The 72,089-nt window shown below is 36.3% G+C and overlaps 2 protein-coding genes and 3 long non-coding RNA genes across 8 annotated transcripts; 4 read left to right on the forward strand and 1 right to left on the reverse strand.

The window, feature by feature from the left end:
* The first annotated feature begins 22,001 nt into the window (after nucleotides 1-22,001).
* On the forward strand, nucleotides 22,002-22,322 carry LOC145114324 (uncharacterized). The gene has a single exon (XM_079050320.1). It carries the CDS (start codon nucleotides 22,002-22,004, stop codon nucleotides 22,320-22,322), a length of 321 nt encoding a protein of 106 aa, XP_078906446.1.
* Nucleotides 22,323-23,370: 1,048 nt separating this feature from the next.
* LOC145114498 (Protein kinase superfamily protein) lies at nucleotides 23,371-26,575 on the forward strand. 3 transcript variants are annotated; one of them, XM_079050522.1, is made up of 8 exons: nucleotides 23,371-23,449; nucleotides 23,682-23,724; nucleotides 24,809-24,901; nucleotides 25,005-25,118; nucleotides 25,206-25,484; nucleotides 25,578-25,691; nucleotides 26,068-26,140; nucleotides 26,368-26,575. In XM_079050522.1, exons 3-8 carry the CDS (start codon nucleotides 24,842-24,844, stop codon nucleotides 26,403-26,405), a joined length of 678 nt encoding a protein of 225 aa, XP_078906648.1. In that variant the 5' UTR covers nucleotides 23,371-23,449; nucleotides 23,682-23,724; nucleotides 24,809-24,841; the 3' UTR covers nucleotides 26,406-26,575. The 3 variants fall into 3 exon arrangements, with proteins under 3 accessions (XP_078906648.1, XP_078906647.1, XP_078906646.1); XM_079050521.1 differs by having other exon boundaries at nucleotides 23,373-23,449; nucleotides 24,801-24,901; XM_079050520.1 differs by lacking the exon at nucleotides 23,371-23,449 and having other exon boundaries at nucleotides 23,586-23,724; nucleotides 24,801-24,901.
* Nucleotides 26,576-27,026: 451 nt separating this feature from the next.
* LOC145116038 (uncharacterized) lies at nucleotides 27,027-34,420 on the reverse strand. Of its 2 annotated transcripts, XR_013711846.1 has the most exons (3): nucleotides 34,208-34,420; nucleotides 29,677-29,844; nucleotides 27,027-29,440 (listed from the first exon to the last, which is right to left on the reverse strand). It is a non-coding gene; the product is annotated as an uncharacterized LOC145116038 (long non-coding RNA). The 2 variants fall into 2 exon arrangements; XR_013711845.1 differs by having other exon boundaries at nucleotides 27,027-29,844.
* Nucleotides 31,814-33,613, forward strand: LOC145117358 (uncharacterized). Its single transcript, XR_013712616.1, has 3 exons — nucleotides 31,814-32,166; nucleotides 32,825-32,942; nucleotides 33,090-33,613. It is a non-coding gene; the product is annotated as an uncharacterized LOC145117358 (long non-coding RNA).
* A 3,376-nt stretch (nucleotides 34,421-37,796) lies between the features above and the next one.
* On the forward strand, nucleotides 37,797-48,710 carry LOC145117649 (uncharacterized). Its single transcript, XR_013712735.1, has 5 exons — nucleotides 37,797-37,945; nucleotides 45,654-45,704; nucleotides 47,602-47,651; nucleotides 48,000-48,107; nucleotides 48,194-48,710. It is a non-coding gene; the product is annotated as an uncharacterized LOC145117649 (long non-coding RNA).
* Nucleotides 48,711-72,089: the final 23,379 nt, after the last annotated feature.

Below are 72,089 nucleotides of genomic sequence, written 5' to 3' on the forward strand. Positions count from 1 at the left end.
CCGGGTGGACGGAATAACGAGTGTTGTTTGCCTCTGTCATGACCAAGTCTCTGAAACCACCGCGTTTCGGTGTCCAAATCTGATGCATGAAATATAAGGCTCCGCCACCTTTGACTTCCAAGTTCTTATCCATCCCCCTCAGGGATTCACTCGCCACATTTTCAGGTTTCAAAGCGTCAAGCTGAGCCTCCTTAATTTGTGTGGACAAGTGTGAATGGATAGTCATAGTCACTGATTTGACTCTACGACCAGAGTATTATTTTCGACTTAGGGCGTCAGCTACTACGTTGGCTTTACCCGGATGATAACGAATTTCGCATTCGTAATCATTGAGTAGCTCGACTCACCGTCGTTGTCTCATGTTGAGCTCCTTCTGGTCGAATATAGTTGTAGTCTTTTGTGGTCTGTAAAGATAGTGCCTTTTGTACCATATAGGTAGTGTCTCCAGATCTTCAGAGCAAACACAACTGCTCCTAGCTCAAGATCGTGAGTGGTGTAGTTGACCTCGTGTGTCTTCAGCTGTCTCGAGGCATAGGCGATGACCTTACCTCGATGCATCAGAACACATCCGAGCCCTTGATTTGACGCATCGCAATAGACAACAAAGTCTTCTCTCCCTTCGGGGAGGGATAGTATTGGCGCGGTGCACAAGGCTCGCTTTAGCGTTTGGAACGCTCTCTCCTGCTTCTCTTCCCAGTCAAAGGCCACACCCTTCTGGGTCAGTGTTGTAAGAAGTTTTGCAATTCGGGAGAAGTTCTGAATGAACCTGCGATAGTAGCCAGCGAGGCCTAGAAATTGACGAATTTCTGTAGGCGTCTTCGGTACTGACCAGCTCTCAATGGCTTTGATTTTGGAAGGGTCCACGTGTATTCCCTCTTCGCTAACCACGTGCCCTAAGAATTCGACTCTTCGGATCCAAAATTCGCATTTCGTGAACTTCGCATAGAGATTCTCTGAACGCAGTGTTTCTAAGACCTGTCGAAGATGTTGACTATGCTCCTCCTTACTACGAGAGTAGATAAGTATGTCATCGATGAAGACGATGACAAACTGATCCAAGTAAGGACGACACACCCTATTCATTAAATCCATGAATACTGCGGGCGCGTTTGTTAATCCGAACGGCATCACTACGAATTCGTAGTGCCCATAACGAGTTCGGAAGGTTGTCTTCGGAACATCCTCCCCTAGCACTCGTAGTTGGTGATATCCGGACCTTAAGTCGATTTTTGAAAAGAAGTTCGCCCCTTGAAGTTGGTCAAATAAATCGTCAATACGAGGCAGAGGGTAACGATTTTTGACGGTCAGTTTGTTGAGCTCCCTGTAGTCGATGCACATTCGAAACGATCCGTCTTTCTTCTTGACGAACTAGACTGGAGCTCCCCAGGGTGAGAAGCTTGGTCTTATATAGTCCTTGCTGAGCAGTTCGTTAAGTTGACAGGACAGTTCTTGCATCTCTGCAGGTGCTAGACGATAGGACGATTTGGCTACGGGGGTTGCCCCTGGAACTAAGTCGATTCTGAACTCGACTTGACGTTGCGGAGGTAATCCTGGGAGTTCTTCTGGAAAGATGTCAGGAAAGTCGCGTACTACTGGAATGTTCTGAATGTCTTTCGTTTCTTAGCTCACATCGACCACATGAGCAAGGAATGCATGACATTCCTTTCGCAAGAATTTATGGGCTTGAATGCTCGAAATGATACGAAGGTTCGTGCCGAGTTTGTCGCCATAAACGACCAGAGTTCCCCCAGACGGCAGATTAAGGCGTACAGCCTTTTCGTAACACATGATGTCGGCACGATGAAGACTCAACCAATCCATGCGGATAATGACGTATAAACTTTTAATTGATACCGGCATGAGGTCGATCGAAAATGAATGGCTATCTAGAGTTAGGGTACACCCTATGAATATACTGCTAGTGCTCTCCGTCTTTCTATTAGCCATTTCTACAGTGAACGGTTCTTTAAGTGTTCGTGATTTTTGCTTAAGTAAATGAGCAAATTTTTGGGTCACGAAACTCCTCTCCGCTCCACTATCAAACAGAATGCATGCATAAGAGTTATCGAGGAGAAACGTACCCGTGACCACTGTGGGGTCGACAACCGCTTCCTCGTGGCCTATGGCCAGAACCCTTCCCACTCTACCGGCATTCCCTGCCTTTGGGCAGTCCCTCTTGTAGTGGCCCACCTCGCCACAACCGTAGCAAGCTTGGTCCACACCAGCGTCGGGGACTTGGTTGAGTGGCCTCGCCGGAGCTTTGCAGAAACGGGCGGTGTGCCCCTTCCTGTTGCAGTTCGAACACTGCATTTCGCGGCAAGCTCCTGTGTGGTGGAAGTTGCATTTGTTGCACTTAGGCAAACTTCCAGCGTACTGCTTTACCGGAGCAGTAGCGGCAGGTGCTATCGCAGCATGAACTGCTACGACCTGCTGCTTTTTGGCAGCCTTCTTCTTCTTTTTGTCATCCCAGAACTTCCGCTTGGAATCAGCGGTTTTGGAAGGTTCTGAGATGGCCAGGGTTGTTGTTGCGGCCGGGGTACGAACCTCATGGTTTATAAGCCGTTGTGCCAATCGCTTGGCACTATCGAATGTAGTGGGGTTTGAAGCCAAAACATTTCCCTGGTCTCTCAGAGCTTCCCAGCCCATGGCATTAGCTACCACAAGAGATAGTGACTTGACATGGCTATTCCACCATGTCAGGGCTTTCTCCTCAAAGGTGCAAGCAGCGAACTTGACCTTGCTCCCCTCTGGACAGGAGCAGATTTCGAAAACCGATTCGGTCTTCTCGAACCATTGCGAGAGGGCAATGACTCCGCCAGTCCCTCTAAAGGACTTGGGCTTGCAGTTAGTGAAGTCCTTATAGGAGCACTCTCTCAAGCGCACAGGAGCTTCACCAAGCGTAGGTTGAACAGGGGTTCCTCCTCCAGTGGAACCAGAAGAGTGATATTGAGTCATGGATGTAGCCACAGCCGCAGCTACAACAACATTCAGAGCTGCCGTATCGATTTGAGGAGCAGGTAGTGTTGCAGTTATCGGAGGATCGCGTCTTGTTGATCGACGTGGAGGCATCTTTTAACTATAAGTTTAGAAAGATGAAGATATTGATAAGAATTTAATATGAACATTGATGAGAATGACTCATGAACTAACTCTCCATAGCCCAACAACACAATTGAATAGCACGATTGAATGTAGATCTAGTACCAACAGATGATAGCATTTGGATAATAATTTCCATGAGATTAGATATCTGTCAATAATACTGGAATTACAGATGTATTAAGTTCGGGAAAAATGGCCTAGAAGTAGGCCTTACATCAACCAAGATGGGAAAATTTTGACAGAACTACGACCTAATCAAGACCTAACAGGTCTAAGTTTTACAAAGTTAGGAAATTAGACTAGATTTTTTTTTTTACATAAACTAAGTTATATCCAAAAGAGAAGTCGAGGAGACTCTATCGGCGACGAGAACTATTAGAGTGAGTTCTTGATTCCGACAGAAGACGTTCTATGTCCCTTATGCGCCTTTCAGATCTTGCTTGCTGAGCTCGAAGTTCCCTAACTTCAGCTTGGGTTTCAGCAAGTTCCCTCTGCAGAGCTGCATTGCGGACCTAAGTCCTTTCATGAGCAGACTCTAGCTGGCGAATGCGGACTGTGTTAACGCCAAAGTTGGCGTCAATCTCCACGACTCGGTCGATAGCTGCTCGACCTTGCTCGGTGTTCCGGGAAATCCTACGAACCATGATGGGTAGGACCCTGTCAGCTGAACCTCCATCGGTGAGGTTGTAGAAGCTTCTGTCTCCATTGTAGGGCATGGGTTGGCCCTGTTCCTGACTCCACTTGTTCAAGTTTGTGGCCCACAAAGGTGTGAGTCCTTGAAATGTTGGACGAGGGTTCGGGTTTGGGTCTTGAGCAGCTGGGGGTAGGTTGTTGACTTCAGGTTCTGAGTCAGAACCATCAGAAAAACCTTCAGCTTGGTGATCATCCAAAGGGATTGGGTAATCATCTTCTAGCTCTTCTCCTTTCCATCCAGCATTGTCGTGGTTAGGATAGTACGGGTCTCCGGGGATATGGAATCCAGCCATGAAATCTACGCTAGAAAAGGGGGTAAAGAAATAATTAATAGACGAACTAACTAGATAATTATAAGATGATCTTTATCAGTTACTTCAATACTTGTTTAGTGCATATCAGTTATATGTACTCAAAATAGGATAGACCTTCGAATAAGTGACCCTAACTCTAAGTCCACAACCAAACAAGGAACAGGAAGTAAAGCAAAGATCACAGATTCTAAGTCTATAACATCCTAGTACATATAACCTTAGCGTATCCACTCAGCAACCATTGACATACTAATAAGGACCTTTAGTTCTTAGATAAGTGATTAATAATAACACAAAATACTCTTATAGTATTTTAAGTTTATGTTATGCTCTAGTGTTTTCGTTGTAGTAATGTTGGTAAGTTTTTGGACTTGTTGCAACCTCACAACCACACTTAGGCACATGCTAGTCACTCCTCGGATAATATAGTTGATCAGGCTATATCTTCCCAGGGTTGACCATATGTCTCTAAGTCTAATTGTGTTGTCCAACAATCGTAATACTTCTGTTCTGTCCTAGTGACACTGTTTTTAGTATGAATGCAGGTATGTATACTTGGTTAAATATTTTATTATTTAAAAGTATAAACTCTTTATCAGGGTATTTTAATCCCGCTGTGTTTATAGTTCGTATATCTTTTATGGGTTGATACACTCGATTCACTATAAACAATGCTCTGATACCAATCTGTCACACCCCAAAACCGGAACGGCGGAAACGTTCGGGGGTGGAGGACGTCATGTACAGTATCACACCAATGCAAAGTAGTAAACAAGCAACAACATCATCCATTGCATTAATAATATAATTTAATACAAGTGTATTCTGTCAAGTTATATAGACACCAAAAATATGAATCAAAATAAAAGACGAGTCTTGAACGAGCTTCATCTTCTCAAAACCTGGCACCGGTACCTGTCTACTGGTGACCTGAGAATACAAGTTATTTTGAATGAGTTTATCAGCTTTAAAGCTGGTGAGATCATAAGTATATTAGTGTCTGTGTTTGTATGAAAGTGTTTGTAAGTATGTAATGTATAAGTTTGAAAATATTTGTAAGTGTTTGAATTCTCCTAGAAAATCCTATGTTTCCTACTAAAAGTAGCCTTCTACCAAGGCATCTAGTGGTCGTGTGTGTGTCTCTTGTAAGAGTATGTATTTTCCCAAATCTGACTATCATTAACCAAAAATATAGTTTTTGCATTAGTGTTTATTGTGTGAAGATCACAAAGTGAATGCAATGGGAAAATGAAATAGTACTGTAGTGTTGTATTAAGTAACTACTGCTGTACTAACTACCTTAAACCAATTGTTATTTAAAGTACCATGTGATCGGCCTGTACCATACTACCGACTATAAACACAACGATGTAAGACGTCGGAAGAAATGACGTTTGGCACCCGTAGACTTGCAAGTCCCACTGTAGCGAGCAGCAAGGTGTAGGATAGTCAATCCAGTATAGATCTATACACAAACTCAACGCTCTCCATTTAAGGAGATTCTGGATACAAAACGGGCCATGACAGGTGATGTCATGCCCCGTTACGTGGCTCACATAACTGTAGTAATGTTCTAGTATATGTATGTGCTAGCTGTATTGTGTGTTCTCTCTCTGTCTAACATGTATGTATGCTCTCTCTGTATGTTATTGTTTGTTTCTCATCATAGTATTCTCTATCTGTATGTTATGTTCTCTCTATATGGTATTGACTCATGTACGAACTGACTCTTTATATGTTTCACTGTTCTAGTAATAGTATTAGTATCTCCCTAAACTATACCTATTATAGCTTACTAGTAATGTTGTTTGAATGTATGAACATGTGTGTATACCCTTGCTACCCAAAGGTATTGAATAGAAAGAAGTAACCTTTTATATCTATACACATATACATGTTATATGACTAGGATTCAAACGACCTTCGGACAAACAACCGATACCCTAAGTCCACAACCAAACAAGGAACAGGAGGTAAGGTGAGCTATCAGTCCTAAGTCCTTTAAATCCTACTTATATAACTATATCTATATAGATACACATTTAACAGAATATAAGTTTAAAAGAGTTTAATAAAAGTATTTGACATGTAAAAGAGTTTGCAAAACAGTTTGAAGTAAAACAGTTTGATAACACAGTTTGAAAAGTAAGAAATCCACTTGTTTGGTAGTTATTAATCACATGTGATTGATATAATAACTATAATAGTTCAACTTGTATTCCCCCCCCCCCCCATAAAAGCATTTAAAATCAATTAAAAGGTTGATTAAGGGGTATGAACTCACTTGTAGTGAGTGGTTTGGATGAACGGATGGTATAGGATGCTAATTGTTAAGTGAAGACTTGAACACACACAAGGATCCTAGTTAACATATAATAACACATATATGTATCCAATTAGTCATTTAACAACTAATTAATCAAGTTAAGATGTTGGGTTATGAGCATTCTAACACTCCTAAGTGTACATGCAACCCTAAATACCTTGGATCTATGTTTTCTCTATTATACATACAATTATGAACATCCAAGGTATTATCCTAATCTAGCATACAAAATAATAAATATAACAAGATAGAATACATACCTCTTTGATGTAGAATGTCTTCATGAAGCTTGAGTGCCTAGTGCCCCAAGTGTGACACCTCAAATGGTTCACACAACACCAAATACACTTGGAATAACTTGAGAGAAACTTGAACACTCCTTGAAATCGTCTAGCCCTCACACTCACACATTAGTGCACGATTTCTTGAGCCATGGGATTCTTTTATATGGTGTCTATTAGGGTTACACCATGTAACTCATAACTTTACCCATTCCTTATGCTCCATGGATTTTAACCTCCATGGAGTATCCATGGGTCACCCCATGGACTTAGTCCAACATAAGGAATCTTGGATCACAAGCCCACATATATAAGAATGAATGATTTACACAATCAACCCATATATTTAATTAGTCTCCTTTTGATCACTTAATTAATTCCAAATTAATTCTTGATCAATACTAATTAAATAACCTTATTAATATATTAGAACTTATAATATATTAACCAACCTTAAGTGTTATTTCTCTCATTATAGTCTATCCAAATGCATGATGCCATGCAACCCAAATGGACCATGTCGGGTCGGGTCAAGTCTTACCAATTATAGTTATGGACTTAGACATTAATCCAACAGTCTCCCACTTGGATAAGTCTAAAACTATTATTGTGTATGACTTCAGGAACCGATCAGCAATCGTAGCTCTCAAAAGCTTCTGTCAAACTCTGACCTTGTCGATGAACTCTGACCTTTGTCAATGACTTGTCCATTAGATAAGGGATCATATATTCCTCCATTCTAGATATCTATGGACTGAGACATGGATTATCAATCATTCTCTCTGTCCATTTGTTGTTTCCCGATTTCCGATTCATGATGACTGACTGATTGAACAAATCAAATCAGTCCTGGCTTGGCCAAGCACTCACATGTATCATCTTTAAATCATCGAGGGGCCCACAGATAGCGCTTTTATCCCGAAGGTAAAAGGAATGGATAAACTACGACTCATATGGCTTGTTCTACTACTTGTTGAATCATACACAAAGGCACGTTTTATAACATCGAGTTACCAATGCGTTTTCGTGCAATCAATGTATAACCAACTCATAGTAACAACTCATATCTCTAGGTTTGAAGAATATAAGATATTATCGTCTCATGATCACTCGTGATAAAATCCATGAAGTGATTCAAATGAGCGCGGGTTGAATCCAATACTCAGAACTTATGAGCACTCATGAGTGTTGTAGCACCACTTTGTCCACCAACTTGGACCTCTACAAACCAACCCATGACAGTCTTGATTCATATCTACTTCCAACATATGACCGACTGTGGATGGTTTGAATAACTTAATCATTCAGGAAGAGCGACTTAGTTATTCTGGAAGTCAAAACATGCAAAGTGAAACACAAGAATAAATGAATCAAATATGGTATCAAACCCTATGAATATAAATAAACACTTTTATTTATCACCATACTGATTACTCATTATTCATTGTTTCGGTTTTATCAACTTTATACTTGAATTTAAAACAATAGTTGTCCCATGCTCCAAGCATGTACACTATGTTTTCTAAACACTAGTCATGCCATACACCAAGTATGCATACTATGTTTGTCTATGATCTTTACTTTGTAAAATAGATCAATTGAACATCACTCCAATGATCCTCTTTTCACAGTCCCAAATCCTTACTGCAAATGCAAGAATTCCAAATTCATGCCATTTACTGAAATCTGTTAGATTCTAAACTTATATGCATTGATCCTCTTAATGATTATGCACAAAGTCAGAAAGACTTGACAACAATCATTACAGAGCATTCCAAAGGAGATCAGCTCCTTGGAAACATCCTTCTTTCATTAAGTTTCCTAATCTTACACAGATTGAATAATTTCTAACTTTGAAACATTTCCATATTCCATTTTGACTATCACTTCTGAACAAGAGTTGCCTCCTTACAGATTATGTCAATATGGTCCTTCCAGAATTAACATTATACTTCCAACTGTCCTTAAGCAACCAATCTTTGGTAAACCTTAGATTGTCCTCGACAATTGCTTAATCATTTTAGTCATATCCAATTCTAGACCTTTTCCCTTCATAATGCCCCAGGCATTTGGAAAATTTTAGAAAGGATGAATATAGCACATGTAATCGATCCTATATCCGAAGCATATGGGACACGATTCATGATGTCTCACATAAAGACTAAACCAGTCTTTTGCTATAATATTTCCATTTCAATTTGCCAAGTTCTCAAAATTCAGATTATGAAAAGGGATGCCGTAATCATAATCGAATTTTAGAACGCAAATAATGGACCCATATATAGAATTTCCTTATGTTGAGCCATTCCAACATGAAATTCATATATATATATATATATATATATATATATATATATATATATATATATCCTTGATTAAATACGATTAAAATCTCAATCTAAGCTTTTAGAATTGAAATGAAGTATAATTTCCTCTCCCTTAATTATAGCAAAACAACTTTTTCAACCCCTGCAACCTCACGAATTGAAACTTTTGTTTTCTATAATTAACATTGCTAACTTGCAACATTTGTCATAATTATCATGCTCCCACTAACATGATGATTATTAGCATAACACTTATGCTCCCACTAGCTTTGACATGTACTCAGAAATCAGCTGACTTTCTTACCAAAGTTCAGATTTCTGATACTAGATTGTTTTAATAAAACTTTATCAAAATCATACACCTCTCTTAGATAGCTCACATGTGTGTCTAAACAATTTTAGAACTATGAAAAGGGATGCCGTAATCATAGTCTCAATTGTTTAGACCTTTGCCACTTCTCACAAGTCCATGTTAGTGTGCCGGTAAACCACACACGCTCCACTAACGACTTTGAGAATGCAAATATCACAATTGCTATCTAGCTAAAATCTACTTAGTGAAAGTGTTTCCTCACCATCATTTTCATGAATCGGAGAGAAACCTTATGACACTTAGATTTAATAGTGTATGTGTTCTTATCCATGTGAATTTGTCAAAACCATAATCACAAGACAAGGTTAGTGACAAATCCAAACTCATATTGATTAAACTTGTGCAATCTTAAATTCTTGCCATTTGGCAGCTCAGGTGCCTGCCATTGCTTCCAAGTAGTTGTGCAACCAATTGAGAACTCTCAGAACTCCTATGCAAAGCCAACTTGAATAGGCACAAAAATTTCAACACGATAGGTTATAAACCTCAAGTCGTGTGCTAGTGAAGGACTTTAGGTTTTATTCTAGATTAAGTCTTGAAACTTTCAAGAGCTTTAAGACTCCCACTGTCCTCTTGACATATAAGACTCCCTTGTCAAATATTCAAGAGATAGTGCAGATTCTTTATCAAGACTAACACTTTACACAATTGGCCTAAGTTGGTCTCTGTTTTATCCAAAACATCACAACTTACCAATTTCAAATGTACAAGAGTAGATAACCTTTTACTCTTACATTTGACTAGTGTTAACAAACCCTCTTTAAGATATGTCACTCAAGTTACAATCTTGGAGTATGACTCTAAGAATTGTTTTGGAACGAAGTATGACTCATCTTTTTGATTTAACCATTTCAACAATTCATGACTCCTCTTCTTAGTCATAAGAATGCACTAAGATGACTTTAGAGGATCAATTGTGATATGGTATCTTAATCATTAAGATGATCATAAACATGATACTAAAGTACTCTCCCATCTTTTCAGATTTGAGAAACTTTTATCTTTCTGCCATACTCTGATTCTTCTTATTCGTTCTGTCTCACATTGAAACTTCTCCAATGCTACAGACTTATACTTAAACTTATAAGTATAACCATATTTACTGAACTTAAGTAAATCATGACGAATAGTCTTCTTGATCTTTTGTGGTGGACTTGACCAGTGCACAAGAATGTGTACTCGATCCCTTAGTCCTTTCCTTATTCACATAAGGAATTAGTCTTAATTTTCCAAGCTGAAAGTTCTCATTCATCATACTATATAACTTGCATGATTCTAAGTTTCGGTCCAATTGAACCTTGGGTGATGAGAATCTTTCCTTATTTGGTAATATTTGACACTACCACAACCGAAAGAATCAAATCCATTTTTCCAATATTGCTATCAATGGAATCTTATAAGCAACAACTTTTCACAAATGCCATTGTAAGGATAAATAAAATCAAAACCTTTTTTCTTTTATTTTAAAACTTTGCGGAAAAACTTATCCTTACAATCCATATGAAAACCTTGTTGTTATCTATTCCTAAGCAATATAAATATCATAACTCTTAAGTAATAGCCCAAAATTCTGATCACCGAACCATGCGATTGAAATCCATCTTCGCGATCAGAATCAGCATGTACTTAATAGAGTTAGACAATGGACTTTACCTGAAGTAGAGCCAAACTTATTGACTTTAACATCCTTAGGTAAATTTGGCAGCTTCGTAACCAATGCCCCTTCCTTTGGCAATAGTTACCTATGGACCCTTGATAATGGGACTATCTCATACTTCGCCTCTCTCTTTACCATTGGGTCAACAGAGTTGACTATGGCCGATCCCTTTCCATTGGGAAGAGAGAGCTTTACTGGATATCCAATGTCATCATTGTCAATGTCCATAGCGTTTTAGGAAGTTGATCTTAGCAAATAGATAAGATCATTAAGGGTCTTGTCTTAGTCTGTTTCATAGGATTCCCAAAAGAACTCACTATGTGACTTAGAAAGTAGTTGAGCCACCAACTTTCTCAAGACTTTGACACCCAACTCTCCCGGCTTGTCAATATGTGACTACATCTCCAAGATGTGATCATACCTAGACCTTGCCTTGCCAATAGGGCTTGAGTGACCTTAAACTTTTTAGGAACTTGTGGGTTAGGGAGAATAATTGGAGGAGGTGAAAGAAATATGATATCCATGGGACATCATCTTCATTTAGGAAAGCTTGTTTCAAGAGATTTGGGAAGATCATAAATGTCTAGACCAGACATCTTTTTGGGAGATATTCAAGATAGTTGATTTAAAGTCCTTAATATGACACCCAATATGAAATATTAAGGCTAGGACCCAACAAACTATTTTATAACTTAGAAGAGGGATGCCGTAATCCAAGCTATAAAATATTTGAAAGTAGGTGAATGACGATTCACCAATTTCCACCATGAAAAACGAAATAATTTATTAGGTTTTAATTGGATTTGAAAGTCCTAGATCTTTGAGATTCATTGAACTGTTCAAAGGCATGTTTCAATCTCGAGTGTGCCCTTCAGGTTTTGTGACTGGGATGACGAGGATCACAAAACAAGGTGTGAATAACCATGCAAATATACTTGGTACCCTTAATATTTACCCCTTAATCAGTGTGCCGGTTAACCAGACACGCTCCACCGATACTATGATAAATATTAAGTTACCCTTTGCCTACCTTGTTAAGTCCAGGTTAGTGTGCCGGTTAACCACACACGCTCCACTAACGACTTAAGCAAAGTGCAAAGTGTAATTTCATGGGTTAGCACCAAATTCACATTTTCCTAAGTAACTAAGATTAGGTATTAATAAGAGTTTAGTTACTTAGTATTTATCATTAATACTTTTAATGAAAGGAGAATTATAGTCCTTGTCCTACCCGTTCGGCTAACGACCCTCCACCAGTCAAGGAAGCGGTGGGTGAGAGTGGACACCCATTAAACTGCCATTTTATAGGCAGTAACCTTATACCCCCCTTATAGACCGACTTCGTGAATGAGGCCTACTAACGGTAAGACTGACTTTACTCTTATACATATATATAAATATTATTAACTTATAATATTATAAAGTATAAGGGTTGAATTTTAACTTTTAAAATTCTAAGGGCTAACTTGGAATTAAAGTATTCATAAGTGAAAACTTTTCAAATTCCAAAACTTGAGGGCAAGTTTTGAAACTATTCAAAACTAATTAATTCCATAACTTATGAGTTTAAAGTAGTTTTAATTAAAAAAAAAAAAAAAAAAAAAAAAAAAAAAACTCTTCAAGTTCCATAACTTGAGGACAAGTTATGGAAGACTTTAAACTAATTAATAAAAAAAAATAACTTTTTTTATTGTAACTTATGGAACTAATTAAGGTTACACTTTTTTTTTTAATTTAATGAAGAGACTCTTGAACCTCCATAACTTGAGGACAAGTTATGGAGTCATAAAACCATTTAATTAGAACTAGACTCTTCATTTTGTAACCTTTGCCAACTTTTATGAGTTTTATGATTCTTAAATGTGACTTTTCATATAACTTGAGGACAAGTTACAAAAACACACTTTGGAATCAACTCTTAGATTAAAATGGATTGAAAACAACTATTTCACACAACTTTTCTATTAATCTAAGAACCTCATAAGAACAAGATAATTCAAATCATCAATCTTCAAGAAATTAGCATGAACATACAAACTAATACAAATCTTGAAATTATGACAATTATCTTAGAAATTGGATTAGCATGAACATTACCACATCAAAAACAAATTTACAAAAACATCTTAGGGTAATGTTCCTAGTCCAATTCCAGCCAAAACAATCGAATATATGCATCCAACTCGATTTTTCAGCTACTTTTGCAAGTATAACAAGAAAACAAACCTGGCTCTGATACCACTGTTGGGTTATGAGCATTCTAACACTCCTATGTGTACATGCAACCCTAAATACCTTGGATCTATGTTTTCTCTATTATACATACAATTATGAACATCCAAGGTATTATCCTAATCTAGCATACAAAATAATAAATATAACAAGATAGAATACATACCTCTTTGATGTAGAATGTCTTCATGAAGCTTGAGTGCCTAGTGCCCCAAGTGTGACACCTCAAATGGTTCACACAACACCAAATACACTTGGAATAACTTGAGAAAAACTTGAACACTCCTTGAAATCGTCTAGCCCTCACACTCACACATTAGTGCATGATTTCTTGAGCCATGGGATTCTTTTATATGGTGGCTATTAGGGTTACACCATGTAACTCATAACTTTACCCATTCCTTATGCTCCATGGATTTTAACCTCCATGGAGTATCCATGGGTCACCCCATGGACTTAGTCCAACATAAGGAATCTTGGATCACAAGCCCACATATATAAGAATGAATGATTTACACAATCAACCCATATATTTAATTAGTCTCCTTTTGATCACTTAATTAATTCCAAATTAATTCTTGATCAATACTAATTAAATAACCTTATTAATATATTAGAACTTATAATATATTAACCAACCTTAAGTGTTATTTCTCTCATTATAGTCTATCCAAATGCATGATGCCATGCAACCCAAATGGACCATGTCGGGTCGGGTCAAGTCTTACCAATTATAGTTATGGAATTAGACATTAATCCAACATAAGACACCCTAGGACATGAAAAACACCTTGATTTAAGTGTTACAAGTGCTAAGGATTGCATCTAAGGGTTGTAGGACCTTGCATTTGAGTTTAAGGTCCAAGGGTAAACTCTTTTGGAGTTTACGGTTTTGGGACCAACTCCCTTGGAGTTTACGGTCGTAAACCCATGAGTTTACGGCCGTAAACTCATGGTAACTCCACCATTTTGTGTTTTGAAGCCTATAAGTCATAAAGAAGCATTCCTACTTCAAGTCTAAGCCTTAGGAAGTGATTGTGGCATCATTTCACCCCTTTGTAGAGTTTACGACCCATGGACCATTTCTCCATGAGTTTACGGCCGTAAACTCTAATGGTTCATGGTCTTTTTGATGTTTAAAGTCCTATGCACATCAAGGATGGGATCTAGACTAGTATCCAAGGCTTGGTAAGGGACTAGGGCATACAATGGCCCCTTCATTAGGGTTTACGGTCCAAGAACATGTTTGGACCGTAAACACCTTTGATCTTGTGATTCTTTGTGTTTTCTAGATGATTAAGAAGTGTAACAAGCCTTATAACAAGCCAAGGTAAGAGTACTTACTATGTAGAAGCCTGAAAGGGTGTTAAAAGTCCAAGAACACTAGTGTGTGTTCTTGGTGAAACTAAGAACACTTGAAGATCTACACAAATGGAATGATTTCATGGATGGAATCATGTAAGATCACTAGATTAAGTAAGATATCAGCTAATTAGGGCAAGAAACACTTACAAAGTTGAAGATCAAGAAGGAAATTCGGATGATACTTGAGAGGATTTGAGTTCTAGTTCTTGAAAGTGTGAAAAAGTGATAAAAATGGCTAAGTGCCATATTTATACCCCTTGGGGTTTACGGCCGTAAACACCATGTTTAGGCCGTAAACTCCAAACTCTTGGAGTTTTGAGACTTTATTGTTGCACAATAAACCCTAGGGTATCCTCTCTCCAGTTATCTCTTGAAGTACTAACTTTAAAATACTCAAACTGACACCAAAAAGCTTGAAAGTTAGCAAAAACAGTTCTGACTTCTATTGAAGTGACTGGTTGCACATAATAGAAATTTCGGGTTGTCACATCTTCTGATGGAAGAAGCTCACAAAACCATGTACTCGATTCATCCCGGCAGTACGAAAATGTATAGGGATCTAAAACCCTATTACTAGTAGCCGACGATGAAGCTCGATGTTGCTAGGTATGTGGCCGAGTGTGTAACATGTGCTAGGGTTAAGACACAACATCAGAAAACGTATGGGAGTTTAGAACCTTTACCTGTACCCATGGGTAAATGGGAAGATATTACCATGGACTTTGTGACTAAACTGCCCAGAACAAGGAACGTTCACGACATGATTTGGGTGATCGTTGATCGCTTCACTAAGAGTGCGCATTTCATAGCCGCTAACGAGAAATGGTCTATGGATAAACTTGCGAATTCTTACGTGAAGGAAATTGTGAGGCTTCACGGTGTTCCGTTAACGATTGTATCCGATCGTGACAGCCGTTTTACCTCATGGTGTTGGAGAAGTCTACAAGAGGAATTGGGTACCAAGTTGTGTTTGAGTACAACTTACCATCCTCAAACCGATGGTCAAAGCGAACGAACGATTCAAACATTGGAGGATATGCTGAGAGCATGTACCCTAGAATTCCAAGGTAACTGGGATGAACACTTACCTCTAGTAGAATTTTCCTATAATAATAGTTTCCACTCAAGCATCAAGATGGCACCTTATCACGCTTTGTATGGAGAAAAGTGTCGAACGCCGTCATGTTGGTTGGAAGCTGAGAAAAGCAGTTTATGGGACCTGAGATAGTCCATCAAACTGCTGAAAAGTTGAAAGTGATAAGGGAAAGGATGTTAGCAGCTCAAGATCGACAGAAGAGTTATGCTGACAAGAAAAGACAACCGATATCCTTCGAAGTTGGAGATTCAGTTTTACTTAAAGTCTCGCCGTGGAATGGACTTATAAGATTTGGTAAAAGGGGAAAGTTGAGTCCAAGGTTTATTGGACCATTTAAAGTTCCTCAGAGGATCGGGAATCAAGATTACAAGCTATAATTACCGGAAGAACTGGAGGGTATTCATAACACCTTTCATGTGTGTTATTTGAGAAAGTTCACGGGAGATGTGCCCGACATAATTCCCATTTCTGAATTAAGGTTGGATGAAAACAAGAGGTTGATTGAAGAACCTGAGGCAATCGTTAACCGTAAGACTAAGAAGCTGAGACGCAAGATGGTCGATTTAGTGTTGGTGCGTTGGAAACATACGAATGGGTCAAATCTCACCTGGGAAACGGAGAGTGACATGATGAGTCGCTACCCACATTTGTTTGCTGATGTGTGATTCCGGGGACGGAATCATCCTAAGGGGGAGAGAATTGTAATGCCCGTGTTTCTAGGCTAGGCATTAATATTGACATTATAGTCTAGGTTAACCTTTGTAACTCATTTTGAAGAAATGAAAAGGACTTATGTGAATATTATGTGAATTATGTGTTTTATGCTTAATTATTAGGGTTTAATTAATTAAGAATAAAAATGAGTGTCAAAAATAAATATTATATAAAGCCGATATCTATTAAGAAACTTGTAGTGGGCGTGACAAGGATTACAGATATATAAAGAATACCGAAATCCGAGTTATAACGAAGAAGTTATGACCTGTCGAAGTTTCGCGACAAAACCGGCACGGTGCCGAATGTCGTAAAAAGTGAATTTTTGAGAAACTACTTTTTGGCCTTAGTGATCTAAACGAAACTCGTAGTGTTCGTTAAACCGAGAGTAGGTATAAAAAGAACGCCCAAATCTGACTTCGTATGAGGAAGTTATGATTTTTCGAAGTTTCAGCTTAGCAGTAGACAACTAAAAACTCGAATTTTAGATCGAGTGATTTTTAGCCGACACGAACTAAACGAGAATCGAAGGTCTCGTCATTTGTAGCGCAACGGTAAAAAGACAGATGAAAACGGACATCGGATGAAGAAGTTATGAATTGTTAACGGATTTCCTGTCCCGGTCTGTTAAAAATAATAATTTAAAAAATAAAGTCAAAATTAGCCGACGAAGTCTAAACGAAAGTTGTAGAGCGTAATTTTACCTACGCGTGCATATAAAGAACGTCAAAAACGGAGCTCGTATGCGAAAGTTATGGATTTTAGAAGTTTTGGCGCGAAAACCGAGAAATTTCGCATAGGTGGCATCGGCCACGTCACCTTCGCTTAGAACATGCCACATGTCTGAAATGTGGCTGAGTCATCCGAGCTGCTAAGTCATCCGAAGTGGTCCACTAGGAGTCCGACGCGTGTCCCGTTCCTCGTGTTTGAGTCTCGCAGGAGGAGCCACGTCCGAAGCCTCGGACTAGACCGCGGTCCAATCAGAGGCCGACACCGAGCCCCTCGCACGCGCAGCCCATGTGCGAGCCACCTGCGCACCCTCGCCCAGCAGCTGCCACGCACCCTCGCTTGCTGACTCCTCCCTTCTAAGCCGACCTTCGGACCCCTATAAATAAGAGGGCATGCGAGCCTTCTCGGCTACATTTGGGAAATTGCCACTTTTAGCCCCTTTCTTCATATTTTCTTCATTTTAACATCCCCCAAAGCCCCGGTATTGATTATAACCCCCAGAATACGCCATGAAGAGCCCGAGAAGCCCGGAAAATTTATCTTTTCGGTTTCGAAGCCCGACCCTCGCAGAGCCCGGTTTCTGAATAAAACTCCCGGTTTTATTAGAAACGAACGTTTTAGGAAACGAATTGCTGCCCGATTATCATCAAATCAAGTGAGTGTATAGTCACCTTCATCTTACACCTAGATATGAAGTATTTTATATGAAATACGTGCTACGTGTAATTATATTAATTGTTTAATTGAGGTGACTGTTGAATTGATGTTTTATACAAGTTTTAAATTGTATATGTATTTTTATCTGCAAATATGTTGGGTAAAACATGGGTAGATAGTTGATGTGTGATGAGATAAAATGATGAGAGGCCTCGATGTGATTAAGCGGAGTTTGGATGACGACCACATAGTTTTCTAGACAGTCCAGTGGAAACGCTAGCAGGCCCGCAACCTGTAGGTGTTAATGAACTTGGGCGTTCATTCGCTGTACTCCATCCCCCTCATGGTTGCCTTTAGGACATGTATGGCTTAGGAAACCCCTTAGCAGTAGTGTCCATCCCGATGATATTCTTTAGGCTAGGTCCCTTGTGATAAGTGTTTAGGGACGTAAAGTGAGGATAACGGGAAATGGGTAATCAGGGTTATTGTTGATTGATGAACTTAATAAGTTTATTATTACTGTGGGTTGAAAACCCTATATACTCACCAGGCTCCCAAGCCTGACCCACTCAGCTTTTTATGTTACAGGTAGTGGACCCCGAGCATAGTCGGAGGACGATGAGAGATTTTTGGATTATAGGCCAGTAGTTGTAAATGACTGTTGAAAGGCTTATAATGTCTTGTTTATGCTTTTGATCTGTATCGGAACATGACATCCCGAGGTTTTGATATGAAATGAAATTATATATTTCTTTAAGAAAGGTTTTGACAAACTTTTATCATATTTTGTATTGGGGACCAATTCCGCAACATCTTTTAAAAAGATTTCTCTGATTTTATTTTAAAAAGCATAAATTAAATCGGTCTTTTCTGGCCGAGAAATTAGGGGATGTCACAACCGCTGTCAACCCCTTCAAGATCGATGAAGAGCTGCTCGGTGGGTGTTTCTGCACATGTGTGTGATGTAGTGTGTGGGTGAGAAACCCTTGGCCGGAATCTGAAAAGAAGTCACCACCACCACCGTGAGGTGGTGGCTGCCACCATGTGTCACCGCCGACCACCACAAGGGTGACTGTGTGTGTGTTTATCTTAGTGTGATTTGTGTGTGTGCGTTTATTTGGATTTCGCGTTGTAACATTGTATTTTATCGTAATAATAAAAAGAAACTCATAACCACCACGGTGAGGTGGTGGCTGCCGCCACCAACGGCCGTGTTGGGTGGCGGTGTGCTTTTGCTTGTGTTTAGTTGCTTTTGGGATGCTTGGAAATTTTCTAGCCAAAAATCATAACCACCACCACGAGGTGGTGGCCACCGCCGTGAGCCGCTGTTGACCACCACTACCCGAGGTGGTAGTGGGTGGTGCCTGACTTGTTTAACCTTCATGGCCCAATGAAGCCCTAATTGGCCTAAAAGCCCAATCATGTGACTAATGGGCTAGTATTTGGGTTGGAAACCCTAATTAGGGTTTGGGAAACCCTAATGTCATGAAACGCTAATTTTGGGAATTTGATCGGGACCCGCACTGGAATTATTTATTAGACTGAAAATGTTAATTAATAATCATTTGCAAATTAACCTAAGGCAATATTGGACTTAATGGATTAAGTCCTTAATGGGTTAAGTAGGAACACTTAACCCTAATCGTCATTTCATGTGAAAACCCTAATTTCACTTGGGATTTGGTGATTGGGCTACTGATGGGCTATCCAAGAACAAGTAAATGGACTAAAATATTTGGACGGGCTTTAAGGTAAGGACCATGTGAGGGTATGGGCCCAATTTGGAAAATTGGGCCATAACTGGTCCTTGAGGATTATGAGAGGATGGACCAATTGAAATGCCAAATGTTTGGACTGGACTAAGTGGTTGGGCCTTAAGGTAAGACCATGTAGAGGTTTAGGCCCAATTTGGAAAATTGGGCCATATGTTGGGCTTTGGTTCATTGGTTGACTATTGGGCCTTTGGAGTGTGAGTTGGACCTTGGGCTTGGAACCCAATTATTAATTGGGTGTTGTTTTGATGTTGACAACTCGGGAATCTGTCAACCAGTAGCTAGAGTTTTATCCGCAGGACTTCAACAGTATTAGGCGAGTTTTCCTCACTATACTCAAGGGTCTAAGGCACCAAGGCTGGCCCTTTTTGGATTGTTATCCTGATATGTTATATGTTCGAGTATCGTATGATCCGTTAGATCAGTATCCTGGTAGATAGGATGATATTATGCTATTATGATCTGTTAGATCGGTATCCTGGTAGATAGGATGTTATTATGCTGTCGTGATCTGTTAGATCGGTTTGTATGTCTATAGAATGTTGTGTAATTATCTGTTATATGTGTAGATGTTTGATTAGTGGTTGAGGCTTATATGCTTTGTGTGAGAGCCAACAGACTTGGGCATTCCAACCTGATGGTTGTGGGCCGTGAGTATTCCATCCCGAGGATGATTGGACTCGTAGTATGTGGGCATTCCAACCCGATGGTTGTGGGCCGAGGGTATTCCATCCCGAGGATGACTGGACCCGTTATATATATATATATATATATATATATATATATATATATATATATATATTGACATTCCAACCTGGGGTATTCCATCCGGATGGATCACTAGACCCAGAGGTTGATTGGGCCTGGGGTATTCCAACCCGATGGTTGATTGGACCCGACATATTTGTCATTGTATACGGTGAGATTGGGCTGCTTCGTGCGTCAGTCAATAGGCCTGGGGTATTCCATCCCGATGGATAATTGGACCCATAGTATGTTGTTTGTGATTATATGTGTATTGTTGTGTGTATGAGTATTTTGGGGGAACTCACTAAGCTTTGTGCTTACGGTTTCAGTTTACTGTTTCAGGTGCTTCATATGTCTCGGCAAGGCGAAGGCGTGACCGTACACATCCTCACGTTTTGGACTTTTGGTTTTTGGGGTACTCTGGTATGAAACTATTTTGAAAACATTTTGTAATAACTAATGGCTTTTGGATGTTTGAAAAAGTTTTAAATTGGCTTGATTTTTATGGGTGTTACATAACTTTACGTCCATACATGGGTTATTTAGCTCAAAAAGCCCTAAAAAGTGGTTCACAATTTGCATGGGACTCCCATGGCCATAAAGTTGGCTCCTTTATGCCATGGAGTCCCCCAAAGGCTCCAGATATGAAGTCATGACTCCAAAACATGCTTGCATCCATGAATGGTTCTGAAATATGCTCGTTGAAGCCCTAAACTACCCCATGAAGAGATCTAGTAAATGAATAGCCAAGGTATAGACTTTATACCTCAATAAGGCTGCTCTGACAACGAAATCTCTGGATCCAAAGCTTCCTCCTTCAACCAAGCACTTTAAGCTTCCACTCCTTCAAGGAAATACCAAAGAATCACTCTCTTTTCACTCACACACACTCAAAAGGCTATAGATCATGAATTAGGGTTTTGCTGGACTGAGGGAGGCGATGAGGGAGGCCACAATAAGGTGTTAAGGTCCTTAAATAGGGTGCAAACCCTGGAAATTAGGGTTTCACTCTGGCAGCTCTACTCATCGAGTTGAGGCTTCTCAAGTCGTCGAGTAGACTTCAAGTTCGCGTCCAAAAATCCCATTGCTGCTCGACGAGTTTGGGGCCTCCAACTCATCGAGTCCCTTTACAAAAACGAATAATTCTTATTAAAATACATACCAGGAACCGGGCATTACAAGTTAGATGAAAATCTCAAATTGTTTTAAATGTTGCTTCGAGTGGGATTGCTTCTTTATTATTAACCGGCGGCAGGACGACGCACTCCCGGTTTATAATTCCATTGGTTCTTACTGAGGATTCTGTTTGTTCCATATCACCAAAAACTGAACTCGCCAGTTTATTACAAAAAAACTCATTGATCATATGGGATGAAGCACCTATGATTCACAAGCATGATTTTGAAGCTTTTGATCGAACTTTGAAAGATCTATTAAAGTGTCATAATCCTAGAAACTCAAAATTGCCATTTGGAGGGAAAGTGATTGTGTTTGGAGGAGATTTCAGACTAATTCTGCATGTTATCCCAGGTGGTAGCAGACAAGACACTGTTAATGCCTAATTAAGTTCTTCATATTTATGACAACAATGCAAAGTCCATAAATTAACCAAAAATATGAGGTTAACTGTTGGAAGCTATACATATGCTATTCAACAAACAATGGATTTTGCAAAATGGCTCTTGGATATAGGAGAAGGCAAAGTTGGTGGCCTTAACGATGGAGAAGTGATTATTGATATTCCGCAAGATCTTCTCATTAATGATCCGTGTGATCCTATAGGTTCATTAATTGACTTTTTGTATCCATCAACTCTTGAAGATCCCAACAATCCGAGATATTTTCAAGAAAGAGCAATACTTGCTCCAAAAAATGAAGTTGTTGGAAAAATAAATGACCGATTGCTATCATTGTTTCCAGAAGATATAAAGTCTTAGGTCTACCTAATCATAAGTTAGTTTTGAAAGTCGGGGTTCCAATTATGTTGTTGAGAAACATTAATCAGAAAAATGGCTTATGTAATGACACTAGACTATAGGTGATATCTTTGGGCAAACGTGTTATTAAGGCAGTTATCATATCTGGAAATAATATTGGAAATCAGACCTTTATTCCAAGAATGTCGTTAACGCCATCTGGAAAAAAATCTCATTCAAATTTCAAAGAAGACAATTTCCATTGTCCGTTTGTTTTGCAATGACAATTAACAAGAGCCAAGGACAATCCTTATCTAAGGTTGGTTTGTTTCTCAAAGATCCGATTTTTACACATGGTCAACTGTATATTGCCTTATCTAGAGTTAAAAGTAGATAATGATTAAAATTGTTAATTTTAGATAATGATGATAGAATCACAAATAAAACTTGTAATGTTGTGTATAAAGAAATTTTTTTAAAATTTATAAGTAGTTTATACAATATTGTTTATTATAACATATTTTGGTTTTTAAAAACACTTTATTGTTAATTTTGATTTGTAATTTGTTATATTTTTCATATATTTTTGTTTCAACCACTTAATTTTCCTATTTCTCATATATATATATATATATATATATATATATATATATATATATATATATATATATATTATAAATTCCATTTTTTGTTGCTGTTGTTTTATTTTTTATAATTATAATATAATTAATCTAATATTTAATCATACAATATTATTTTTGTCATTACTTCACAAATAAAATATAACTTCGAAAACAATGTTACATATTTATTTAAATAAATGATTATAAATTTAAATAAAAAAACACATAACTATTTTAATTAAGTTTTTATTTAAAATGATTGATTAACAATTATAAACTTTTAATATAAAATTTTATTAAAAAAATCACACATCATTTTCCACATGCTATACCCTAATTGCAAGCAAAATATTAGAGTTAGATATAATTCTTTGTCAAACATATATCATCAATATTTCTCCCGTTCACTCTTAATGCGAATTTACTAAATTATCCCCAACAATCCTATACCAAAAACAGCAATAAACCCCTAGAAACCCTCAGCCCGTCCGCCGTCCTGCCTGTTTCCATTCCCGCCATCACAAGGTAATCTGGTTTTCTAGGGTTTTGGTTTTGTTGACTGCAAGTTTTTTTGCTTTCGGATTAGTAAGGGGTCGTTTGTTTATGCTTCTAATTGGGTCCAACAGGGACCCGGTCCAAAAAAGATAGATCAGATTTCGTTTTTACATTTAAGGAGTCGGTCCAAGCATAAGATTGTGTCCAAGAAAAAAACCTGATTCGGAGTTTACCCTACCTAATTCGTTCATAACCTCCACAGAGAAAAGGCGATCGTTGAAGCAACAGGACCGATCAACCAACAGGTAACAGTTTCTTCTTCCTTCTTGCCTTCTCGTTTCTTCTTCGTTCTTCTTTCTTCCTTCGTTCTTGGGATTTCGTTTTTGCTTAGATGTGAAGGCAAAAATTAAGGATGGTACCAGTAAAAAATCAGTGCAATCTCCTTTAGGATTAATGATATATTTTACAGTGAAATTGTTAGGGCAGTCGACAGCAGCCCTTACTCCCCTTATCTTGTTGAACAAATTCATCATTCTTATAATCTTCAATCTTCCATGTGACAAAAGTACCCCTGTTGGTTCCTACGCATCACGTGATCCCAGCAGCCATACCAAAATTAAGAGAGCAAGATAACATATGCTGGAAGGAGACGCTGGAAACAATGGGATCAAACATTACCATTTCTGCAATAAATTTACTTTAGTCTCTTTACAGTTCAGATAGGACGGCTGTGATCCTTACATGGAGATGGACCAAAATATCCCTGAGAACCTTTTCCTTTTGATTTTAACCCACAAGACTACATACCAACAATAGGCCCAAAAAAAATCTGCCACACGTTTGACAAAAATGCCCTTGCTGTAACATTCTTGCTTCTGTCAGGACTTGTAACATTGTTTTGACTTGTCATTTTCTTTGCATTAAATTCATTCCTGATTCAGCTTTTTAGAGTTTTTCTCATTGCCTAATTAGATTGCTAATCAACTATTTTTAAATGGTGAACGGTTAAATATCTATGCAAATTATTATGCTGTTTTTTTATTTTAATTTGGATTTTGTATTACAATTTGTATTTGGATTTTAAATGATGTATGTTTTATTTAGATTTTATGTGACAGTTTGTATTTGTATAATTATTTTATCTAGCAAAACATAAGGGTAATATGTTAGTGAAACAAATGAAGCAAATGACCAACTGCTTCAAATTTTCAGTGCGTACCAACTGCTTGATAAATTTTTCAGGCTGAAATCTGTTGAAATGATTACTCACTGTCTTTAAGTAGAGTTAGTGAAACAAATGAAGCAGTTTTATAAAATTTGAGAGTCTATGAAATTTTCTTAGATATATAATTGTTTGTATTGTTTATCTTCTTGACTTTAGGACTGCAGAAAGCCAAAGGAAAACACCAGTGCTTTATAGATATGGATACTGAAACAAATGGAGGTGGCTCTTTGGTTCTGATAAAGCAAGGAGCTGAAGCTGTGAGATAAATTCTTTTTTACATTGTTTATGTAATTGAAATTCTTAAATGGGACCCATGTATAATAATATGGTTAATTTTTTTTTTTGATTGATACTTCTTAGAGAGTCTTTGAGTCAACATTTGGAGGAAGGAAGTCAATTGTTAAGGAACGATTCTCAAAGAAGTACAGACATCCAACTTTAGATTCAAAGCTCACACTCAAGCGCTTAAATGCGGTTTGTTGACAAATATTTGATTTTAATGCTCAAAGATTTCATTTTTGTTTCCTATAGTATAATATTAATGATTGATTTATTTTATAGGAGGCTAGGTGTATGACAAAAGCTAGAAGGCTTGGAGTTTCTACTCCTGTGCTTTATGCGGTAGACCCTGTATCACATACCCTAACTTTTGAGTATGTGGAAGGTCCATCCATCAAAGACATATTCCTTGAATTTGGATTAAAAGGAGTTGTTGAAGAAAAGATGGATGACATTGCCTTCCAGATTGGGGATATAATTGGGAAATTACATGATGGTGGAGTCATTCATGGGGACTTAACCACATCCAATATGTTATGGCGTAGTGACACAAACCAGCTGGTATTATTTCATACCCTTTTTTTTTTTCTTTTTTTTTTTTTTTTTTAATTTTATAAGATTATTTGTGTATCAACTTTGTTTATCTTTTGTCAGGTATTAATCGATTTTGGTCTGAGCTTTGTGTCCACACTTCCAGAAGACAAAGGTGTTGATTTATATGTTCTGGAACGAGCTTTGCTTTCTATGCATTCATCATGTGGAAATGTGGTAAGATAATTGGAAATTTTGTATCCAAAATTTGAATTAGACATTTTTTTCCCTTCCCATTATATGGGTAAAGTGGATGAATGGGTAATAATGTCTTTATACATAGGGTCTGTTTCTTCTAGACTGAATAAATGACCATTTTGCCCTTGCATTCCAAAAAGCAAATTTCACAACATTCATCAATTTTGGGAGGAAAAATAAAATAGGTAAAGGGTAAGTGTGTAACTACATTAAGCTATGCTTCTTTGGCTTAACCCAGTAAGTCATTATGTCCAGATTGAGTACAAAAGAAACAATCATGTATGGGTTTACAGAGTAAGTGCTTAACTCATTAAGTCAAAAAGAAACATAACCATGGTTTGGCATTCTTGAACAGATGGATAAGATACTTTCAGCATATAGGAAGTCTACAAAGCAATGGTCATCTACATTTAACAAACTTGGTCAAGGTACTATAATCTTACCTAATGTATTCTCCTATACATTCTTTTATGTGAAAACTGATCAACTTGGGTAATTTTTTATTGCTAATGGATCAAAAGTGTGTAATTTATATATAATAAAAAAACTTGGCTAAAAAGGGATCAAAAGTAGAATCATTGTGTTAATAAAAGTAATAATGTCATATATTAATTGTTTACATGATATAATATTGTTGCTTGTTAACTTGTGACAGTGAGACTACGAGGCAGAAAGCGAACCATGGTTGGATGAAGTAACTCACCATCATAGTCTTTCATTTGTTATGTGGTAATTTCTTTGAAGTTGTATTTATTTATGCTGATAAATGCTTTGGGATAAAAAATGAAGTTATCTATTTAGACCTAATTTGAAAGATTTGAAATGATGTTTTTGTTTTCTTTCAAAAACATCATTTTTGGGAATTTGTGTGTTAGTTACTCATATTATCAGAATTGTTGAAAAGCTTACATAGTTTATTTAATTATTGCAATTTCAAACGGTGGAAGTATATGAAATTCAATCAAATACTAATTAGTTGTAAAAAAACTTTTCATGATGCTTTAAGGATAGTTAAGAAATTGCCTATTGACCTTGTGTATTATCGCTTTAATTTTTAAAACACATATCCAAATACTTTTCGATTTTTACTTTCCGAGAGATTGTGAATGAAGAATCACGCTTTGATTTTGGGGAACTTTAATGATTTTAATTTAGGGTCTAATAAACGAAATACCGTATATGTCATTCTGAAACATCAAAATATCGTATTTCGAAGAATCGTTGTTTGATGTTTTAATAGTGAAAATCAGATTTTTGTTAAGTATTGTTTAAATCAAAATTATCTTGTGGTCATACATAAACAGGAGATCGATATGCTTGAAATAATAAATGTTATAACTTTAACCTTTGTGTACAATGGATTTATTAGTATAACATGGCTATCTAGCTATTGAGTAGTGACATTAGAAGCTTGGAAGTGGTTAAAGTCTTTGTTCCAAACTTGTTTCCACATACTAAAAATGTTATTGGCTTTTGGCGGGTAGCCAAGTCCAACATATATTACTTTTGGTATATGAAGTCCAATAACAAAAGCAATGAAATCATATAAAAAATCCAGTTGAAAAATGACATTTTTTTATGTAAGTTCTACATATCTATGAGGTTCTCTTTATAAGTGAAGTTCATTTGTGGAAAATAAGTTTGAGAAACCAATGTTGTTTTGCTTGTAATAGTTTACACTTTTATTTTTTTAATTACTTGGAAGAGTGTTGGATTTGAGATGTCAACAACTACCACCCCATTTACAAAATGCCTTCTCCTATGACAAAAACCAATAAGAATAAGTTTAAATAAAATATTTTGGTGATGAATAGTGAAGATGTTACTTTTGGTGACCGCATGGTTAGGTTTCTTGTCATAAACAATAATTCCTACTTAAATACGTTTGTTAAAGTGTTTGATAAGTTTATGTAAATTTTCCCTTCTACATGTTTTATTTTTCGTTTTACAAAGATTACATGACATACATATGTTCTCTTTAGATGTACTGGCATGAAGTGTCCTTATATACAACCAACCAGGTTTTTATATATCTCAATGATTTATTTTTTTTAATTTATCTCAATTGTTCATGTATTCTTCTATTAGATGGGAGGATGCATTGAGAATGTGGGTGTTTCTAGCATCTCTTTTGTAAACGAATTACAAAGTATCTTCATAACTTTGGAGGAGAAACCATAGTTTCATAGCTTGGAGAATTCACCCTATTTTTTGTGTCAGTTTTATGGGTTACATTTTCATGCAGTTTTTTTTACTGATCTGTTAGCTATCACTCCTATGGTGTTTTAACATTATCACTATGTTTTTTATTGCATGATTTTTATTTGGGCATAGCGCACCCAAATGCTCACGATTACCTTGAAATGACCTCAAGCCGTTGGATTGTTTTTAGAATTGTTGAGCCAAAAATGAGGTTCTTTTTGGCTCCATCTCAACTAACTATTACTACTACTACCATTTGTTGGTTCTGGATTGTAAATATTGTTGTCAATTTTCTTATCTATCTACCAGTATTTATGATAGATTTGAAAAATTATGACTGATCTATTTCTTAAAGAGGACCTATGCCACTTTTATGTGGCCTTTGAGAGGGCAGCTTCACGAGAAGAGTTAGTAATTTCTTTTATGATAAAAAAATTGTTGATATATTTATTATATATCATTGAAGATTGTGTTCAACTTGAAGTAACTATAAACATTGTAGATGGATAAACTAAAGTGAACGGGACGGGAGAATCTCATGACATTTCTTTATGAGAAAACCAGGCCTAAGAACGTTGGAGGGACGGTTCCAACGACCTATTTTAGTTGACATCACAAAAATCCCTTTTAGATGCTTTTAATACCGGCGTGTTATCTTTTTTTTTTAAATTTGAACTAGTGAACAAGTGCTTAGAGAGTAGATTATCGAAACACTTGTCCACGGGTCCAACTAAAAAAGAAAAATATTACATTGGTATCAAAAACATCTAAATTTATTTTTTGTGATGCCAACCAAAATAGGCCCGATTGTAACAGTCTCTCCAACGTTCTTAGGTGTGGTTTTCTCAAAAATAAAGTTCGTGAGATTCTTTCGTCCCGTTTTGAGACATGCTCTTTGTTTATCCATCTACATGGTTTATAGTTACTTGAAGTTGAAAATCTTCAATGATAAATATACCTACAATTTTGTTTTGTTTACATAAAAGTAATTACTTACTCCTATTTCGTGAAGCCGACGAAGGTCATTCTTGGGGGTAACACGCTGCACAAGAGTGGCATACATCATTTTAGGAAGGATATCGGTGATAGCTTTTCGAATCTATCACAGGTAAGTAGATAAAAGAATGACAACGTTATATACAAATCTAAAACCAACAATCGGTAGTAGTAGTAGTTAGTTGAGAATGAGCCAAAGTGAAGAACCTCATTTTTGGCTAAATAATTCTTAGCACAATCCAAAGTCTTCTGTTCATTTTCAAGATAATCGTGAGCATATGGGTGACATATACTTGGATAGAAATCCCACAATAAAAATCATGGTGATAAAGGTTAAAACACCATAAGAGGAGCTGCCAGTAAAAAAAGCATCATGATTGTACCCTTAAATGCCAGATACACAGAAATTAGGAGAATTCTCCAAGCTTTGACATTGTGGTTTCTCCTCCAAAGTTGTTATAAAGATCTTTTGTAATTGTGGTTGCAAAAGAGAGGCTAGCAATACCCATATTCTCAATGCATCCTCCCATCTAATAGAAGAATACGTAAACAGTACAAGATGAAGTAAAAAAAAATAAGTCAAACCTGACTTGGTTATATATTAGCACACCGAATAACAATACAACTAAAGAGAACATATGTATATCGTGTAGTCTCTATAAAATGAAACATAAAAGATGTGAAACAAAAAGTTTAAATAAATTTATCAAACATTTCAACAAAAAGTATTTAAGTAGAAATAATGGTTTATAACAAGAAACCTAACCGTATGGTCACCAAAAGTAACGCCTTCATTGTCCATAAGCAAAATAGTGCATCGAAATCTATTCTCATCGGTTTTTGTCATTGGATTATTCCACACCCAATGGCCATGGCCTTTTGTGCATGGTCCGGTAGTTGTTGACATCTCAAATCCAACACTCTTTCCACGTAACTATAAAAATAAAAATGTAAATTATTATAAATAAAACAATCTCGGTTTCTCAAACTTGCTTTGCACAAATGAACTTTATTTATAAAGGGAACCTCACAGATAAACTTGCATAAAAATGTCATGTTTCAATAGGATTTTTTTTATACCTTAAGTAATATCTGTTACACTTGGCTTATGAAATTCCGGTTACTTTCTAATTAGTTGCCAAAACTCTGTAATTCTACACAATTCATAATTCATAATTTTTGTATGGCCATTCTCGATTTTATTCACAATTTGACATATATGCTTTGTATCCTCCCATCTTGAATGGCGTTGTATATTTCATGCAATTACACGAGTATTAAGCATTTAATGGGTTTGGATTGAAAACCAAACCCATAAACTCCTTTTAATGAACTTTAAGTAAAGAAGAGATAAATGTGATTTTTTTGATTAAGCTCTTTATCCATTAAGATGTTCTTATTACATTACTTTATATAGATGTTAAGAACTAGGGATGAACTTTTTAACCGAAAAACTGAATTGCAACCGCAATCGGTTTAAACCTATCAGTGGTATTTGGTTCGTTTCCCGATTCCCCTAATTCATCATTTTCGGTTTTCGGTTCTTTTGATTCCGGTCCGGGTTCGGGTACCGAAGACCTTCTTAGAGAGCAACTTCATAGTAGAACTGAACCATAACCGGTTAATGGTATTCGATCCGGTTCTCGGTTCCCTAATCGATTTTCGATTCTTTCGGTTCCGGTCCGGTTCGATCCAAAACTAGTATTTAGCTGAAATAAATAAATGCTCTTATTCAGCGAAACTCATCTCCATAAGTTAACTTGGAGAGTGGGCGCCAAGCAACAAACTTTACCGGAGGTCTTTAGGTGAGAATTCGATTAATTCTAAAACTTCAGTTCCATTCGTTATAGGGGGTTAAAAAGGGTGTTGAAAATAAGAATTCTAAGGATGTAAACGAAGGTTATGGTGACTCTCACTCATCATTAGGCGATTCCATTAAAATATTGAGGAAGAGACGATGTATTTCCCTTATTGATGAATTGACTGCTTTTATTGATTTTGGGCAAGCCATGGGTTAAGCAATGGAAGGATGTACTCAAAATATTCAGGATCTTATTAATAATCATGGAGGAGTTGAAGATTTCTCATGAATTTACTCTTTCTGAATGTTCAAGGATTGGGGAAGGAGGGGAAGATTGCTTGGGTGAAAACCTTTTGTAGTAAACATCAAATTTCTTTTCTAACTTTATAGGAATTTAAAATGAGGCGTATATATATATTGATGTTGTAAGGTTGGGGTAATCTTCAATTTGATTATGCTTACTCCTCTTCTAAAGGTCTTTCGGGTGGAATTCTTTGTATTTGGGATAAGATTTTTTTTTTTTTTTCATAAATGCAAGTGTATTCGGATGATCATTTGGTGATAGTGGAGGGTTCTTGGCTCCCATCTAAAACTCGCCTGCTTTTTGTCTCCATTTATGCTCCTCAAGATGTCAATATTAAAAAGTTGATTTGGAATTGGTTGCTTCACATTATGAGTAATCGGGAGGGTGAGATAAAACTGCTACAAAGCTGACAAAGCTGACAAAGCTTGTTGATATTCTCCTTGGAGGATATTCTTTTACTTGGTCTGACAAAGCTCCTACAAAAATGAGTAAACCGGATAGTTTTCTCGTGTCCGAAGGTACTTTGGAGATATTTTCAAATTTGACAGGTTTTGTTTTGGCAAGACATCTCTCTGACCATCGTCCTATTCTTCTTAAAGAGATTTCTATTAAATATAGTCCTCCATTTAGGGTGTTTCACTCTTGGTTTTCCATGGATGGCTTTGTTCAAATGGTGGAAGATTCTTGGAATACTAATGGGATTTTTCATCCAAATGCTTTGATGCTTTTTAAAAAGAAGTTGCAACATTTGAAGAAAATGATAAAGGTGTGGAGTTTTGATTTTAGAAATAACAAGGAAGGAGTTCAAAATCAATGTTTACTCTCTTTGCTTGATCTAGATTGAAAAATTGATAGAGGAGAATGGGACCCTTCATTGTTGGCTGAACGGGTTACGTTGCATAAGAAGATTGAAGACTTTAATCGTATTGAAAGGGTTGATCTTGCTCAGAAGGCTAAGATCAAGTAGGCTATTGAAGGAGACGAGAATTCCAAATTTTTTCATGGTATGTTAAATAAAAAAAAGCAAGTTGTTGGCAATTCGGGGTGTGATGGTTAATGGGGTGTGGCTTGACAATTCTTGGTGATGGAGAGTCTTCATGTTGCTTTCCAAGGCATTCTTGACCGCAATCTCTTTTCTGATATTAAACTTGGTATGAACTCCATTATTACTATCTTTCATTTGTTTTATGCAGATGATGCAGTGCTTATAGGGGAGTGGAAAGATTTTCATATTCAAAATCTTGTTATAGTGTTTCATTGTTTTCATTTGGCTTTTGGTTTGAAAATTAATCTTCATAAAAGCAAACTTTTTGGCATTAGTGTTAATAATTCGAGTATTGAGGCGGTTGCTACTCGGATTGGATGCGATAGGCGGTAATATGAACCGCCTGGATTCCTGGGAAAGAGGTGGTGCAGATGGTTACTTCTAAACTTTCTAATTGGAAAGTTAAGACGTTATCGATAGGCGAAAGGCTCACTTTAATTAAATCGGTCCTCGGTGCTATTCCTACTTTCTATATGTCGATTTACAAAGCTCCAAAAGGAATTTTAGCTAAACTTGAAGCCTTACGAAACAAATTTTTCGTGGGGGCGGAGGTGGATGAGAAAAAGTTATCCCTTGTTAGTTGGAAAAATTCAACACTAGGTGGATGAGAAAAAGTTATCCCTTGTTAGGTGGATGAGAAAAAGTTATCCCTTGTTGGTTATGTTGGCGTGACTACTTTTCGTCTTTTCCTAGTAGAAGTTCAAATTGGGTGGATATAGTCAAAGTTATGAATCTAACCTAGTGTTGATGTGCATATGTTACAGTTGTTCACTAAAAAGATTGGGGATGGTGCTTCTACTTCTTTTTGGGATGATGTGTGGTTAGGCGGTTTGGTGCTTGAATATCAGTTTCCTAGAATTTACAATTTGGAGAATTCTAAAGGTATAACGGTAAAGGAAAAGTTGAGTCATGAATCTATTTTGAATTCCCTTTGTAGACATCCTAGAGGAGCTGAGAGTGTTCAATCGGAGGGGCTTAATTCGCTAATTGATTATGTTTTTCTTTTTTCTTTTTTTTTTCCGACTCCAGATAGGTGGTGGTGATCTCTTTCGGGGATGGGGGATTTTTCTGTAGCTTCAGCTCGCTCTTTTATTGACGAGAAGATGTTATCGGCTGCGAGTCCTCCTATTAGGTGTAGTAAGGAAGTCCCTATTAAAATTAATATTTTTGCTTGGTGGTTAGCTCTTGATAGACTTTCGACTAGGGTCGTTCTCGATAGAAGGGATATTGATTTGCCTAGTTTATTATGCCTAATTTGTGAAGACGTTATGGAGTCTTCCTCTCATTTTTTTTATGATTGTTCTCTTTCGGCTAACATTATACTTCAAGTTTGTCGTTGTTGGGGTTTTCCGACTCCAAGCTTGCCTTCTTATGTAGATTGGTTGGTTTGGTTCAAGGCCTTGCGTTTTCCGGCTTTTGCTAAATGGGTCTTGGAAGGTGTTTTTTATGTGGTTTAGAGGATGATATGGGATTACATGATTTGGAGCTACAAAACCGAAGGCTTCCCTTATCTTTGATAATGTAGTTACAAAGTCTTTTCTTTGGTGCAATGTCAGGTGTAAGAAAGATATTAATTGCAGGGCGGAGCCTTGAACAATTAGTTTGGGGGGCCGAAAGTAGTATAAAATAAAATAAAAATTCCTACACTAAAAAACCATTTTTTTTTCACCAAATAAACACCAAAAATTCCCATGATTGTATCAATAAAAATCAAAATGGGGGAACAATTGATTCAATAAAAATTAACAAAAATCTGTTTATTCTAGACAAACGTTAACAAAAATTTGCAATAACTCATTTAGCAATATGTGAAAAGTAAAAACTGAAAACTAAAATAGATTTTCATTGCCAAGTTAATGTCATCTAAAATTTGTAACAAACTAACAATCAACATTGCATTTAATAGATTGTGAAAAGTGAACCGAAATTGAAATTAGTTGGTTCCCAAGACCTAAATCAGTGAAATCATAATTCACAACAAGAAAAGAACAAGACTACACGACTAACAAGAGCATTCTTAATTCCTAACTCAGCCACTCGAGACCAATTCAATCAATTAATAGAATTAGAAATCAAATGTTTGAGCCTTTGAGATGAATCCGAGAGAACTGAAGAACAGGAGAAGAAAGAACAGGAGCGTTTCATACCTGATTTCTGATGACCGGTGACTGCGGACAGTTCCTGTGGTGGCAAATGAAGGTAGCTACTGAGGTCTGAGCGAGGTACGGAGGTAGCGACTAGCGACGATGGTCGATGGGGGTTGGGTAACGATCGATTTTGACTTTTTATCACTGTTCGAAAATCAAACTATTGGAATCAGGAGGGGCCACAGCCCAATTTGGACACTTGCAGGTCTATAATTAAAAAAAATTTGAAGTGATATAGGTTATTTCTAAGCCAAAAACCAGGGGGGGGGGGCATAACCCCTCCTGGCCCTATACAAGATTCTATACAAGATTCGCTCTTGTGTGTATGCTCACTAAACTTTATGCTTACACAACTAAACTTTATGCTTACACATTGTTTATTGATCTTTTTCATAACTCTCCGCGGTAGACAGCTGCAAGAACCAACATGAATGCAGATGATATTCACATTCTCAAAGATTTTTTTGTTATATTATCATTATGACATTTAAATATGTAATATGGGATTATGACTTGCGTATTTTGGTTATGTTACATTTTTAATAACTCTGATAATGTGTATCGAAAGTTTTAACATGTTTTAAAGTTGTTGAATTAAGAATGCTATCTTTTACAAATGATTTTGTTATAACTAACATTGAAAGCTATGCTTTTAAATGTATTCTTTTCAAAGGTATTTTCTTTTATTAATGTTTTAAAAGAATTTTTTTAATTAAAGACGTTACAACATTAGACAACTTTTTTATCTATAAATTTTTTTAACCTTTGTATGGTAGTATCAATAGTATTTTGGTGGTTCTATGTTTGCAAATATGTCATTGGCACTTAATTATGAGTTTATGGCTTTGAAATGCTTTGATCTTCTATGTGCTTTTTAGAAAAATTATTCTATGTGCTTTTTAGAAAAATTAATCCATTGTTGTGTGTAGATAATAATATAGTGACTTATATATATATATATATATATATATATATATATATATATATATATATATATATATATATATATATATACTAGAAAATAATAAGGCTCGTGCTAAGCACTGACCCATAAAGTTCAACGTAGGATGTCTATGTTGTGATATGAGAGTGATAATCATTTTCTCACCAACTCTTAGTTACTTATTAAAGTTGAATGATTCTTAGCTCAATAATATTTCATTATGTTTGGTTCAAAAAAAGAATCCCAATGTAAATACCAGATATGAGTTCTAAGGCATGTACCAAAATAAGGTAAAATATCAAACGATGAATATAAGCTATATCTTGAGCATCTTCGTTAAGATAACGGATAATATTGCAATTTACTATTTCATTTTCCATTAAGGAATGAAAACAAACAATCCTCAGACTAAGCAATGAAAAAAAAAACCGACTGAATTACATTCTTTCAAGATCTGTCCATTCCATTCCATTAGATAACACAATCATTTTTTTTTCAATTAAGTGGAATAGGTTATTCCATTCCTTCCCCGATTCCATCATTACCAAAACACCTGCTATTAGTAATACCAAAGCTGATAGAATCCAACCTTAAGTCTGATTGTCTATCACATGTTATCTTCAACATAGGTAGGGATTAGTGAGATGGGTAATAACAATACAAACGACACCAACCTTTTTCTTCGATTACTGTGGGACAAAAATCATGTTGCCCCAATTCAGAAAACCAACAAAACAATTAGTTCGAAGGAGGAGGAGAAGAACTAAACACAATAAACAATCATGGCAAGACGGAGAGTAATTCTTTCTGAGGAAGCCATGACTAAACCTACCTATTGCCAAAAAGAAATCCGATAAAACGAACTAATAAGGGCTCAGTTCAATCAATAAAGTGTGCAAAAAATCAATAAATTCTTTTTGGCAAATCAAAAAATCGATTATGATAATGTACGAAAACAAACAAATCATTATAAATTATTGAGGCTTGTGTTTAACACTGTGTACTTAAAACAAACACTACAAGAAAAATCCTAAATAGCTACGGAAAGTTACTATGGAATCAAAATCCGTTGCTATTTTACTACGAAATATGTTACGGAACGACTTGTTGTAGCTATTTTGCTACATAAATTGTTACGGAATTGCATTATGTAGCTAAATCTTAAATAGCTACGTAAAGTTGTTACGGAATCTAAATTCATAGTTATGTTACTACGGAATATGTTACAAAATTGTTGGTTGTAACTAATTTGCTACGGAAATGGCTACGGAATTGCATTCCGTAGCTAGTTTACTACAAATAATGCTACAAGTTTTTTGGTTGTAGCTAGTTCTCTATGAAACTTGTTACAAAATCCATGTATGTAGCTAGTTGGCTACAGAATTGGCTACAAAATAAAAATCCGTATCTAGTTAGCTATGGAATTAGGATCCGTAGCTATTTTGCTAGGAAAATTTGCTACAAAATAAATTTTTGTAGCTAATCTATATGGAACTTGTTACAAAAAGATGAATTTGCAAAATAGCTACGAAATCAAAATTCATAGGTATTTGGCTACGGAAAATTCTGTAGTTAAGTAGTTACGGAATATGTTTCCGTAGCAAAATATAGAAGATTATTGAAAAAAATATATTAAAAATACACAATTATCTTTAAAAACTCAACAACAAAAATAACATATTATTTTTAATTGTTTTGAAATTTTAATTATAATATAATTTCTACATTATAAATACAATTTTCAGATTTTGATGACATACATTTGCTAATTTTTGTATAATAATATTATCCCCATATTTTTGAGGCTTTGGAAATTATTACCCCTAAATCAAAATTTATTTACACTGTACCAGCTGTTTAAAAAAAAATTAATTTGTAAATTCTCTAAAAGGCATGGACAAATTCTAACGCATGGACCGTTGTCTTCCAATTAACCAAGTACCATTTCTGCCACTTCCATAAATTTAAACAAACTGTTTATATAATATGTATTTTCATTTATCACCCTTCTATTTAACTAAGTATTCCAAAATTCACCTTTTACTTGTTTAAAATCTAATCCACACATCCATTATTTAAATATCATCATTAATATAATATTCTAAAAGGGAAATGACTTTTTTTCTATTACGTTAATCGAGTTTGTGAACGTTAATTTTAAACACTACTTGAGTTTTTAAACACCAATGTTAATTTTTTAAAGCACTAATTAATTTTAAACACTAACTGAGTTTTTAAACACTAATTTTTAAATGTTGGTTGAGTTTACAAATGAATTAGACTAACACTATTATAGGTTAAAAATAATGCATATATTTTTTAAAATATTATCATACACGTATTAGCATATTTCTAATAGACTAAGATAATATAGTGAATTTTTAAAAGTCGACAAAGTATAGGGTGAAATATGAACATTATGTATTAATAAAGGGATTAATGAGAATTTATATAATAACATTTTTACATAAAACGATTGTTACATATTCTCATGTTTTCAAACTTTAAGGCACAAATACTAAAACAACTACACGTGCGAATAGGAGGACCCATAATATAAATTATTTTTGACCAGTCTTATTAAGGGCAAATGGGTCAAATAAGTCTTCTTCCCCAAATCAGAGGTATTCGGATCAAATTTGTCAATCGCATGACCTTTCGCCGATCGCATTCCTCATTCCTCAGATTACCTACGCCATTATCGATCGGAGCTCCTCTCACTCTCATTTGCTTTGTCGTTCGCCGCCTGCTCCGTCAACCGGTAGATTTTTCTCGATCGTCTTCATCCCTACCAGGTAACAATCTTCTCTCTTCTTTTTGCTCCATTTTCTCTTTCTATCATCTAACGACTTGAAGGATATTGATCTCTCCATTGAATCGGAGGCGAGTTAATGTTCTGTTAACTCTATCAATCCATACACGCAATTTGATTCAATTTTTTATTGATGAATTTGATGGATCAAGTTTATTGCATTTGATGCGAATTATGGATTTTGATGCAGTGATTGCCAATCTGACATGATCTAATAGATTTCATTTAACAATTACATTCATAAACAAACTTGTGTGTATTGTTTAATATATATAGTGAATCCTCTCTGTGACAACCCGAAACTTCTAACTTATACATCCTTCTGACAAGGGAGTACTGCCCGAGGGGCGAAATTCAGAAACTCGAGGAGGAACTCTGGAACCTCAAAATGCAGGGTTCCGACATAGTGGCTTATACAGCCAGGTTCTGCGACCTGGTTGCTCTATGTCCCAACATGGTTCCCACCGAAAACAAAAAGATCGAAAGATACATCTGGGGTTTGGTGCCCCCGTATCGTGGGAATGTGCTAGCTTCAAACCCTGCGACCTTTGATAGTGCCAAGGAATTGGCCCAAAGGCTGATTGAAGGGGCAAATCAAATCAACCCTCTTCCATCAACAACTAAAACCACTACCCCAGCCCCAACCAACGTGACCGACAACAAAAGGAAGCGTGGGGACCGAAGAAGGGGCAAATCAAATCAACCCTCTTCCAAGAACCAACAGACGGTGGCTGTCCATGCTGCCACCACTCCTGTTGCCCCTGTACCAGCCAAAACATATGCAGAGAACTTACCCAAGTGCACCAAGTGCTCCTTCCATCATAACGGCCCCTGCCGTGAAATGCACTGCACTAACTACAACCGGAAGGGCCATACCGCCCGGTTTTGCAGAGCACAACCCAAACCCATCACTCAGGTTCCCGGTACCGGAGTGAGTCAAGCCTGCTACAGATGCGGCGAGACAGGGCACTTCAAAAGAAACTGTCTGAAAGCTGGGAGCGCGGGAGGAGCAGGAAGACTACTTGCTATTGGCCACAATGAGGCCGTGGCAGACCCCACGGTAGTCACGGGTACGTTCCTTCTCGATAACTCTTATGCTTGTATCCTATTCGATAGCGGGGCAGAAAGAAGCTTCGTAAACCAAAAATTTAAACACCTACTTAAACAATCACCGCAAACACTAAAAGAAACCTTCGTCGTAGAAAAGGCTAACGGCAAGACAGAGAGCTCTCACGAGATTTACATAGGTTGTTCCCTCACGCTAGATAATCATTCGTTCCCAATCGACCTCATACCAGTAGCTATCCAGAGTTTCGACGTCATCATAGGCATGGACTGGCTGAGTCTTTATCGTGCCGACATTTTGTGCTTTGAAAAAGCAGTCCGCCTGAATCTACCGAATAACGAAACCTTGTTGATCTACGGAGACAAACCCAGTACGAGCCTTCGTATCATCTCAAGTATTCAAGCCCAAAAGTACTTGCGTAAGGAATATCGTGCATTCCTGGCGCACGTTGTCGATACGAGTCAGAAAACAAAAGACCTAAAAGACCTCCCCGTAGTACGCGACTTCCCCGACGTCTTTCCGGAAGAACTCCCAGGACTACCCCCGCAACGTCAAGTCGAGTTCCGAATCGACTTAATTCCAGGAGCGACCCCCGTAGCCAAATCGCCCTATCGGCTAGCACCTGCCGAGATGCAAGAACTGTCTGGTCAACTTAACGAACTGCTCAGCAAGGGCTTCATAAGACCAAGCTTCTCACCCTGGGGAGCACCGGTCCTGTTCGTGAAGAAGAAGGACGGATCGTTCCGTATGTGCATTGATTACAGGGAACTCAACAAACGCACAATCAAAAATCGTTACCCTCTTCCTCGCATCGACGATTTATTTGACCAGCTGCAAGGGGCGAGTTACTTCTCCAAGATCGACCTGAGATCCGGGTATCACTAGTTACGAGTGCTTGAGGAGGATGTTCCTAAGACAGCCTTCCGAACTCGTTACGGACACTACGAGTTCGTAGTGATGCCATTCGGATTGACCAATGCGCCCGAAGTATTCATGGACTTGATGAATAGGGTATGTCGTCCTTACTTGGATCAGTTCGTCATCGTCTTCATCGATGACATACTTATCTACTCTCGAAGTGAGGAAGAGCATAGCGATCATTTACGACAAGTCCTAGGAACCTTACGATCAGAGAGGCTTTATGCGAAGTTCTCTAAATGCGAATTTTGGATCCGAAGAGTCGAATTCTTAGGACACGTGGTTAGCGAAGAGGGAATCCACGTGGACCCTTCCAAAATTAAAGCCATCGAGAACTGGTCAGCACCGAAGACGCCTACGGAAATTCGTCAATTTCTAGGCCTCGCTGGCTACTACCGCAGATTCATTCAAAACTTCTCTCGAATTGCGAAACCTCTTACGACATTGACCCAGAAGGGCGTAGCCTTTGACTGGGAAGAGAAGCAAGAGAAAGCGTTCCAAATGCTGAAGCGAGCTTTGTGCACCGCACCGATACTGTCCCTCCCCGAAGGAACAGAAGACTTCGTGGTCTACTGCAATGCGTCAAACCAAGGGCTCGACTGTGTTCTTTTTGCAGAGGTAAGGTCATCACCTACGCCTCAAGACAGCTGAAGACACACGAGGTCAACTACACCACCCACGATCTCGAATTAGGAGCGTTGTGTTTGCCCTAAAGATCTGGAGACATTACATGTATGGTACGAAGAGCACTATCTTCACAGACCACAAAAGCCTACAACACATATTCAACCAGAAGGAGCTCAATATGAGACAACGACGGTGGGTAGAGCTACTCAATGACTACAAATGCGAAATTCGTTATCATCCGGGCAAAGCCAACGTAGTAGCAGACGCCCTAAGTCGAAAAGAGTATTCTGGTCGAAGAGTCAAGTCATTAACAATGACTATCCATTCGCATCTATCCGCACAAATTAAGGAGGCTCAGCTCGAAGCCTTGAAACCTGAAAATGTAGCGGGAGAATCCCTGCGAGGAATGGATAAGAACCTGGAAGTCAAGGGTGACGGAGCCTTATATCTCATGGACCGGATCTGGACCCCGAAACACAGTGGCTTCAGAGACCTAGTAATGAAGGAAGCACACAACACTCGATATTCCGTCCACCCGGGTTCAGATAAGATGTATCTGGATCTCAAAAAGTCATACTGGTGGCCTAACATGAAAGCAGAAATTGCTACCTTCGTGAGTAAATGCCTTACTTGCGCAAAGGTTAAGGTCGAATACCAGAAACCATCAGGTTTACTTCAACAACCAGAGATACCTGAATGGAAGTGGGAGCGGATCACTATGGACTTCATAACCAAGCTACCCAAGACAACGGGTGGACTTGATACCATATGGGTCATCGTCGACAGATTGACCAAGTCCGCACACTTCCTGCCTATCAAGGAAACAGACAAAATGGAGAAGCTCACGAGAACCTACATTAGGGAGATCGTACGACTGCATGGTGTTCCTATGTCTATTATCTCCGATAGAGATAGTAGATACACTTCGAGATTCTGGCAGTCACTACAAAGCTCCCTAGGAACGAGGTTGGACATGAGTACAGCCTACCATCCACAGACCGACGGACAAAGTGAGAGAACTATCCAAACCTTGGAGGATATGTTGCGAGCCTGTGTGATCGACTTCGGAAAGGCATGGGATACTCACTTACCTCTCGTCGAATTCTCTTACAACAACAGTTATCACACGAGCATCAAGGCTGCTCCATTTGAAGCCCTCTATGGCCGAAAGTGCAGATCCCCTCTGTGCTGGGCTGAGGTGGGTGACACTCAGTTAGCTAAAGGACGAGTTCCTGACAGCGCTCTCACGGGTCCGGAGATCATTCGGGAAACGACAGAGAAGATCGTTCAGATTCGTGAACGATTGAAAGCCTCTAGAGACCGACAGAAAAGCTACGCAGACAAACGGAGGAAACCTTTGGAATTCCAGGTGGGAGACCGAGTCCTTTTGAAAGTCTCACCCTGGAAGGGCTTGATACGCTTCGGAAAGCGTGGAAAGCTAAATCCAAGATACATAGGGCCTTTCGAGATTCTCGCTAGAATCGGCCCCGTAGCTTACAAACTCAATCTACCCCACGAGCTTAGTAACGTACATCCTACCTTCCACGTCTCGAACTTGAAAAAGTAACTATCCGACGAGACTCTTGTAATCCCATTTGACGAAATCGAGATCAACGAGAGCCTCAACTTCGTGGAAGAACCTGTAGAGATCATGGACCGAGAGGTCAAGCGAACGAAACAAAGCCGCATCCCAATCGTGAAGGTTCGCTGGAACGCCAAGCGAGGACCGGAATTCACATGGGAGCGCGAGGATCAAATGAAACTTAAATACCCTCATCTTTTTACTTAGTTATTTGTAATAACTTAGTTGCTTGAACTCTAATTTCGGGACGAAATTCCCTCTAGCGGGGGGAAGATGTGACAACCCGAAATTTCTAACTTATACATTCTTCGTTTTCATCAAAGTTAGCCTCGTTTTGCTATTTTGTAATAAAGTTTTGGGTCTATTTAAGTGCTTTAGGCTTAATATAATCAAGATATGAGTCTTAGGGAGGGTTAGAATGTATGTAGCATCACAAAATCGGGCCAAACACACCATGCAAGGTGTGTGCGGCCGCACACCCGAGTGTGCGGCCAGCCAGCCGCACACAGCCAACCGCACACCCTCCTAGCCTCACACTCCAGCCTATATAAAGGACCCTAAGTCAACCATACACCCTTTTTCACACTCCTTCAAAGCTGGAACATTTTCTCTCAAGAGTTCTTCACGTTTTCCTCTCCAATCATCAAAACAAGTAAGTAAACATCCTTAGATCATTACTACAACACATTTGAAAGCCTTTTCCTCGAGTTTGATCCATGAAATCATCATTCTATATGATCTTCATGTGTGTACGGCCGCACACACATCATGTGTGACCGCACACACATCTTTTGGTCCTAAAATGGGCTTAAACACCCATCCAAGCTTATCGATCAAAACACCTTCTTAGGATCATCCCCAGGCCTTAGAAAATTGATTTGGACACATTTATATGGGGGTGTACGGCCGCACACACCTGGCCGCACACGCCATGTGCAACCGCACACACCCTTTTAAGGGTCCAAAATGACAACAACCCCCCAATCCGGTTAAGCAATGGTCAAAACACCTTCACTAGAACATCCCAAAGGCTTGGAACCACGTTTTTGACACACTCCATAGTGAGTGTGCGGTCGCACACAGGCTTGGCCGCACACACGCACACACACAAAATCCATGCTTTTGTGGCCTTACACCCCAATATAGGGCCATACACTCCTTATGTGCAACCATATGAGTTGGTAACACTTAATTCTAAGTGTTTATATGTCCTTAAGACATGTCCCTATCACCATTAGTGGTTATATCTACTAATGTATTCACATATATGTAATTATATGTTAAATAGGATTCGTTTGTGCTCGAGACTCCGTTTGACACCCAACAATCCTATATCGATCTTCCATTCGAGTTACTCACTACAGGTGAGTTTATACCCCTTAATTAACCTTTTAAATGGTTTTAAATGCTTTTATGGGCGGGAATACAAGTTAAATAGTTCTAGTTATTGCTTTAATCACATGTGATTAATAACTAGAACAAACAGAAAGATTTACTACTGCTTTCAAATTACTATCAAACTTATGGATTTTCAAGTGTTACAAACCTTTTATTTAACTCTTTAAATGTTAAAACCGCTTTTAAACTCTTTTAAACTTTCATTATTTTCAAACTCATATCTACACTCTTATATTTATATAAGTAAGACTTGAAGGACTTAGGATTGATAGCTCACCTTACTTCCTGTTCCTTGTTTGGTTGTGGACTTAGGGTATCCTGTTATTTGTCCGAATGTCGTTGAATTCTTAGTTATATATCATATATATGTGTGTTGGATATAAAAGCTTTCACTTCAGTTCAGTACCTTTGTGTAACAAAGGCATCCAAACAACCTTACTATTTAACTATAATAGGTATAGTTAAGGGATTACTACTCACTACTACTATTACAACGGCCCATACAAGAGTCAGTACAGTTATGAGTCACTACATAAGTACTACATTGAGTAACAATACATGTTATACACTATACAAGAGAACATACTATACACTATACAATAGAACATACTATACACTATACAAACATTAAATACTAAAACAGAATGTGACATACTACTTCTCGATACGACACTTCATTGTGCTATCACCGTGTAACCAGAGTCTCCTGGAGGGAGAGCGGGCATTATGTGTATAGATCTATACGGGACAGACACTCCCACATCCCGACTGCTAGCTACAGTCCGAGCCGACCAGGCCAAGAGGTGACAAAATGTCACCATACTACGTGTGACCTGGAGGGTCACCGGTTATTCAGCCGTCGATCAGCATGGTTACATACGAGTTCACATTCAAACCTTAAATTAACTAAATAAGAATTTAAGGCAAAATTAGACTTTTCGAGGCGTATTGTTCATTTAATACCGCCTGAAGTCTACATATTACTACTTTGGACTCTCCGAGGCGTACTGTACATTCAGTACTACCTGGAGTCTGTATCTCATTGCTTTGTGATTTGGTCACATACCCGTTTGAGTAAACTATATTTTTTTATATATACTAATAGTTTTCACTGGGGAAAAACCCTTACATTTACGAAAGAACAAACATACAAACAATCGGGTCTTGGTAGAAGACTACTTTTTACTAGGAAACATAGGGTTTTCTAGGGAGTATACTATTTCCAAAACATTTGAAATCAATTATTACACTACATTGTTACTAACATTTTTATACAAGCAATGACACTAAATGCTTATGAACTCACCAACTTTATGCTGATAAACTCTTTCAAAATAACTTGTATTCTTAGGTCATCAGTAGACAGGTACAGATGAAGCTTTTGAGAAGATGGAGCACATACATGACCCATATTTTATTTTGATTATACTTTTGGTGTCTTACAAACTATACAGAACACGCTTGTATTACAATTATTATACTAATGCAATGGATGTTGTTGCTTGTCTTTACTATTATGCATTGTTGTGATACTTTACATGACGTCCTCCACCCCAGAACGTTTCCGCCGTTCTTGGTTTTGGGGTGTGACACTCTCTAAGTCCACCTGTGCCGGATGTCCTCTCAACTGAAAATGGTGTCTCCTATGTTACTTACTATCTGATAATTCACCTTGAGCTTCAAGAGTGTCTGAATTTGCTTTAGCTGAAGATACTTAAAGTCATAAACTATTAGATTATTGAACACAAATAAGTCATAAGTTTCTTATATGGTCAAATGGGAAGAACAAAAAAGAAAACCTCACATGTATCCTCTAATTAAGGCACATGTTGCTGCTGCTTTCGAACCACAATCATTTGGTGCTCTCTTATGGTTTCATTCATTGAGTCATTAAGTCGTATACAAGTTGTTCTTGGATTTGGGCATGGTGTTTTGCAAAAAAAGAGATCCAAGATGTATGTGCCAACGAGAATTTGCATTGAATGATTGCTCCTATATTTAAACTTGTCAGCATCTAGTAAACTCATATATTTTAATCAGTTTTTTTATGTCTTATCAACTAGACCATGATCTATCTGACTTTTTTTATTATTTTTACAGGTTTCCAAACTTTATGATGTAGGGCCACCAATTTTTGCGGAACTTGGTAAGGTGAGTTATTTTTTGAGTTATTTTTTGTGTTTATATCTTTGAAAGAAAAAAAGATGATTTTTTCCTCTATTTGGTCTTTAATTAACACGCATAAAAGGAAATGTTTTATCATTAGGAGAAAATACATTCTGGAATTTCCTTGTAATTGTTTGTATCCTTTTATGCTCCTTATAATTACTTGTTTCCTCCTTGCTTCTTTGCCAAGTTTTCGCTATACTTCTGACTTTAATTAAGTATATGTATTATAAAATGGGCATAAAGAGGAATCCTACGAACTAGAAATGAATCATTGGTAGTGGAAGGGAATTTTGGGTATTTTACAAGGTAATTATGTTAGATTGTTCAGGTTATAGGCTGCTGGAAATAATGAGGAAAGCATCTCTTATGATTCTATAATCACTGTGGAGATGCTAGGTTATCAAATCTGTAGCAAACCTCTTAAACCATTTTCATCACTTTGATGTTATTTTGGAGAGAATTGATCATACATATAGTAAAGCTTTTGGTTACCTTTTCTTGTTAGATTTTATTCTCAAATGTCCAGATGATTGTTGAACACAGCATCCTACTCTCACTATTATAATTAAGTTTCCTGAATTTGGACAACTTTTTTCTTCGATTCCTTCTTAGGAATTCTCTGCTGCTATCAATCAATAATCATTCATTTCATGCTTTTAATCTAATTGTCAAATACATTATATATATATATATATATATATATATATATATATATATATATATATATATATATATATATATATATATATATATATATATATATATATAGCTTGTTTTTAATGAAGTGTCTAAAATATAATATTTGACCACCCATTCAATATACATTTAATAGAATATGTATAACAAACATATATACCAACTTGCATCATAAACCATGGTCTAAATATAGAAGCTTTACCTTTTTTTCCCATTAAAACCACATAATGCAATACAAAACCTGAAACAAGACACATGTATGTATGAATGTAGGATTATATCATTATATGTATGTATGTATGTATGTATGTAATGCACAACATACATGTACATAAGACATAGGCCGTATAATCCATGATACATAGGCCTATATTTTTCTTCAACCACTGATATTTTTTTTTAAAGATTCAAAGCTTCTTGCTGACAATTGAAAGTTCTTGCCTTCCTCTCCATTCCTCACCCGGTTTTAATGTAACCAGTTTTTCAACTGCTGCAGCCTCCACACACAGCATATATTTATACTCCTCATCTCCAAAGTAAACTATAGCCTTTGACTTTTTATCCCATGGATTCCACACCACTACACATTTTTTTATTAAAAAAAGTTTATAATTAATAATTAACTATACATCATTTGATTAAAAATTAATCTGACCAACATCTGGAAGTCAGTCTTTTCGGATGACAAATGTTCGCTTTTTCATGATCCATGACTGCAATTTTGGTTGGTGTGCTGAGATAGATCTTGTCAACTTGGTTAAAAAGACGTTAATACCCATGGTTAGGTTAAGTAATGAAAATTGAGGTTTAAGGAATAAGAAAAAGTTACTTCTGATTCAAATGTTATTGAGTCTCCTTGTTCTGTGAAGCGTTCTCTTTTTTGACAGTTGTCAAGGTAATCCAGAGTTTCCAATCCTTCCACACGGACTTCACTGGAAAAACAAAAATACCAATCTATTGCTAGGTTCAAAATACTTCAATATATACTTTCTTGTTTATCTTTTAAAAAGAAACAACAAACACCATGATTGGATTTCATGTTCCAAGACGAATTATTTAGGTGGTGTTTGTTGAATTTTTATTTACTTTGATGTAGGGTTATATATAAAGGCATATTAATTTCACTTATTTGCATCTCTTCAATGATATGCACAATCACAATGATAGAATTACTTTGATGTAGGGTTATATACCAACTGAGAAACAACAAAATACCTTCACTTCTTAATCCAGGTATGCTTTGTTCTACTAAATTCTTGTTTTGTGAATAAATACATAAAATAGAAATGTACTTTCATTTAGTTGTATGTTATAGTTTTTCTAGTTCCATTTTGATTTTTAAGAGGACTAATCCTAAAAAGTACGTTATTTTATTTTTCATTTTTAAAGAGTGGAGCCTAAATGCAAAAAATAGCAATCTACTTTCATTTACTTTTGTATCATAACAATCTAGTTCCATTTTGATTTTTAAAAGGGTTTAGCCTAAAAGTAAGTTGCTATTTTTTCATTTTTAAATATCTAAGCCTAACTGTAAAAATAGTAATCTACTTTAATATTGATTTTTTTTTTGTATATATGTAGAAGAAGCTTTGGGGACATGATCCGGCACACCATGAACTATTCTTGTATACACACGCTAAGAATCACGATGGAGTGACTTTTTTAGTTGACAAAGCTAAAAAAATTCATGTAAGTTTTATTTTCAATAATTTCATGTAAGTTTTATTTTGATTTTTTTGTATAAGTTTTATCTCAACACAATTATAAAATTATAGGATGATTGTATGGAGCGATGTGATCGGTTGGAAGCGATAGGAGAGGAAATTGATGAGGACAAACTATTTTATGATGTTGTTGGGGGTCATGATCGAAAAAAGAGATTATATGGATTTGGCTCATATGGAACACACATTCGTTCTAGTAAAGGATCTTCTGAAACGCATCGCGAACAATATGAAGATAATAATGTCGAGACAAAAGTCGAGATTGAGAATTTGAAGAAGTAAGTTGAGACGCAACGCGAACAATATGAGGATATTCAACAAAAATATGAGGATGTTCAGCAAAAATATGAGGATGTTCAGCAAAAATATGAGGATGCTCAGAAAAAGAATGTGGAGTTTCAGCAGAAAAATGTGGATGTTCAAGCAAAGTTTGAACAACAACTTGCACAAGCAATGGATGTCATTAACACATTGAGTGAACAGGTCAAAACTTTTATTAATCAATGATAGAATATTATGTATCGAATAATGTTTTACGTTAAATTTGTAGCGACTTTTGATTTTGAAATATGTATCTTTTGATGTGTATTGGATATTTCTTTTAGTTTCTATAGAAATACTTTGTTATTTTTGGTTTTATATTAATTGTATTTTTGTAAATTGATATAATAAGTCAAATTAAATAACTGAATTTTATAGAAAAATGGTATGGAACGATTGTTATGGAATTGACTACAAAAAAGTTGTTACGAAATTAGCTACGGAACGAATGGCTACGGAATTTGCTACGGAACAATTAGCTACGGAATTTGCTATGGACCAAATGGCTACGAAATTTGTTACGGAACGAATGGCTACGAAATTTGCTACAGAACAATTAGCTACGAAATTTGCTATGGACCAAATGGCTACGGAATTTGCTACGGAACAAAATAGATACAGAATTTGCTACAAAAGTCATTGTTACGGAATTGTGATGGAAGTGTGTTGTAGTTGAAATGCTACGGATAGACGTCATAGCAACCGCCATAGCAAAATTGCTACGAAACTATAATTTCGTAGTTAAACATTTTGCTACAAGAAATCTTACTATGGAATCTCATTGGCAAATTCCGTAGCAACTTCCGTAGTTATTTAGGTTTAGCTACGGAATTACATCATTTTGCTACGGAATTTTTCCGTAGTTAAATCGAAATTTTCTTGTAGTGAAATCCAATAAAACGATTAGGTGTCTTACAAATAATTGTGCAAAACATCAATAAATTCAAGTGGTACAAAAGAAACAAACCAAATTCAAGAGGTCAGTTCAAACAAAAACAAGATTACTAAGATAGAAATACAAACCAACATCAATACATAGGTCTCAACCAAAAAAACCGACATACCTTAACCAAGTATTGAAATCTAGAGTTTTTAGCCACACATGGCAAGGAACAATTCAAACAAAATAATGGAAATCAAAGTGTTTAACAAACTACAAAACGATTATTCCAAAAAAAAAAAATCAAGTATTTTAAACCTTCAAAATCACATTTTTCTGTATGTGGAACCAAATTCTCCTCGGATGAATCCAATTTCCCCTTTTTACTAAAATAAAAAAGCTTGCCAAAATAATTTGTTGGGGGAGGGGGACATGGTTTGTGTAAATAAACACGATCATGTTTTCTAAGTTCTCACATTATCAACATGGATTCAAAGTAGGATGGCCAAATATGACAATTTTTGAAGAAACACAGTTTGGGTAAAAACACAACTTTGTTTTTATGTGATTTTATTATTTTTATTTATTTATTTATTTATTTTTTTTATTTTTGTATTCGATCTCAAAGTACATTTCCCATATTTGTCATTTTGATGAGTTACACGGTCTATGTAAATAACACATGTCGTGTTTTCTTGAAATTCTCTCCTTCAAAATTCCGTTTCGTTGTCTATAGCCCCCCCCCCCCCCCCCCTTCCCTTTCTTTGAAATCATTAAAAGTAGTGAAGTACCAAACATTCCACCCATGAACATAGATTTGTTCAAAAAACAAGTAAAAAACTAAAAATACAGTGCAAATGTAGGAAATAGACGTGTAAATGGAAGCGCGCATGCATACTACATGAACAAATACACCACCGGTCGGTAAAAAAAGTTTAGGGATCTTTTTTTTAAATAATTATTTTTCACAACCTAAAGTTTATTAGGCTCGTTTAAGCTCGACAGCATAATCGAGCTTAGTGACAAAAGCTCGAGCTCGAGCTCGTTTAATAAACTCGAGTTGATCTCGAGCAACTCACGAGTAGTTAGGCTCGTTTGCACCCTAGTTAACAGACAACATCTAAAGAATTAAACAAACACTTAGACCAAATTTGTAATTTGCTCATAAAACTTTAATATAAACGATGCATAATCATAAAATTAAGGTTCTTTTATTATAAATAGAAGACAAACTACAAAAATGGTCCTTGTGGTATGCATTTTTTCCGAGTTTTGGTCCAAACTACAAACTTTTTGGATTGGTAGTCATTTTCAGCTAGTTTCATTGTTGAATTGGTCTATGTTAAACTTTCATTGTTGAATTGGTCTCTGTTAAACTTGAAAAAGACTAATACGCCCTTTTAATTTGTTTTTTCCATTTATTTAACCATTTTTTCTTTTATTTAAATATAAATGTTAAATCAAATAGAGAAGGGGACTCTCTCTCTCTCTCTCTCTCTCTCAACTTCTCCTCTTTTCACCTCTCTTCAAAACATACACAGACACACACACTCTTTTACGAACAACCTCACACACTCTCAAGAATATACACCCATATGCATATGCAGGAACATACACCTCCATCTTCGCCTGCCACCTCCTTCAACCACCTCCATCTCCACCCATATCTATTCTTCCACTTTCATCTCCACCAGAAATAGTTCCAAATATCCTCTACAACCACCGTGATTTCACAACTCAAACACACAAAGGCTGCTAAAGTGAGATGAGAGAGAGAGAGAGAGACGGTGTTATGAAACCATGAAATTGTACCATAATTTCAAACAGATTCTGTTTTTAATGATTTAGGGTTTAATTATGCTTCTTCAACATACATGACAAAAGTTTTTAAGAAAAGAGATAAGCTCCATAGAAATTTCATCATGCTCCTTGAAAATGGAAATGAAACAGATGAAGATGACAGGAACAAAAAGGTTACTTTCATAAATTTAACATCTAGGTTATTAGAGTTGATGACCCAGGTACGAAAAGCAATATGCCACCATGAAATAAGGACCAAAATTGCAAAAAGGTCATTCATAAAAGTTATAACACAAGAACTCTTGGTCATTCTATACCCCTCCATTACTGAGCCACCGAAGCACCTGAAATTATAGGGCTTAAATGAAAGAAATAGCAATGTAGTTTCAGTGTCTTATTACAACATTCTACTTTTAAAAATCTACCCAAGTTTAGCAATGCTTAAATGAAAAGCGATTTCACTGCTTGATTTTTTAGAGTATAACGTCCTAATAAGCAAAACAATTGAAAGTGCGATGCTAGAAATGGATAATTTGTTCAAAGTACAATGTCACAACAAGAAAAAAAAAACTGAAAGTACAATGCTATAATTGGGTAGACTTTTCAAAGAATAATGAATGGCCTTATAAGAAAAAGATGAAAGTAATATGCTATATTTTGGTAGACATCTAAAAGTATAATGTCCTGATAACAAAATAGCTAAAAGTATGATGCTATAATCGGGTAAGGTTTTCAAAGTACATTGCCTAAAAAAAAGTTGAAAGTACAATACTGTAATAGAAAGAAAGGAAAGCTGAATGCATAAAACACAAATGGATGAAAGAAATAAGTGGAAAGAAAAGATTCAACTTTAGTAGACTTGAAAAGAGAAAAAAAAAAAAAAAAAAAAAAAAGCACAAGTGAATAGGAAATAGAATCCACTTTTATAACATATTATAGCAACATCATCTGGTTTTGATGGACAAAAAGGGTGATGGTTGGGTTGTTACTTCCCTAAAAAGCAACAATTCATATGCAAATAAATCAGTAATCAAATTCCAGAAATCATGAAAGATTAACCAACTCAAATCAGAAACTCATGTTATTGGACATGTTCAAGTCTGTTTTCATGATAACAAGACACAAAAGTCGATCACTAAATTGTGATTCAACAAAAGGATTTGAAGTTACACTCAATTGTAATAAGTTTTGAAAAGGATGTTGCTGAAGGAAGAGATGGCATTAGCTCAGCAGTCAATATTCAGTATCAGTGCAATTGATAAGAAAGGATAAACCATCACATCATGCATACCACTATCAGAAGAAATCTCCAACAAAAAGGAGAAATTAAATTAAATTAGTATACAACAGTGACATGCCTTGCTTGGGTATTCATTCTATGGGCCACTAACCTAGAACCAATAGCTGACCAAAGCTGTGGCTACTTCCCAATATTTTTATCTTTAAAAACAAATGCAGATAAATTTCCTTAAAAACATAACAATACACTAACTAGTTAAAATACTCTCCAATAGCTCCATCAAATACTTGTAATCTCGGAAGGTTTCAGATGCACACATATAATGAGATGAAATCCATACTTTCTTACCATAACTGGTTTGGCTAAAATAAAGGGTAGCAATAAGATGCTTATTATTCAAGAATCACAGCTGAATGAAGAGATTCCTGCAAAAAATTGGAAGTTTTTAATAAAATAAATAATATTTTTTTTTATCAAAAAAGAGAATTGATTATTACCTCTTTATATTGACCACTTGTTTTTAAGTTATAACATTTCAACCCACAAAAGACCACATCATGTGGCATTTCCTTTCCCTGATGTCCCAATTCGTTAAATAAAAAGTAGACTTTTTAAATAAATAAAAGAATTGACTAAATAACAAATATCTTTTGTAAAGAATTACCAGGCATACTAAATAAGTGCTCAAGGCGTTTGTTTTCCATGCAGTATTCAACATCTTTAAAAAAAAGCACGTCATTTCCTGAAGAAAATAAACAAGCACAAGTTCTAAAACAGAGGGGTATTTATGGAAATACACAAACAGGAATGATTCAAGATTGCTCATTGTAAGTTTTGGTTGACTTTCAGCTGCAACTTCACACCATATCTTTATCTCTAACATTCAGACACACCACACTTAAATGCATTAAGAGGTAAAATTCAGCTTTTGTAATAACAATCTTTATGAGAAATAACATTGACTTAAGAGTGCTATAAGTTGTTAAAACTTCAAACAGCAAAAGCCTTCATAGACCATCAAATCCTTATAAATTTATATGTTCCTTGTAACAGATGCCAACAAAAATCAAAGTGAACATTTGGACCAGTTATCAGAATTTTCACGTTTTAACAATGTTTCACATTTTAAGACGACAATGTTATTATAATCCTAAAATGTTGTGCATATATTGGTTCCAGGTTGCATATTTTCTACAAAAATCCGGGTTGTTTTGTATATAATAAAAAGTAAACTCTTCAACTTGTATTTAAATCTTGCAGCTTCACATCAAAAATACACTATAAACTAGTAATTAGACTACCTGTGTATTATCAGCATTAAATCAGTTTCATCAACTTGCTCCATCTTAAGCTGCATTCACAAAAAAAAGTACACATCTCATGAAGGAATTATAATTACAAAAGTCTGTGCATACCATAAGCTTTTTTTTTATTTTAAAAGAGTTTGCTCCTTTTATCATTGTATGCCTTCATAAAATTCTTCAATTGGGTGTTGTGCATAATCCTGAAGAACACCTCATTGACAAGCGGTACTCAAAATCAAACATGTAGGAAAAAAAATAAAAGAAAATATTTTAATAGGTTATATTTTCTAAGTATAATGTCCAAGTATTTTAATTTTCAAAGTGTAATGCCTTAAAAGAAAAAGCTAAAAGGTAGAATGTTTTCAAAATGCATTGTCTAAATACGGGAAAAAGTTAAAAGTACAACATTTAAGATATTTTGATAGGAAAAAAGTAAAAACAAAAAGTCTTAATAGGTTAATATGAAATTTATAATGCTATAATTAGTGTAATCTCTCAATATGGGAAAAAAATAGAAGTATGGTGCCTTGGTAGGTTAAATTTCAATGCACAATTTTTACTATAAAAGAATAACATTTTTATAAGAAAAAGTTAAAACAATAATATCTTAATAGGTGAAACAATAACAATGTCGTTTAAAGGTTAATACTATGGATGATTATATTTTCAAGAAATAAAGTCTTACTAGGAAAATAAATTTGAAAGTATCATGTTATAATTGGTAACCATGGTTAAACAAGTTTAGAAATTGGAAGTATAATGTTTTAATAAATGGTTTTATACCTTAGCATCTAAATAGTAATCAAATACATCATCCTACTTTCCTTTCATCTTATCACAACATTCTACTTTCAGAAATCTACCCAGTTTTAGCAAATATATTACAAATACAAAGTGACTTCACTGCTTAATTAGGTAAAAAATTTGGAGTATAATGTCCTCTAAAGCAAAACAATTGAAAGTAGAATACTGCAATAGAAAGAAATGAAACTAGGATGCCATAAAAAACAAATGAACGAAAGTAAAAGTGCTGAAGAAAATTTTGTACATTGTTACCTTTAAGTGATGCTTGACTCTTTGCATTAAATGCAGCTGCTGCATCAGACAGTCTTTCTCTTAGACCACCAGATGACTTCACTGCATTCATAATACCAACACTGAATTAAGTACACACCTAACTGAGTATCATCAATAAGCCTTACTGATTAAAAAAAATACATAAATTTATCATATACTCTGTTGTATAATCATGGAACACAGTAGGTCTTGATTTTGGCATGTCATCCAACAATTTCAAGTTGTCCTACACGAATGAAGATACAGTGTAAAGTTTTGTCCCCCATTAAGTCAAAAGGAAACAACAGTTTTGTCATGATGTGATTAAGTACAATAAAGGAAGATAAGAATATAAGATATATGACTGAAAAAAGCATGCACAGTATTAGAACAAAATAATGGTGTGAAACTAAGGGATTTTACTTATACATCCGATGGTAAGAAAAGATTCCCCAGCTTTATCACCATGTAGGAAAAGGAATAAGTTCCACTTATGGTAAGAAAAGATTCAACTTTGGTAGACTTGGAAAAAAAAAGCATAGGAACCACTTGTATAACATAATATTGTAGCAACATCATCTGGTTTTGGTGGACTAAAAGGGTGATGGATTGGTTGTTACTTCCGTAAAAAGCACCAATTCATTCATATGGCAAACAAATCAGTAATCAAATGGCTAAAATTATGAAATATTAACTCAAATCAAAGAAATTCATGTTATTGGGAGATGTTTAAGTCAGTTATTATTCTTCCCTGAAAATATTTTTAACATGCATGGTAAATAGATGGAACATACATACAAATAAAATACTAAAACACACTTGATGGGAAAAATATAACAATACTCAACAAATATTTTAGAATAATCAAGAATCATACCTATGTATCATTGTGTACATAGGAATACACCAGTGAGAATCAAAATCAACAACTTCCTGCTTCATCCTCATCAGCAAACCATTCTTTATAATATAATCCTTGTATCATTCATTGGTTGAGATCAAACTAAAAGACAAACATGTGATTCAGGTTTAGAGTTTAGGAAGCAAGGGAAGATAGAATTATTTATGTAACCTGCATGCATCAAATGCGTGTAATGATTTTAAGGTCAACACAAGTTTTTTAAATGAAGAATTATGGCTCACTGGTTTGATCATAGATTGCGACATCTGCTTCTTTTGATTCATCTCCCCTAAATGTAGGTGCCTCACCAACCCACAGCAGCCTTAATCTGAAAGAAATAGCCACTTCAATTATATGCAAGCACAATTTATTAGAAGAGAAACTATATAGTGATATGTAGTGTAGACAATATTCACCTCTTTACAAACTTGTTCTGTTTTTTATCATAACTATAAATATAGCATGTTATTTTTGTTTTAAAAATGAAAGTAGCATGCTTAGTTTGTCATAAACCACCACCACAATACAACAACAGAACAACATCAGTAACCACTCACAAGTCACAACCATCATTAACAACTAATTCGCCACTAAACTTTTTTTTTTTGTCAATTTAAGACCTCTAAATGATGTTTCTAACAATCATAAGAACAAAAATTATAAAAATGGTTCCCTTGCTTTTTGATTTTAGCCACAAGGCATAATACTTTAATCTTTTTCAATTGTTGTCCATATATCAAAGCCTTGTATCGATTTTGGTCCTTATTTTAAATTTTCATATTCATTTTGGCTCTTATATAAACGTTTTAGGGACCAAAATCAATACGAAACTTTGAAAGGTTTCAATTTTGGACACATGGTAAAAATCAGAGAGCAGAGGGACCATTTTTGTAACTTACTTAAAATATTGGTTAACTAAGAGTGAATATATGTATAGCCTTCTGCCAAACTAAGAGTGAAAGTGCATCTTCTGCATAGGATAATCGAATTGGACTCTTGTTGCTTCCATGAAGCACATTTCCCTTTTTGCCCCCGGTTGGGGACTTCTTTTATTGGTTCATGGGCCATGCCACCTGATAAGATTCGAGAAAACGAAAACAAAGAATGAGAGGGATGGATGTTTTTATTTCAATTCCAAATCAGAGAAGCTCCAAAATGAGTCTTCCTGCCCAAGCTCTCAGAGCCGATTACAATACTAGAATGGAAAAAAGATGATATCACTATTACATCCTCATGACCTATAAAGATCTCCTCCCTCTAACAGAATTCTCAACAGAACAATCACTCCCCACCACATGGCTTAGGCCTCCTTCTATAGACTTTCCATGAATTAAACCCGTTGGGCTTCTCCAAATTAGTGGGCTCATTATCATGTTCTTTATCAATACTCACTTCTTTAAGAGAAAGCTTGTCCTCAAGCTTAAAGGTGGGAAATTGAGTATTGATTATATGATCGCATCTTCCCAGGTGGAGTCTTCGTTCAAGTCTGAGGTCCATTGAATAAGCCATTGTTCCACCTGCATTCCATCTCTTGTAATCACACGCGTGGCCAAGCATTTCTCAGGAATTCTTTCAGTTTCAGAGTCACTAATTAATCCTGGTGGGAGATTAGATTCCACTGTAGCATTTCCCACAGGCTTTTTGAGTAAGGAAACATGAAACACTGGGTGGATCCGAGCTGATTCTGGAAGCTGCAATTTATAAGCTAGTGGTCCAACATGATCTGTGATCAAGAAAGGTCCATAAAATCGAGCCGACAATTTCAGGTTGATCCTCCTTATGACGGATTGCTGCTTATGGGGTCGTAGCTTAAGAAACACCCATTCTCCAACCTGGAATTCAATGTCTCGACGATGCTTATCTGCGGTGGACTTCATTTGGGATTGAGCTCATAACAGGTGGTATTTCAGTTGCTTAAGAGCTTCATCTCGGTCTTGCAATTCCTGTTGTACAGCTTCACACTTGATCTCATCAGGAGCATATCGGAAAATAGTGGGAGGAGGGCGCCCATAAACAATCTCAAACGGTGTGGTGTTGGTGGAAGAGTGATAGGTTGTGTTATGCCAGAATTCAGCCCATGGAATCCAGTATGACCATGTTTTTGGTTGGTCAGTTGCAAAGCATCGCATATAAGTTTCTAGGCTTCTATTTACCACTTCCGTCTGCCCATCTGTTTCGGGGTGGTAAGCAGAGCTGAACTTCAGTTCACTTCCTTGTATTTTGAAGATTTCCTGCCAGAATTTGCTGAGGAAAAGTGGGTCCCGGTCGCTGAGGATAGATTTGGGGACACCGTGGAGGCGGATAATTTTTTTGAGAAAAATGTCAGCTAAGGAACGGGCAGTGTATGGGTGTTTCAAAGGAATAAAGTGGCAGTATTTTGAGAGCCTATCAACCACCACAAGGATGGCCTCAAAATCTTTAGATTTGGGTAGCCCTGTGATAAAGTCTAAGGAAATATCTTCCCAAATGGCAGCAGGAATGGGGAGTGGTTGTAATAAACCCGCTGGGGCTAAGGTGGAGGACTTATACCGTTGGCAGGTGTCGCAGTGTTGCACAAACTGTTTAACTGTTCGTGTCATTCCAAACCAATAGATATTGGCGGACAATTTCTTGTAGGTGCGAAAGAAACCCGAATGTCCTCCACTTGGGCTTACAATGAAACTCCTTTAGTAATCGTGGTATCCAAGGAGAAGAAGCTGGAATGACTAGCTTGTTTTTATAGTATAACCGCCCATCCAAAACTGAGAACTTGTGATATGTGAGAGGGTTATCAGTGAGACTCCTGATCACCTTTTGTATCTGCGCATCAGACTCGTAACCCTCCAGCAGTGTGTAACCCTCCAGCAGTGTGTTACCATCCAGCCATTGTGGCATTGAGATCATGGTTATTAGTTCAGACCCCTCATGTATGCGGGATAGGGCATCGGCAACTCTATTCTCATTTCCGGGCTTGTAGGCTATAGAGAATCGATACCCCATCAACTTAGCAAGCCAATTTTGCTGATCAGGTGTGGTGATGCGTTGCTCTAGCAGGTGCTTTAGGCTTTTTTGATCAGTGAACACACTGAAATTTCGACCAAGGAGGTATGGGCGCCAATGTTGAATTGACAAAGAGAGTGCCATAATCTCTTTTTCGTAAGCCGATTTTGCCAAGGTTTTAGCAGCTAGGGCCTTGATATAGAATGCGATGGGACGTTTATCTTGCATAAGGACAGCCCCCAGCCCCCTTCCCGAGGCGTCACACTCGATTTCAAAAGGTTTATTGAAATCGGGGAGTGCTAAAACCGGGGCAGAAGTCATGCACAGCTTAAGGTTGTTGAAAGCTTCTTGAGCCTCCGGGCCCCAGTGGAAATTATCCTTTTTGGTGAGTTCTGTAAGCGGCTGAGCAATTTTGCCATAACCTTTGATAAACTTGCGGTAGTAGCCCGTGAGACCTAGGAAACCACGTACTCCCTTCACGTTACCCAGTTTTGGCCACTCGATGATAGATTGGATCTTTGTTGGGTCCATTGAGACGCCTCTTTGGTCAATGATATGACCTAAATATTCCACAGATGTGAGGCCGAAGTGACTCTTTTTTTATTAATCACTAATTCGTGTTGTTTCAATAGAAGGAGGACTGATGAGAGGAGTTCCATATGAAGGTTCCATGTTGGACTGTAGATGAGTATATCATCAAAAAAAACTAGAACGCCCCGTCTCAATAAGGGTCGGAATATCTCATTCATCAATGCTTGGAAGGTTGCTCGTGCGTTTGTTAAGCCAAATGGCATAACAAGAAACTCGAAGTGGCCATCATGGGTTCGGAAAGCGGTTTTCTCAACATCCGACTCACGCACTCGGACTTGATATAAACCAGATTTAAGATCAATTTTTGAAAAGTAGTGCGACCCATGCAATTCATCCAACAGTTCCTCCACCACAGGGATTGGGTATTTGTCTGGAATAGTAGCTTTGTTCAAGGCTCTGTAATCAATGCACAACCTCCATGAGTTATCTTTCTTTTTAACCAAGATAACAGGGCTGGAAAATGAGCTATGACTGACTCGAATAATGCCTGACTGCAACATCTCTGTTACCTGTCGTTGGATTTCTTCTTTGTGAGCATGGGGGTACCTATAAGGGCGAACACAAATGGGACCATGTCCCTCGTAGAGATTGATTTTGTGCTCAATGGCTCGTGCAGGAGGTAATCACTGTGGATTTTGAAAGAGAGAAGTATACGAGGCTAATAATGTAGCTAACTGTTGTTGCTGTATGGAATCCAAGGCTGACGGTTTGCGCACATCGACACTAAGGCTGACCAGATGGTTTTCAAGGTAATTTCGCAAAGATGCTTGATCAATTAGAGGTGAGTTAATACCTTGGAGACGAATCTGTTCACCCTGCTTCCAGAATTTGATTTCATGAGTTTGCCAGTTAAAGAGTACATCCCCCAATCGGCGAAGCCATGCGACACCAAGAATGAAATCTAGCGGTCCCAGGTCGTATACGAGGGCATCGACATTGCAGGTGAAGGAACCGAAATTCAAGGAGACATTGCGGCACTGATGTGTAACCCACACTCGATTTCCGTCTCCCAGTCGTATCCCTAGAGGTCCGATAGCATGAAGGTTGATGCCCAGGGCTCGAGCTAACTTTTTCGAAATGAAATTGTGTGTAGCTCCGCTGTCGATGAGAATCAAAGCAGGGAATCCATGGATTTCCCCTAAAACCTTCAGGGTTTTTAGGTCAGAAGAAGAAACATCAGTAGTTACTCCACAGAGCTCCAGAGATTGGCATTCGCCATCGACATGGGTATCATCAGGAACCTCGATTTCAACCTGACGTACTTCGCCGTCATCCGATACTTCGTCACCATCTGCCAGAAGCATGATACGTAATTGACCAGCGGTACATTTGTGCTGAGGGGTATATTTTTGGCCACAATCAAAGCATAAACCCAAGCGGCGTCGTTCTTCCCAGTCGGACTTGGATAGGTGACGGGTACGGGTAAAGTGAGATGGAGTTTGGGCTTTATGGATTAGTTGGGTAGATTGGGTGTTGGGCTTATGAGGAAGAGTGGACTGGAAGGAGTCCATCTTAGAATGGGTGGTCTTCCCGATGGTTGTGGGTGAAGGTGTAGTACCGGATGAAAACACCGACCGGAATTTGGTTGTTATCTCCGATGGACCAGATGTGGCGACGGCAACGTGTCTAGCGAATTCCATAGCCTCATCACAGGAATTAGGGTGTAGGGTACGTACCCAATTTCGTACCTCGTCTTTCAAGCCGCATAAGAACATTCCAATAGCTTGCTCTTCCGACTGGTTAGGAATAAGAGCGGAAATGGCCTCGAATTCTTCAATGTAATCATCGATGGAACCCTCCTTGAACAATGATCCAAGGGCTTCATGAGCGTTCCGGAATTTGGTTCCGCTGAATCGAACCATTAATTTATCACGAAACTGAGGCCAATCGGTGTGTGGGTGTTTGATCATGAGGTTTGTGTACCAGCGACTCCAGTCATACACATCTGAGATAACTGAAGTTTTTGACTATTTGGGATATGGTTTACCGTGAAGTATAGTTCGGCTTTGGTAATCCATCCTCGAGGGTCAATTCCGTCAAACTGTGGAAGCTTCACTTTGGGTAAGGAAAATAATGAATTGTCAAAATGGTTTTCATGTATGATTGGAGGGAGGAAGTCTGAGCGAGAGGGTTTTTGGATGATGATGGTGGGTTGAGGGGTGTGCGATCATGAATCATCATCGGAATGCAGCAACGGTTTCTTCCCGGAAGATGACGCCTGAATCATCTTCTCGACAGTGCTGGGTAAATTAGTGAGGACGACTTGCATCGAGGTCATTGTCTTGGTGAGGTCCAGCATCTGAGCAGAGAGTTGCTCGATCTTCTCATCTGGAGTTAGCACACGAGATTGAGAGCGAGTATTGGCAGCAGGGGTATCAGTATGCACCATGGTTCACGGAGGAGAGAAAGGGTAAACGGCAATGGAACCAATTGATAAGATTCGAGAAAACGAAAACAAAGAATGAGAGGGATGGATGTTTTTATTTCAATTCCAAATCAGAGAAGCTCTCAGAGCCGATTACAATACTAGAATGGAAAAAAGATGATATCACTATTACATCCTCATGACCTATAAAGATCTCCTCCCTCTAAAAGATTTCTCAACAGAACAATCACTCCCAACCACGTGGCTTAGGCCTCCTTCTATAGACTTTCCATGAATTAAACCCGTTGGGCTTCTCCAAATTAGTGGGCTCATTATCATGTTCTTTATCACCACCACACTGATACCAGTTGGAAATATAGGCAACAGACCTTCACACTTGTTAAAAGACCAAAATACCCTCATTATATGCATTGAAGATTAAAAAAAAAAAAAAAAAAAAAAAAAAGAAACATTAATTACAGTAATTGCATTTCTTGTACAGATCACCAGAAAGAAATGCAGGCTGCCTTTCAGGTGAAATCCACATAATTGGTTTGACTAAAATAAAAGGTAACAATAAGATGCTTGTTCAAGCATCACAGCTGAATGAAGAGATTCCTGCAAAAAAATGAAATTTTTTAACAAAACTCTCATATATGTAAATAATTACTTTATTCACAAGAAGAGAATTGATTATTACCTACCAAGTGGCATTTCCTTTCCCTGATGTCCCAATTCATTATATAAAAAGTAGACTTTTTAAATAAATAAAAGAATTGACTAAATAACAAATTTTAAAACCAGAGGGGTATTTAAGGAAATACACAAACAAGAATCATTCAAGATTGGTCATTTGACCTTCCTTGTCGGATTCTTCATTGTAAGTTTTGGTTGATTTTCACACCATAACATTTAAAAGCATTAAGAGGTAAATTCAGCTTTCATAATAACAATCTTTATAAGAAATAACATTGACTTAAGAGTGCTATAAGTTGTTAAAACAGCAAAGCCTTCATAGACCATCAAATCCCTATAAGTTTATATTTACTTTTTTTATAGATGCCAACCAAAATCGAAGTCAACATTTGGCCCAGTTATCAGAATTGCTCCGATAGCAAAGAAAACTGATTCTCATTTTAACAATGTTTCATATTTTATGATGACAATGTTATAATCCTAAAATGTTGCATATATTGGTTCCAGGTTGCATATTTTCTCCAAAAATCCAGGTTGTTGTGTATATAATAACAAGTAAACTCTTTAACTTGTATGTAAATGTTGCAACTTCACATCAAAAATACACTATAAACTAGTATTTAGACTACCTGTGCATTATCAGCATTAAATCAGTTTCATCACCTTGCTCCATCTTAAGCTGCATACACAAAAAAAGCACACATCTCATGAAGGAATTATAATTACAAAAGTCTGTACATACCATAAGCTTTTTTTATTTTTAAAAGAGATAATTAGACAATGAAAAAAGAGTACTTACACATTGTTAATTTTTTTTTTACCTCATCAGGAGTTTGCTCCTTTTATCATTGTATGCCTTCATAAAATTCTTCAATTGGGTGTTGTGCATAATCCTGAAGAACACCTCATTGACAAGCGGTAATCAAAATCAAACATGTAGGAAAAAAATAAAAGTTAATATTTTAATAGGTTTTATTTTCAAGGTATAATGTCTAAGTATTTTAATTTTCAAAGTGTAATGGCTTAAAAGAAAAAGCTAAAAGGTAGAATGTTTTCAAAGTGCATTGTCTAAAAAAGAGAAAAAGTTAAAAGTACAACATTTAGATATTTTGATAGGAAAAAAGTAAAAACAAAAAGTCTTAATAGGTTAATATGAAATTTATAATGCTATAATTAGTATAATCTCTCAATATGGGAAAAAAATAGAAGTATGGTGCCTTGGTAGGTTAAATTTCAATGCACAATTTTTACTATAAAAGAATAACATTTTTATAAGAAAAAGTTAAAACAATAATATCTTAATAGGTGAAACAATAACAATGTCGTTTAAAGGTTAATACTATGGATGATTATATTTTCAAGAAATAAAGTCTTACTAGGAAAATAAATTTGAAAGTATCATGTTATAATTGGTAACCATGGTTACACAAGTTTAGAAATTGGACGTATAATGTTTTAATAACTGGTTTTATACCTTAGCATCTAAATAGTAATCAAATACATCATCCTACTTTCCTTTCATCTTATCACAACATTCTACTTTCAGAAATCTACCCAGTGTTAGCAAATGTATTACAAATACAAAGTGACTTCACTGCTTAATTAGGTAAAAAATTTAGAGTATAATGTCCTAATAAGCAAAACAATTGAAAGTAGAATACTGCAATAGAAAGAAATGAAACTAGGATGCCATAAAAAACAAATGAACAAAAGTAAGTTGTTATTGATTTCAGTTAATCCTAAAAATAACTTACACTAAAAGAAAATCCATGACATCAGGAGACAAGGGTGATGGCCTTGTTTGTCTTCCATTTTGTTAAATACTAATCTGTCCCACATAGCATAAAATATGCATTCTTGCCTGTAAGATATAATATCAGACATATTATATTCTTTAAAGTATGGAAAACTAAAAGTGCTGAAGAAAATTTTATACATTGTTACCTTTAAGTGATGCTTGACTCTTTGCATTAAATGCAGCAGCTGCATTAGACAGTCTTTCTCTTAGACAACCAGATGACTTTGCTGCATTCATAACAACACTGCAATAACCACCAATCTAACTAAGCCTTACTGATTGAAAAATTCATAAATTTATCATATACTCTGTTGTATAATCATGGAACACAGTAGGTCTCAATTCTCCCATGTCATCCAACAATTTCAACTTGTCCTACACGAATGAAGATACAGTGTAAAGTTTAATCCCCCATTAAGTCAAAATGAAACAACAGTTTTGTCATGATGTGATAAAGTACACTAAAGAAATAATTTATCATGAACTTAATTTGGAAAGAACATAACCTTGAATTTCTTACTCCATGATAAAATTCAACTGAGCCACTATAGCACACCTATATGATCTGGTTATATGTGTACCTAAGGAAGATAAGATATGTAACTGAAACAAGCATGGATTGGGCAATATTAGAACAAAATAATATATGATGAAACAAATGGCATTTACTTACAACTTAATTTCAAGATTTCCATCAGTAACATTTGCAATCAGGTTTCCCCAACCTTATCACCATGTAGGATTAGGAAAAGGAATAAGTTCCACTTATGGTAAGCAAAGATTCAACTTTGACAGACTTGAAAAGAAAGAAAAAAGCACAAGTAAATAAGAAATAGAAACCACTTGTATAACATATTGTACAAGTGGTAAAACATCCAGAAACTGACGTTTATGCCCCTGTTGGAGTATTCCTTTGCCAAAGTTTTGTAAAACTCATATACTCCAGCTTTTGCAGCACTGTAGTTGACTTGACCAACATTGCCAGTCAGACCGAAAACAAACATTATATTGATAATTCTTCCCTAAAATACTTTTAACATAGATAGAACATAAATACAAATAAAATACTAAAATACACTTGATAGGACCTTTTTCTTTTTCATCATAATCATGGCAGCAGCCTGAAAACATTTTATATATAAAGATTTAGTACAAACACAACAATACTTAACAAATATTTGAGAATAATCAAGAATCATACCTATGTATCATTGTGTACATAGGAATACACCAGTGAGAATCAAAATCAACAGCTTCCTGCCATTGAGATGTCTTCATCCTAAAAGACAAACATGTGATTCAGGTTTAGAGTTTAGGAAGCCAGGGAAGATAGAATTATTTATGTAACCTGCATTGTTGACCACTACATCAACCATCATCCCCTATTCCAAGAAAGAAAGCATGATAAGAGGCTCAATAAGTTTGATATTAGTATAAAAAAAGAATGAAATACATTTAAAGATCCAAAAAACATAAATTTGTGTGTATTTTGTTTTTCACCTTAGTGGCAAGTGAAACAGAATGAAAATTCCTGTTAGGAGTGCAGCCAATGGTGATCTTTGAGAATCTATCTGCATTATTAATGAACCATTAATTCAAAATATTTGGGAATTAAGTGCATCAGTGTAGATATCTCTGGTGATAAACTGCACTTCAAATCTTGAAAAATAATCTGTAGTGACCAAGGGTATTGACACATGAGATCAAACATGAGTTTCTCAAATTTTTTGCTTTGACAAAATAATAAATAAGAATAAATAAAAAAAGTGATACATATTTATGAAGACAGACAACTTTAACGAGAAGAAAAAGAACTATTGCTCTGATTTGGCCTTATGAACAGTTACCAACAAAATCTGAAATACATTCTCAAAAACCCCCACCCAAAAAATTAACAAAACTACAGAAACAATATGTAGTTTTTTGTTCTTTTTAAAGTTACAATACAAGTGGTGCAGTTAGAAAATCAGATTTTACACGAAAAAAACGCCAACCAAAAGATGAAGAAGAATACAGGGTTTCTACTAGAACAATGAGAATAAATAGATTTAAAAAGAAACAACTAATCTTTCTATTTTTTCTTATCCATACATAAAGTGGAAATTACACCATCTGAATTACAGAAAAAACCCTAGAGAACTAAAATAAAAGGGAGAAGAGAAAAATGAAAAGAATGAAAACTTACAGCGATCTTGTCAATTTATTTGGATTGGAGACATGGTTGTGAGTGAGTGGCGAAGGATGGGGGTGCTTGGGTCTCCGAGAAGCGGAGTTACAGAGATCGCGGTGAGTCTCTCCGGCGGTGTTTGGAGAGCGGGATGAGTGACGAATGAAGAACGGTTCGTTTGTATATTATGCGCCAAATACACCGACCCAAACTTTTTGACTTCCCAAATCCAACGGTTCGTTTTTAAAACCTTTTCCAAAATTAACAGCTTATTATACGAGCAACATAATACACCGTTTATTTTTTTTCTATTTATAAAACAATTTAAATTTATATTAATTTATTTAATATAAGAACCTTAAATTTATATATATCCTTAATTATCATCGTTTATATTAGAGTTTTATGAGCAATTTATAGATTTGGTCCTTATAGTTTGTTATTAATTAGATGTCGTCTTGTACAGCTGTACCAAGGTCGATCTAAAGAGAGTTCAATTAGTGCCCATGAACAGAAATCATAGGGTCCAACTTTTTTTAAAATATATATTAGCCTAGGTTGAGTTTAGGCTCAATGAAGTTAGGTTAATTCTTTGTTCTTTATCGGTCACAGCAAACGCATGCACACATCGTATCATTACTCCAGAAGGAAAATCAACTGAAACTTTGGGAAGTTAAAAAAATGTTTCGATTTCTTCGCCGATTATGCAGATATTAATAATAGTTACTGAATTGTCTCCAAAACTAAATAGCAACGGTCTCAATCTTTGAATAAAATTAGTCAATTATAGAGGTTCGAGGTTTCTACTTTTGATTTATTTATTCTTTCTTCTCAAAAATCATAAGCAAAACAATCTTACAACCTTTTTGAAAAATAGCTTTGAGTTCTTACAATCAAACAATCTTTTGTTTTGTTTGTTGAAAATCAGATTTTAGAGCTCCAAGTTTCAAAATCATAAGGTAAATGAAACGTCCCAAAAATAAGACCAAAAAATTTTCATTTTTAAATTAATAAAACAGTAAACTATATCATTGTCACAAAACCAAGGTACTCGAATTTTATCAATACATCATCATCATCAGAGTAAATCACAAGATACGGGAACGAATGGTGTGTGCTCTGCAATCATCATGGGTTATTCCCTTTGAAACCAGAAGTGTTTGAAACATAAACAGAAAACCGTAAGCACAGAGCTTAGTGAGTTCCCCAAAATACCACATACCATACATACATAGCACATAACGGGCCCCGCCCAATGAGTATAACGGGCCCCGCCCTAACTCGCATAACGGGCCCCGCCAACATACAATTCATATGAACATAACAGGTAGTGGCATACAGAATAACCATTGTGTCCCGCCCAGTAAGCATATAAGCACATACACATATAAGTGTCACACAGACAACGAGTATTATAACATAATAGATCATGGGTTGGCATTGGTGCCTTCGACCCACAAAACATAGCGATGAAACTCACCTCAATTCGTTGATAATCAAATAATTGTTCGGACCGCCGAACCAGATAACCTCGCGCCAACTAACAATAAATACAATCTTAATCAATAATTAACCCGATAACCCAAAATACCCTTAGGTCAAACTTGGTCAACCCTGGTCAAAGTCAAAGTCAAAGTCAACGATCAAGGTCCAAAAGTCAATATTTCTTCCCAGCGGAGTACGCCCTGCATACCAAGAGAGTACACCCAGCATAGCATACTCTGATGTTGACCAATAGCAGGGGGCTGACCACGTATGCGCAGCCAAGTACGCCCAACGTACTCAGCCCAGTCCCAAAACTTCATTAAGAGCTTATTCCATTAAGTTCTTACATCCAAAACTCATATCCAAGCCCAAAATGATGTCCTAAGTCAAAAAGTTTCCAACTTTATGACTTTTCATGGCTATAAAGTGCTTAATGTCCAAAACGCTAAGTTCTTAACCCAATAAGACATCACAACTCTTGCATGGAAGGGATAGAAGGGCCAATACCATATTTTTATAGTTCATAATAGTCTATAATGGATAAAGTTTCCAACTTATCCATTAGAATAGTCCCAACAAACAAGATCTAGTCTTTAAGTCTTAAAGAGACCCAAAAGTTCATCTTTTTCAACTTAATCCATTAAGTACAAGTCTCCAACTTTCAGATCTGAATCAAAATAATGTTTAGATGGATAAAATTTCCAACTTTATCCATAATAAGGTCACAAACTTTCAAGATCTAAACTTTATGCACTAAAATGACCAAACGCTCATAACATCTGAAACTAGTTAGATCTAACAAATGCACCATCAAGATTCAAACTTTACACCTCTAGAAGATAGATCAAGGTGAAAAAAGTCCGGATCTACAAGCTCCAATGCAACCAACACTTCTCCAAGAAGTTCCTTCTTCTCCAAGGTGCACCATGCATACTCCAAAGCACTCAAAAACACCTTCTTTTAGCACTCAAGGCTAAACTAGGGTTAGGGTTTCATGGAAGGGGTGTTGGAGGGGTGGAGGCTGTGAATGGAGTAAGTGTGGGGGAGTTAAGGAGCTTAAATAGGGCGCAAACCATGAAAATAGGGTTTGGGAACTGATTGCGTACGCACAGCGTACTCAGGGTGCCTCAGTACGCCCAGCGTAACCCAAAACCGATCAAACTTCAAACGAGCATAACTTCTTCGTTCTAACTCTAATTTCAACGTTCTTTATATCCACGGAAAGGTAACGAGGAGCTCTACACTTCTATCAACTCATCCATGCCTTAAAACTTTCTGGAAAAAAAAAACTCCAAAATTCATAAAAGCCCGAACTGACACTTTACCGAAATTCCCATTGGCGCCAAAACATAGACGAACTCCCGAATCATCCAAATTACATTATCCACACCCAGATGGGTCTAAATATCTTTTCCTTAAAGGCCCTAAGCCTGATGATACTCGGTCTTCGGGTCACCAGCCCCATATAGGAAATGATTCAGAACAGGGCGTTACAACTCTCCCCCACTTAAATTTGATTTCATCCTCGAAATCACTTCCTACCACCCTCCTGAGAACCAACGTTCCGAACAAAACCTTCTAGTGCTGAACAAATCACCTTACCCATAATTGTCGCTCCCAAACGATACTTCTATAATTCTGAAGCCCTATATCTTTGTAGTAACATAACAAATGTTTTTTTGATGAACTTAAAGTGAGTAGCTAATGATGAATAATTATAATTAGGCTTTTTAGGATGTTACCTCTAAAATAATTTTGCTTACAAAAGACGAGCCCCGGTCAATATGCTTTCTATCGATGGTTGGTGTCATTTCATATGTAACTCTGTGGCACTGTAACATATGAGGTGTGAAAGTGAAACTTAATTTATGTTAAGAATTAGCAATCTACTTTCATTTATTTGTTTATTATATATTATATAGCATATGCTACTTTCATATATTCTTATTACAACATTCTACTTTATAAAAACCAACCCAATGTGTTAACAAGAAAAAAATTGAATGTATATAAATTGTGCATTTTTTAAACTGTGACGGCTTAATAAGAAAAAGAGGAAAGTACAATTTGTTAATAAGGAAAAAAATGAAAGTAAAATGTTGTAATGTGAAGAATGAAAGGGTGATGCTATAAATTATAATAAACAAATAAATGAAAGTGTGTTGCTATTTGTTGCAATTAGGGAAGATTTGAAATCCTTTCATTATTTGGATATTTCACAAGTGGGGAAATTAGAGGGCAAGAAAGTAAAATGAGCATAACTTTATGTAGACCTGATGGTCGTTTGGTTCAAATGATTATCTCTATTCATATGGAGACTTACTGATGACAGGAAAGTATAATTTCTCTAATCATTGTATTAAACCAGGGTACATACCACCACATATATGTATAACTGTGTTTGTTTTTATGCATTTTATATTAATACAATTATTTGGTGCATTTAGGTTGAACCAAATATACATAACATATAGGAACATCGAAGGAAAAATGAAAGTATTTTCGGACAAGATATTGTTAAACTTCCAATAGTTGCTACAAGTAAATGCAACCAGGGGAAGGTGAGACGAGAAATAGCAATATACTTTGTATTTGAATTATGATAACTTTTGAGATAATTACTGTTGACGTGACAATTAACTAATTTATATTTGATTGGTAGGGATACTTCCATGTATTGTTTAGTTGCATTATGAAATTACTTTCGTCTTTGAATCTAAAGAAGATTGTGCTTCCAACTGCAAACGAAGCTAAATCCATATGGACCAAATTAGGCTCCGAAACAATAAAAACAAAAGAGTTACATTTTATCATCTTAACTTATGAAACTCTATTATTTGGATAAGTTTATAAAATATAATTACTTTTTTTTTTTGGGTTAGCTTGGTGACCTAAGGCGAAGATGCTCGGCTATGATAACATTCAAAGGCACACAAACTGGGAGAGATAAAGAATAACCTAGAGAAGACAAATATATTACATTGTCCTAACCAAATTTAGCAGTGTACTTTTCATTCTTTTAGAATAGGCAAACATGAAAGATTGTAATATTGTATTCTCTATTTCATGTCGCAGTCTTTTGATATAACTTCAAATTATCAGACCGACCATCTGACCCGTGCAACGCACGGGTCTCTACACTAGTTAAAATTAATAACTAAGCGAATTTATTCGATTCATTCTCTCCATTATTTCTTGGTCAATACTTTCATATTACTGAAAAAAGTTATTCTCCTTTTCGATTTGGAATGTATAAACCGTTTGAGTCTATATCAATTGTTTAAAGATATTTTGATAATGAGTTAATAGTTTTATTTCGCTTTCTCATTTGATGTGTTGTAAAGTAATTTAACATAAATTTCACATTTAAATAACAAGACAATGAAAAAGATAATTTGATAAAATTATGACTCATTTGAGTAAAAATGGATCAATTTATTATGTTTACATCCGACATGTCAAATTCACTTAAATAAAATGAATAATTCCGTCTATATCATTGTAAACTTTCATAATTACGATAATATCTTTGTAAAACTTCAAATTACATGTATATCTTTATAAAACATATAAACTCACATATATATACCCAAATACTTAATTAAATAATAACTAACATATTTAAAGTTTTAAAAAATTATCTTTAAATTAGATTATAAATAATTACTTAAATACTCATTTGCAATCTAGGGATGTCAAAAAGTCTCATGGGACCCCGTTCCCGTGGGGGCTCCGTCCTGTTTAGGGGAATTTTTTTAAAAAAATCGGAGGCGGGGGCAAGGTTAACCCCGTTTTAATTTCAGGGGCAGGAGCGGGGTTAGGCAATGCCGTCCCAAAACCCCCATGGGACCCCGTTAATAAATTACACATATATTTACATATATTAATTATATAAATATAATAAATTATAACATGATTTTGAGGTTCCAAAATTCATTAAAAAAACATGTTTTTAAATTGTTAGTATAATGTTTTTAAGATGCCATAACTTTTTTATTTTTAACATGTAAAATTCAACTATAAATAATTATTTGTTAACTAAAAAATAGTTTCTTTTAACGTAAATAACAACTTTTAGCCAAAAAAAAAAAAAGGCAACCCAAAATAAATCGAGGGCGGGGGAACAAGAAAATTTCGGGGGCAGGGGGGATGCACCCTCCGTCCCGTTTGCCCCGGTTGACATCCCTATAATGCAATCTTTATAAAACCTATAAAATCATATATATATATATATATATATATATATATATATATATATATATATATATATATATATATATATATATATATATTCTTTGATGCTTCAAATTCTGCAAAATCGATTAGCAAAATGTAATGATTACATATTCATAACCGATTGGCAA

The sequence above is a fragment of the Lactuca virosa genome, chromosome 5 (assembly GCF_052849685.1).
Source record: "Lactuca virosa cultivar CGN04683 chromosome 5, Lactuca_virosa_CGN04683_v6, whole genome shotgun sequence".
Taxonomy (NCBI): domain Eukaryota; kingdom Viridiplantae; phylum Streptophyta; class Magnoliopsida; order Asterales; family Asteraceae; genus Lactuca; species Lactuca virosa.

Excerpts from the sequence above, each read along its gene's own strand:
- LOC145114498 (XM_079050522.1), top strand. The coding sequence starts at position 24,842 with ATGGATACTGAAACAAATGGAGGTGGCTCTTTGGTTCTGATAAAGCAA. Across the intron at positions 24,902-25,004 it reads TAAAGCAAGGAGCTGAAGCT|AGAGTCTTTGAGTCAACATT; the intron begins GTGAGATAAATT and ends GATACTTCTTAG. Across the intron at positions 25,485-25,577 it reads GTAGTGACACAAACCAGCTG|GTATTAATCGATTTTGGTCT; the intron begins GTATTATTTCAT and ends ATCTTTTGTCAG.
- LOC145114324 (XM_079050320.1), top strand. The coding sequence starts at position 22,002 with ATGAGGTTAACTGTTGGAAGCTATACATATGCTATTCAACAAACAATG.